The sequence below is a fragment of the Saccostrea echinata genome, unplaced genomic scaffold (assembly GCF_033153115.1).
Source record: "Saccostrea echinata isolate AGI-Se365-2 ecotype Australia unplaced genomic scaffold, CSIRO_AGI_Sech_v1 ptg000054l, whole genome shotgun sequence".
Classification (NCBI taxonomy): Eukaryota; Metazoa; Mollusca; class Bivalvia; order Ostreida; family Ostreidae; genus Saccostrea; species Saccostrea echinata.
The window spans coordinates 49732212-49794108 of record NW_026889803.1 but is presented as its reverse complement, the minus strand read 5'-3'; the positions used below and the strand labels follow the sequence as shown (position 1 = coordinate 49794108).

The window sequence follows — 61897 nt, the reverse complement described above, 5'->3', positions numbered from 1 at the left end:
ATGAATTTCACACTTTTGGAAGAAGCACGCTTGTTCATCATAACTGTGTACTTAGTTAGTGTGTTTAGTACGCAGGAGCAGAGAAGATCTTCAAAGAAATAATGCACTTTTACTATATGATCTATATAGCCCCGCCCTAGCACAAGAACCCCTGGCCTTGGAGCCATGAATTTCACAATTTTGATTGAGGAACCAGTGCTTATTACAATCATGTCAATAGTTCAAGAGTCAAGAAGATTTTTAAAGCACTAATTGCTATGGTTTTAGCCCCATCCCTCAGGCCCCGGGAAGGAGGGTGACCATTAAATTCACAGTTTTCTTCCCCTTTAATCATATATATGCTGTATGCAAAAACTGGTTGGAATTTGTTCAGCGGTTCCAGAGAAGAAGCTGAAAATATTCATTTGATAACGGACGACGCACGACAACGGACGAAAACAGATAGGTCATCTAAATGACTCAGGTGATCTAAAAAGACTAAGATATTAGCTAATCAGCAATTCTCTTCCATTTTTCTCTGAAACTAATATTCGTATTACGCTTACACGAAATCTGATCCAATTTATGTGATCAGTCGACAGGGAATGCTTACTCCTCCTGGGCACCTCAACCCATTCTATTTGATAATCGATAATTTGTGGGAAATAATTATATGCTTTAACAAACTCATTCTCATTTATAACACACTGACACACTCCAATGTTAAGAAGGGGTCAATTGGAAAAAAAATGAATCTGGCAAAACAGATTTTGGAAAACATAACTTTTCTACGAACTTTCAAATTGAAAATATCTTCTCAGAGCGGATGGATTGTCCTCGCCTTGTACGCCCCCATTCTTTTAATAAAATGTATGTACTGCGGAATAGATGAGATTCACTGTTCGTTCTCCTTTACATAAATTGATCGGATACATAGTCATATCCGGTTAAGGAACTGAAATATTTGTTTTAATTAAAGGAAATCTATGATCTTTTGTGCAATTTTTTCATATATTAAAATTATAAAATTAAAGAAATTTTAGTTGAAGTAGTTGATGTATTTGTTGACATTTCATATGTGCGACTTAAACTCCATTCTATTTTTCACATTTAAGGTAAAAATAACTATAATTGTCTTCATCTTTATAATATCTTAGCAATGTATATGCAAAGTCATCCTTTAATATAAATAATTGTTCATCTCTTATCATTTTCTTTTCGATTAAAAATAATGTGGTTACTTAATTACCTAGGATTAATTTGTTTGCAACGTGAAAGACAACATAAGAAAGTCTTCAAGGTTAGGCTTCGAAAATATGTTTATCTTATCTCTGCTAGTACGTGCACAGCTGTATTCTTCCTGTCAGTTCATTTTACCTTATTGCACGTAACCATGAGGAAAGTGCTTGCTTTGTGGTTTCTCTGTTTTACGTTAGGTAGGTTTTAAAGAAAAAGGTAGTTTTCAAATTTTTTTCAAACTCTTAGCCTTTAACATCTCTGGTACTGTCTTGTCGATTCACATGATGGGATTCTTTTAATAACGAGTACTTAACGTTACTGGTATGATCATTTGGATATCAAATGATCTCTCTATTTCTATAATCGATCTCTCTAAAATGATCTCTCACTATATATTTATATATCGGTACCTTCTAACTTCTGATTGCCTAGAGAGAGAGAGAGAGAGAGAGAGAGAGAGACTAAAATGCTCATTTTGTCATTTTACTGTAATTTTCAGTGGGAGCCTTGTCCAAGGATCCTTGTGTGACAGATGCTGACTGCACATGTGCCACTGATCTTTTTCCTCACTGTCACCATGGAAAGTGTTACTGTCATCACAGTACTCACGAGTGTAATCACCCTTACGACTGCACGTGTGAGCCCAATCATCACGCCACGTGCGACCATCATCTCTGTCACTGCCATCCCAACACGCACTGAACGTGCGATCTGGTAAATTTTACCTGTATTTCCAAATCTTTTAAGTTATTTTGCATTTTTATTTTTCTTAAATTATTATTGTAATGATGTGAACATATATGTATTTTCTTTCTAGAATGAAAGTTCTACAGATATTCAATATGGAAGAAATAAAATGCCTGAAATAATTGTTACATATGTTTCCTTTTTTAAATTCATATAACACACATATATTGAAAGACATTGACATTTAAAGGTGCTCAGACACAGATTTGAACTTAATATTTTCTCAAATTTTCTGTATAATATCACGACTTATATATTCCAATAGCATTTCACACGAAAATATAATCAAAAACTTATTTTATCTGGAAATTATTGGAACTACGAATTCCGGGACGCGTTTGATTAACACATCTTTGCACTTGCACAAATTTTAACTTTATCCTTAATATTTAAGAAAAGAAGCGATTTTGTTATGTATTAATGAAAAATGTTACATCTATAATCCAGAAAATTCAGAGTAAAAATGTTCGAAAGCAAAACCAACTCACCAGTATTTTCAGTCCGTGCTCCGTGATGTGTATAGAGTTTAACAAATTGAACACACCCGTGAAACGTTAACTGTTTTTGTAAACAGGGCACGAGCTCTGTTATTGTTAATGTTTACGATACACCGGGTGTGTTCAATTGTTAAACTCTGCACACACCACTGAGCACGGACTTACAATACTGTGAGTGGGTTTTGCTTTGAATTCGAACATTTCTACTCTGAATATTCTGGGTTATAGTTTTAATATTTTTCATTAATACACAACAAAATTGCCACTTTTCTTAAGTATTAAGAATAAAATTAAAATATGTGAAAACGCAAGGAGGTGTCAATCCAACGCGTCCAGAAATTTGAAGTTTTAATAACTTCGAGATGAAATAAGATTTTTATTATATTTTAGTATGAAATGCTATAACAACATATAAGTCATGAAATTCTACAGAAAATTTGAGAAAATATTAACTTCAAATCTGTGTCCAAGCACCTTTAAATAGTTTTAAATAGTCGAACCGTTATTTTTATATTATTTTACCGATAGTTGAAATTTATATCCAAACATCACATATTCATAAATTGAAAATTCACTGATAAATGAACTCTTTTTCCTATCTATCAATTCTCAAAAGTCATTTTTACAATATTCGTATTACAAAGTTTCCTCGGGAACAGGAATGGTTGTGTCGCACAGGATTTCTTCCAATAGAACCATTCAAACATTTCGAAAACATGCCACTACATTTTTAGAATACCTGCAGAACATTTTTGTAGTACGAAAAATATTCGTTTATCTTAATCATGAAGCTTTGTGTTTCATAAATATAACTTTAAGTTATTAATAATTGTATAATATTCCACATTTAAGACATTTCCATACATTTTATCCAGCAATTTTAGTGCAGTAATTACAATAAAGCAGGGTTCCATGAAAGGTTATTTTTAAATTGTGTATCGTGTGCTTGATTTCACGATTTACATTAATGATTTCATCATAATCGTGAAACAAACCCGTGAATTTATGAATTCACGTGAATGAAATTTAATAGAAAGATCCACGGAAAACGGTCATCCGAGTTGCAGAAAGTTTGTTTTTCAGACATCCCTTTTAGTCAAAAGTCAAATTTTCATCCCAGTAAAGAAAGAGTCTATAATTTTCTTTTCATAAATGTGGTTCAAATCAATTTTCACACACTTTATTTACAATGTATTGCATTTTTACAATATATATATATATATATATATATATATATATATATATATATATATATATATATATATATATATATATATATATATATATATATATACTTGTGATTAGTCCACCATTAGATTTTTTTTTTTTAAACATTCTTATTCTTTTAACATGTACTTTGAATTAGATATTAAGAAGATGCTGGAAATTATGATTAAGAATATTAATGTAGAATTTGGAGACCTAGTCTTCCAACAATATTGTACCCCTTGATTAGTCGACCTGCTTTTGTATTCTTATGAAGCAGAATATTCAAAAACTTCTGCATGAAACGAAGTTTTTTTGCTGTGGTCTCTAGTTCGACATTTATATACATGCAGTATTTATTAAATCATTCTGAATGTTAATTCAATTTTTATAGATGTTTTACTCGAATATAAATGCTAATAAAGGTGATCCGCGCGCACATAAATTACGCCCAGTCAACATACTTTTTTGGGAGGGTGGGGGAGGGTATCTCCCGTCGTCAAGCGATGTTGACTGTTGCTAAGTTCTATCACACTGCAGGTTTCGGTTTCGTCATTTAGAGGGTAACAATGTTTTTAACAAATGTTTCTCGACGAATCAAGTCCAAGTAATTTACTTGAAAGTATAATATTTGTAAATACAACTTGTCGGTAAGTCGAATGCTGACAAACATTGTTACTACAAATTAATCCATTCTTTTCATACTAAATTTCCACGGATTGCTTCCTTTATCCGATCAAGATAAAGGGCTCACGGCGAGCGTGACCAGCAGTCGACAGGGATGCGTACACCTCCATGGCACCTGATCACCTGTTCCACCTGGTCTGTATGTACTTGCTCTATTCCCAATTTGTATTGTTTAACTTTAAGTGGTGTTTGTTATCTTCACATTTCATGTAACACCATCGCAATCATCTTTTATCATTTTTAGCGAACTTAATTTTGCATCAAATGCAATGCACAAAGAGTTTTCACAAGTGAAGTAAAAGGGCATTTAGAATAAACCAGTTTAGATGGCAACACTATAAATCTAATGGTTTGGTAAAAATAACAATGTCTCCTTCCAATGAGATTTTTCAAATAAAATATGACATATGAAAATGTTTAATGGAATTTATATTTGTTCAAAGTAGTTTTTTCCATATATTGGCTATTGGCATTTTTCGATGAATTGAAATAACCCTCTAAGTGGGTTACTTTGTATCATGTCACCTCTGGGTTCATAATTATATTTTACAATAATTTACATGTATATAAACTGAAGGGTGAAATCTTAAGTTCAAGATTTTTTTAAAGAAAAGATATACGTGGTACGTTGAAACTGAAGTCTTCTAATTCTAATCAGCGGTAGCCTGAACAGCGATGTACAATTCTTTTTCTTTTTCTTAAATGTGTGGTTTTTATAACTATATACTTAGAACTTTACTGTTTTCAAAGTACATGTATTTTATTCCTTGTCTGTCTGTCTTTCTCTTGTTTTAAACTTTTTAATTTTCCGTGTCTTCTTCGGGAATGGAGCAACTCATTCTAGTAAAAAGGATGGACTCTATTTTTAATAGCTGTTGAAAATCAAGGAAAAACATTCAAAAATGAATAAAATGGGTAATCCTGAAGCATTCTTTCTACAATCCACTAAACCAGATTCATCTATAACTGTTTTTAAATATACTTTTTAAAGACTAGTTGAAGAATCAAGCAAGTTGTGAGAAATAAAAAGATATGGATATCATATCAATTCAATAGATACATAGATAAAAGTCAACACCCAGGAAAAAAAAACATTTGGTGAAAACCGTTGCTGTTCCTTAGACACAAAATACATGTAGATTCTTGACATGAAAACATTGTAACATTTACATTGAAAGCAATTTTGAAATCTTGAACAAAAATAACAGTAGGAATTCCAAATTTTGCTGCGCTCAGGTAAGTGTTCTTGTTGTTTATAGATTTTTGGTTTGATCTTACATGTGACTTTATCTTCAGTGTCAAAGTCTGTAAACGTTTCTAGATTCAAGATCTAGGCATCTAAATAAAGTCAACGGACATTTTAAAGACCTGTACTTCACCGATTATTTAATGGTAATGCAACCAAAAAAAACGTATTTGCTTGTACCGACTGCATTTAATTCATCACAGAGAAAAAATCCAGATGTTGTTTTCTTTATCGTTGAGTATGTATTTATAGAAATGTTCGATATGTTAATTATTTGTAATTATTGAACAAGTAATAATAGGAACCTTTATTCTTATAGTGGTAATGTGGCCTTCCTTCTGTATACATCCTGAATTGTAGAGGGAGGCTATCCTGGTATATTTAATTAAGTGTTGGGGTGATCTAATTTAGTTGACGCCTTTTTCCTTAGTTCCATTTTCACACTCTGTTAAAAATCCATGCTTAAGTTAAAAGTATTACAACTGCATAATTTTGATCTTGTAAAAGCCGAGCTTTTGTTTTCTTTATTTTAATGTGTAAAATGCCCCTCAAATAGTTATCGTTCATTATATGGAGAAATAAAATTATGTTGTTATTGAAATTCATTAAGTACAATGGGATTGGGCACCAGTTTAAAAAACTTATTACTCCTTCTTCCTATGTGGTGTTCAATGATATCACAGTTATAGATCTAAAAAAAAAAAACTACAGAGAATATAAATCTGTGAACAGGGCAGAAAAACAAGGATCTCTGAAAATTCCAGAAGATTAGGTGTCCAGGAGAGGAAAGCATCCCTGTCGGTTGGTCACATCCACCGTGAGCCTCGTGTATTGATCAGGTAGACAGAATAATCCGTCAAATTTAGTATAAAAGCAACGACTTTACAAATATTATCAAATATTATTGATATTTAAGGTGCAAACTGTAAACAAATGCAAACAATCATAAATGTGAAAAGAAAATTCGGCAGAGCTTATGGTAAACGTAAGGATAGAAAATTATCAATCTTTTAGTCTCGTGAATTAAAATCAAAAAAGACGTTTCTCAAACATTTCTGGATATAATGACGGACTGTAATAATAAAATGTACCAACATATATCACTAAAAAGTTTAATCCTTTACCGACACAACTTCTCCCTTTTATATAAGTGTAAAAATGTTTACAAAATCGAGTGGTTCTGTTTTGACACTTTCATGTACAATACCACACAACAGAATGAGAAACTTCATCCAAACTTTCAGTTTTTTTGTAAATAAACAATTGTTTTTAATCTTCTTGTATTTTAACAAAACACATTAAATTCTGTCTATTCCTTCAAGTTGAACATTTCTCTCGATTTTCATGTCTCGCATTTTGGTCTCAACTAAATCTCGTGATGAAAACGTTCGACATTTATGGAATTTGATCATATTTTACGATATGTATCTCGAAAATGTTCCGATTTATGCCAAGAAGGTTAGAGCGTGTGAAGTAATTCGATTCGATTCGATGAACATGTTCTGAATACTATCAATTTTTAAACCGAGGCAAGCTACTGACAAATAAGTTGATACTACAGGGATTTTTCAACAACCATTCTTAATTAAAGCCAACATTTCTTAAATTCTATGGTTATTTTTATGATCTTGTTAGCAAATATAATCTGTTATTGTTTCGTATTTTGACTGATATATTTCATACCAATTGTAAGGTCTTTGTTTTAAACTATGGGATCTTATTTTTATATATGACATTTGCTATCTGATACCGAATTTCCTGAATTATGAGGTTGGACTTTAATGGAGTTTTGTAAAAGAAGTCAACTCTTAGATATTTTATTTTATTTCAAATAAGTTGCATTAAACAAGAAAGAGAGAGAGAGAGAGAGAGAGAGAGAGAGAGAGAGAGAGAGAGAGAGAGAGAGAGAGAGAGAGATTGTTTCTTTTCTTCTTCTTTTTTTTTTTACAACACTTGCGAGAATCTTTCACTTATATGAGACGTCACCAAATACCGTTGAAGGGCTTCAAATTTAGACCTATATTCAGTACTCACGGCCATTGACCAGTGATGGTTTTCACCGTACCAACGCATACCGTGACAAAGGACCTATACGTTTAAAGGAGGCTGGGGGGTCAACAAATTAACCATCAGATATAACTTATTTTTTTAGATATGATATCTTAAGCTGTCAACTATCATTTGGCAAAGAAAAAAATCATACATTTTAGTTTTAAAATTTGATCATTTTTGTATATCTTTATATGGAGCTCTTCTTCTAAAGGAGATCAATATAGTCTAAAAATGGCCAACCACCCAGCCCTCTTGAAGGCCATGTTCAAAAGACCCGTGACTTTCGTTTTTAATGCATGGCGCTTGCCGAAGGAACAGTTACTTCCAATGTTATACGTCTTAGGTTTGAGCGGCGCCGGGAACGAGACCTCTCGATCAGAAAGCGAGCGCATTCCATATATATACAACATTGAGCATCCCCTATTGACCAGTCACACCCACCATGGTCCCTATGTATTGATCAGGTAGATGGAATATTCCGTCGTCAATTTCAGTATAAACAAAGGCCTAACAATTGGTATGAAATACGTCAGCAAAAATACGACCGAGTGATAGGTTGTATGTTTGCTAAAATGATCATTTACGGAATGATGACTTAAAACGAGGTTGTTGAAATCCCTGTAACTTCAACTTATCTGCCTGTCTCGGTTTAAACATTGATCGTACTCCGAACATGCCCTTGAGTATCAAATAAGTTAGGAGATGTAAACACCATATTCATGTGATATTACTACATAAAAAAGGAAAGTTGACGATGGAAAAGCTGAAGTCATCACGTTTGTCATTCAGATTAGTTGTTAGTAGACCTTATCGTCTATAGTCAGTAAAACACCCAATATGAAACAGATGCGGCAGACTCTGTGTATCTTTTATTTCACGTTCACTGGGATATATCGAGACGACATTTGAATGGAAGTAACTATTGTTAATTGATTATACTTCATTGATATATCTAAATGTCGAGTTGAGGGCCACAGAAGGTTTTCTTCTTCTCAAGTATATAGAAGAAAATATGACAGATATTATAAATCGAAATTTATCTTAACACAGTCCTAAATGTTTTCCTCAGACAATAGATAAAACTAGGGCAATTGGTAAAGATATCGAACAGTGATCAATCTCATAAATTAAGTAATGAAAACAAATCGAGAACAGAGTAATAAAACACATGAGTCAAGGAAGAGTGAACATCCCCTGTCAATCGGTCACACCTACCTTAAGCACTATGTATTGATCAAGGAGCAATCTGTAGTCAACTGGTAAAAAACCAATGGCCTAACAATTGGGGGGGGGGGGATATCAGTCAAATACGATCCAAAGATTTTTTTTCAAACAAATTCATTATAACAACCATAAAATTTGCAAAATTCTGACATTTAAGCAAGAAATTTAAAACCCTATAACATCAACTTATTTGTTAATTGCTTGTCTCAGTTTAAGAAATCGTATTTAAAACATGCTCTTGCGTACCAATCAGTTGGAGTCATAAACACCATATGAAGGTGATACTTAATAAATAAGGAAGGCTGACAATTGAAAACACATTTAGGATTGTTTTCATTTGTTTACAGTTTACACCTCAATAATATTTGATAACATTTGTAAGGTCATTGCTTTTATACTAAATTTGACTTCGGAGTATTGTATGTTTTACTGACTATAAACGATAATGGCCAACTACTTACTAAACTGTATGACAAACGGGATAGCTTCAGCTTTTCCATAGTAAACTTTATGTATTAATATTCCACAATCACCTACATATGATGTTTGTGTCACCAAACAGATTCGATACGCATGCTCCAAGTCTGATCAATTTTTAAACCGAGGCAAGCTACAGGCAAACAAGTTGATGCTTCAGGAATTTCAATAAATCCGTTCAAATTCTATGGTCGTTAGAATGATCTTTTTTAGTAAATACAACCTATTTCTGGGTCGTATTTTGTCAGGCTTTTCTACATCATAAAAAGCTGTTCTTCAATAAAAATAAACTCGTAAATTTACTTACATTGCCATTGGTCATTTGCAAAAAATTTTTTTGTTAAAAAACATTATGATTGTACACACAAGTAAGTAGATATTAAAAAGATGATTGAGTTTCTGATTGACAATATCTATTTAGTTTTTGGAGATCATGACTTCCGACAATCGGAATTTCCATGGGAACCAGTTGCACCCTGTTATTAGCAGACCTATTTTGTATTCATATGAAGCAGAATTTATTCAAAAAACTTGTACATGAGAACAAGAAAACACTTGCTGTGGCCTTCAATTTGAAGTTTAGACATGTCGATGAAGTATTATCAATTAACAATAGTTACTTCCATTCATGTCGACTCGATATACCCCAGTGAATTTGAAATATAAGATACCACAGAGTCCGACGCAACTCTGTCATATTCGGATAATTTACTATAAAAAGACATTAATGGTAACCTTGATAACAAAACTTTATGACAAACGTAATGACTTCAACTTTTCTATCGTCAACTTCCCTTACTTAAGTAACAATATACTCTTATCACCTGCATATGGGGTTTATGTCTCCCACTTGAATCGATATGCAAAAGCATGCTCTACGTTCGAACAATTTCTAAAAAGAGGCAAGCTACTGACAAACAAGTTGATGAGAAGTTCTATGGTCGATACAATGAACTTGTCAGCAAATGTTATCTATCATTAAGTCGAACTCCAGATCATGACAAGGAGCACATGGCAGGTGTGACCGGTAGGCAGGGGATGCTTACTCCTCCTTGGCACTTTATCCCACTTCTGATGTTTTTTTTTTTTTTTTTGAGGTCCGTGTGTGTGCTCTGCTCCCGATTTGTATTGTTTCAATGGACTTTTGAGCTTTATTACTGTTTATTTCCATATTTCATGATTCATACCGTTTGTTAGATCTTTGCTTTAAATATACTAAATTTGGCTACAGATTATACCATCTACCTGATCAATACTAAGGGCTCACGATGGGTGTGAGAGGTTGTACAGTGAATGCTTACTCCTCCTAGGCACCTGATCCCATCATTGATGTTTCCAGGGGCCAGTGTTCATGGTTCGTTTTGTTTCTGGGATTTTTGAGATTGATCACTGTTTGTTAACTTCACCGTCTATATAGCTACATGTACATCATATATTAAGTCAGTAAAACATCCAAATATAAAACAGATATGACAGACTCTGTTCTGTCTTTTATTTCGAGTTTATTGGGATATATCGAGTTGACGTATAAATGACAATGAGTACTGTTAATAGATAAAACGTCGTCGATATATCGAAATATTGAATTGAAGGCCATCTCAAGAGTTTTCTTTTTCTCATGTAAAGGTTTTTGAATAAAATTTCTTCATAATAATAAAAAAACAGGTCTGTTAATAAAGGAGAACAATTATTGTCCACAAAATTCCAATAGATTGTTGGAAGACATGGTCTTCAAAGACTATATAAATATTGTCATTGAGGAATTTCGGTATCTGTTTTTGAATATCAACTTCAGAGTTTTTGGGTGTAGAGTCAGATTTATTGTTAATAAAGTAATTGTGTAGATAACCCATCACATGATATACTATAGGATTTTTTTAAGAGCTTCTTCATTGAAGAAGCAGTCAAGAAGCCTTGTCTTTATTTCATGAGGAATATTTGTGTAAACGTTGAACTCATATGTTTTGATGTGTCTGCTTTTTGAAAAAAAATATAATGTCATTTTCAATTTTCCAAAAGTTCTTTGAAGTTTTTAAAAAAAACACATATCTATGAAAAATCTTCATACAGTAAAAGGCTCTCTGACGATTTCTTTTTCTAAATGCCCTTTGAAGAAGCTCTAAACAGCAAGGAAAAACTTTTTTTTTTACTTTGAGTTTATTTAATTCATTTCCAAGATAAGGTAACTGCCTTATTTCCCCAGGAAAATTGTTCAAAGACAATGGAGTATTAATGAACAGTCTACTATTATGTTAAGAATACTTTTTTTATTACAAATTAATTTTTTTCATAAACTGTAGATTGACATTTATTCTGTCGTAAGTCTACGGGCATGCAACTTTAACTGCATAAATCTACCTTACAATTAGAGCTCTTTAGTGTGCAGTGTTTAGAGCTTCCTTAGTAAAGGACAGTTTATATAGATAGCTCACGTGGTTTATTGACAAATAAGCTGCTGTCTTTGCCCATGCGAGATGTTTTCTAAATTTAAGAGCCCTCTATACACTGATCACTAAAGAGTTCTGATTTTGTGGTATTTTATGCAGGTGGAGTAATCTGCCCTTTAAATATTGAAATGTACAGTTCATTACGTCATTTGAGATCAAATGAAGAATTCATGATATTTTAATAGGTCAAGATGAATAGATTGAACACTTCATTTTCAGGTATTTTGCCCACTTTAGTATAAACAACAGGGATCTCTGTTCATCATTACTTCATTGTCTTTGAACATTTTTCCTGAGAGTAAATGCTAGGTACCCTATGTTGAAAATGTAATAGATAAACTCAATATTTACACCTTTACACACCATAATTTTATCAATGTCCAAAAAATCTTTTTCTTCAATGTATAGAGGGTCCTTAATCTAAAAAACACACTGTAAGCACATTGAACTTTTAAATGTTTCCTGTTCGAAATCCTAATTTTACTTCCCACATTGAGCAGGATACCGCATACATTTTCTGGCTAACGAAAGAGATATGAGCATGCTAGAAAACAGACTTAAAAAATAATTTCTCAGAAGGAAAACAACAACACGTTTTCAGAGAAAAATCGGAAATAGAAATTACTATTCTAAATAAATTAGATGCATATGCCAGAGTACTGAGTAACTGAACAAATTTGAAAATCTGCGTATTACGTCAAACCTCTATTTTCATGAATAACAATTTTTTTTTTCAATTTGATATGTTTGTTTAACATGTGAATATAAAAGTAAACAATGAAAATGAGAATAGTTAATGATAAAATTGTAGAGAGCATTTGTCTATATACCTATTCTTGTTTGCTCTTTCAATATCATGTCGAAGAATTAAAACAGGGCGAGACAAAAACAATCTTTTATCTTGTATTTCTTCTTCAGTCGAATGCATACTTTGTTTCGTGTTTTACTCTTTGTTTTATATATATGGCAAGCCCTTTTACTATTTATTCGTAAAATAATTTTTTCTTTCAATAAGAGAGATATCTCTTTAGCTTAGAGAGATATCTCTTTAGCTTATAGAGATATCTCTTTAACTAAAAGAGATATCTTTTTGACTAAGAGAGATATCTTTATAACCCAGAAAGATATCTCTACAAACAAAAGAGATATCTCTTTTTGCAAGAGAGATATCTCTTTTACTTAGAGAGATATCTTTATAAGCTAGAGAGATATCTCTTAAAGCGAGGGAGATATCTCTTAAAGTTAGAGAGATATCTCTTTAACAACGTTAAAAGAGATATCTTTCTAAATTAGAGAGATATCTCTTTAGATTTTCAAAAAGAGATATCTTTCTAAGTTAAAGAGATATCTCTCTTAATAAAAGAGATATCTCCTTTCAAGTTACCCTTAAAATGAAATAATTATTCCTCCCCTTATAATACGAAAGCAAGGCTAGACACCACATGGCAGGAAGTGTAATGTTTGATGATCATATATACGGTAGATCTCTGCCTCTGGAATAGATTCAGCATGCCCAATCCCAGAATGAAGTATGTAGAAAGAAATGCTTAATCCCTTGTTTGAAACAACAAAAGGATAATGACTACTTTGTTGATAAACATGCTAAAGTCTTTATATTCAGGAAAACGAAAGTAGGCTACTTGTGTAGCAATAATCTCAACTGCGATGGACCGAATTTTCTCAGCTTCTGAAATAATCAGCTGTTTCTAATTTTAAATCTAGACAACACTGAATTACTTGTCATATTTATTTAAGTTATATTGTAAAATAGGTCAAATTTAAAGACTACTTTAATTAACATCCTCGTCGAAATCATGTTGGAGAAATCGGGTGAGGGTCTATTCCGTTGAACAGTGAACTTTTGCTGAATATTTTTATTGGGCGTAATTAATGTTGTTTTGTGGAAAAAAAAGTGGGGAGATTTGCTCCCAGCCAGCCACCAGCAATTCTACAATTAGCCCCATTAGGTTCTGACACTCATGTTTTAATGCACAAGTGCTTGGGGACAGGACCCCCCTCCCATCAGGCCCGTTGCAACGATTTCAAAAAGGGGGGGGGGTAGCAACTTCTCTAAAAAACATTAATGGCTCTCTGAATTATATTTTTCATGATTTTTTAAAGCATTTGTTGATGTATAATGCACTATAAAAATTCACAATTGATTCAAAAAGCTATACATGTATATGTATCCAGAGATATATATGTCTCTGGTATCTGATGTATCCCCCCCCCCAAAAAAAAAAAATATAAATAACCTGTCCATTTATATCATTGGTATATTTTTATACATAGCTTATTAATGCATTAATTGTGAATTTTTATAGTGCATTATACATCAACATATATGCTTAAAAAAATAAATCAAAAAATAACTCGGGGAGCCCAAAATTTTAGAGGGTTGGAGTGGGTTGTGTTCCTGTTCCCTTGAAGCACCTGTGGTTTAATTATGTACATTTAGTCTCTTGTCTTTTATACAATAAGCTGAACTCTGATTGATTGCAAAGATCAATAATATGCGCTAGTCATTATCCTTCAATAAATCGCACAAAAAATTAACAAATTTAAATAAATTCAGTCTAACTAAAATTAGATCTTTATTCTGCTCCAACAAGATTGCTACACATTGCGATCTAGTTGAGTCTAATTTTAATTTTTTCTGCTCTCATTAAAGAAAAGGGATCAAGACATTCTTTGATTTTGATGCAAATTCTATCGTGGAAATGAAAATTATAATAATGGATTGCCAAGTCATAATTGCAACACTTCTCTTATGGAAATCTATAGCTTGAACTTGTTTTTTTTTTTTAAAAAAAGTTTTGAAAATTTGCCTTAGCAGAATAGAAATACTTTCCTTGTCATCTGAAATTTAGGAGAATATAGGTACCCCTTAATCTTCAGAATTTTTATGCCCCCCCCCCCATAAAATGGTCTGGGGGGGGGCATATAGTGTTACCCTGTTCCGTCATTCTGTCATTCCGTCATCATTGAATTTCTGTTCATTATCTCGGCAACAGTCGTACACATTCAACTCAAATTTGATATATGGATACGTCATAGGAATATGCAGGTCAAGTTTGAATTTGGTCATGGTATTGACAGTTATCCCCCTTGAACTTGGAAAAGATTTAAAAATTCTCAATTTCTAATCATTATCTTGGCTACAAATGTGCAATTTACAATTTGCAATTTGAAATTTTGGCTGTCTGCGGGGGCATTTGTGGTGTTACCACACACATCTAGTTTGTAAAATAAAATCCTTGCCCTTTGGTCTTTGTTTTCATTTCCCAGCAAAATTAAACTATCATGGTACATGTACATTCTCTGACAATTCCTCAGAATTTTTTTTTTATATTTTTGAAATCAAATATTTCTGAAATTAAGCATAGTTTACGGTTCAGTGCAGTCATTTAGGGTACATACCAGTAATATTCCAAATCACTTTTCATTTAATTTTATTTAAATGCAAAAGGTGTAAATAATTTTATGCTAGAAATTGGCTGTTTGGTATTGACAGAAAGCAGTTTCAGTGACTATGGCACAATTCATTGACTATACCTTCCATAAAGTAACCATGACTGGGAGATTTTTTGTTATCTCTGATATAGTGTAAAACAGGTCACTTCAAATAATTTGTGTGTTGCAGGTTGAAACATCTGAGTTGTGTCCCCTCCTTTGTCATAATGCCAGCTAGTGTAAAGCTGAGATTGATCAATGTACTCTAAGCTAACTTAGGACTGTGCTCTAGACCTGGTGTATTCCTAAGGGAATAGAGAGCCAACAGGTATTTATTCTTATTGAAGGCATGACTAAATACAATATATTAATCATATCTTAATGAATTCCATCTGTTCAACAATCTTTGAATTACCTCATTACTTAAAAAAAATGTTACACAGAGGAATTTTCCATTACAGAAAGACATCTATAGTTGTAAGGGTTCAATCACTATGAATCGATTTCATCGAACATTTATATGGGAATGGGATATAACTCAGTCAACAATATTAGTTTTCTTTATAATATCCTTAGCTTTCAAATTTTATACATGTATGGCCACAGAAGGAAGACACATGTAGTTTATGAGATCACACAAAATAGGTTTGCTTGTTTGTAGACCATTCTGCGTCATCACATTTATGGTGATGTGTTAAATATATATACACATAAATAAATACATCTATAACTTTAATTCACTCTGTATTACAAATTAAAACCCTTCAATATTATATACAGAAGTAGTTGATGAAACGTTGACACCTACATACACTGTAAATGAACTTAAAATTTAAGAAATACCAGGGACATGTTCTAAGATTGAATTGTGTGTCTTTCAAGCTTGTTCACTTCCATTATGAATTAATTAATAATTAAACCCTTAGTTTGGCCCTCTCTCACTTTCATATTTTTAGCTCACCTGAGCCGAAGGCTCAAGTGAGCTTTTCTGATCAAATTTTGTCTGTAGTCCGTCTGTAAACTTTTCACATTTTAGCCGAAGGCTCAAGTGAGCTTTTCTGATCACATTTTGTCTGTAGTCCGTCTGTCCGTCTGTAAACTTTTCACATTTTCGACTTCTTCTCCAGAACCACTGGGCCAATTTCAACCAAACTTGCCACAAAGTATCCTTGGGTAAAGGGGATTCAAATTTGTTCAAATGGAGGGCCACGCCTTCTTCCAAGGGGAGATAATTATGAATTCGTGAAAAATTAATGGCATCATTAAAAAATCTTCTTCTCAAGAACCACTGTGCTTGAAAATATGAAACTTATGTGGAAGCACCCTCAGATAGTGTACATTCAAATTTGTTCAAATCATGACCCTCGGGGGTCGGGTGGGGCTGCAATGGGCGATCAAAGTTTTACATAGCAATATATAGGAAAAATCTTTAAAAATCTTCTTTTCAAGAACAGCAAAGCCATGATTGGTCATATTTACATGGAAGCATCCTCAGATAGTGTACATTCAAGTTTGTTCAAATCATGACCCCCGGGGGTTGGATGGGGCCACAATGGGCGATCAAAGTTTTACATAGGAATACATAGTAAAAATCTTTAAAAAAAACTATTTCTTAAGAACAGCAAAGCCATGATTGGTCATATTTATATGGAAGCATTCTTAATTCTTAGATTAGTGTAGAATCAAGTTTGTTCAAACATGACCCCTGGGGATCGGGTGCGGCCACAATGGGTGATCAAAGTTTTACATAGGAATACGTAGGAAAAATCTTTAAAAATCTTCTACTCAAGAACAGCAAAGCCATGATTGGTCATATTTAAATGGAAGCATCCTCAGGTAATGTAGATTCAAATTTGTTCAATTCATACCCCCCTCCCCCCCCCCCCCCCCCCCGAACCACTTATATTCAAACTTTTCAACCTTTCAAGACTAAACTGATTTCTGCTTTTTCCTAGCCATAGTGCTCAGGTGAGCGATGTGGCCCCTGGGCTTCTTGTTTTTAATTTTATGTTATCTATTCCTTTATTTGCTTAGCTTGACATTGAATGATCAGTAACATTACTACATTTTGTTATATTTATTTTTGAAATAATAATTTCACAGGTGAATCACAAGAAGCAACTACCTAAACGAAGTTGAGAATCTGAGGGTGTCCTACCAAACCTATCCTGTCCTGTTTGAAGAATTCCAGGCCGAGAAAAGTGATGCACAGACTTCTACACTCTCTGCACATTTACTTGTTTTCAAATGTCTAAAATTGTTAGAAAAATTTTAATTACTTACTGGTACCGTGTATATGCATGTATCCACATTTCAACAATGACAAAGCAATTTATTCCCAAGTCAATAAAACAATGTATCAGTGTTTTCAGTATCTTTATTTGAATTCAAGATAAAAAGATTATTACATGTACATACCAATACTTGTTTTTTGTGTACTGGTAATACATGCTATGAAAAATTGTAATATCATAAAGTATAGTCGCCCTGATGCTTATACTTATGTGACTTTTTTTATTTAAGAGGTCTTCCCAAGTTAAGTCAGTAAAATCTAAATCTGCAAAAATTCTATTATTAAGGATTCAAAAATACCTTCCAGTTATGGCTGAATTGTCATGGATTCTACCTGCATGTATACTATAATTGAACTATGCCTATATAATTCAATAACTGTGAACAAACTCCAACATTATACCCCCTATACATTTTTTTTCTGAAAATGCCAATATCAGTTTTCTAAATGTGACCTTGAACTTGCCAAAATGATACTGGTTAAGAAAGAAAAGATGCATCTTCTATTCATCATAAATCTTTAAATAAAAGGGAGATATTTACTGTTTCTCCATTAAGGCATTATGGACCTGACATGAGCAATTTTTTTTTTTGCCAATGACCTTGAACTTGCCACAATATCATGGGTAAAGGTTATGATGTACTTTCAGCTCACAAATAATCTTTGAAGTTTCCAGTTTCAATACTTATCCATGAGGGAGTAATGAAATGAAAACAAATTTCACACATTTACTGCCAGTAATCTTGACATTGGATAAGGTCATGAAACACCATTTAGTTATAAGTAATCTTTGTGTCAAGTATCATTTGCAAATTATGCATTTGACAAAGGTAATACACTTTTCCTGCCAGTTACCTTGAACTTGCTTAAAAATGACCTTGATTTAAGATCAGTCATAATCGCAGGTCATGCTCAATATTTGCAATAAGTATGAGCCTCTAAATGTTTTCAATTACAAGATATAGCCAAACAGGAATTATAGATTTTTATAAATTTTTATTTTATAAAATCACCTCAAACTTCATCAAATAACCTTGGGTCAAGGCCATTACACATATATTCAATTTATGCATGAGGCACAAACTTCCAATGCTTCTTCAACAGGAAATCAGGGTTTGGGCTACAGTCAGCCTTTTCATTCAGCCCTCACTCAAAAAAGTGTAATGTAAATATGAACAACATAAAGAAAAGAAAATGAAAGAAAAGACAAAAATTTTATATTACTTATAGATGAATGAAAAATGAAACTTATACTTGTGTATTGGGAGCTAGAATTGAAAAAAACAAAAATCTTAAGTTATAAACTTGACTGCCGTTAAATTGAATGTATTGTGTAAAAATATTATACATGTGAAATATTCTACCACTCTCTACCATTGGCCCATACATGTCTGAGAGAGGAACAAATGACAACTCTGCATAGGAGATTGATATCCGACAAGTTTAAATAAGGTCCACAGTATCAGTAAACATACTAAAAAACTATACTAACATCACATGTAATTTTTTTTCTGTAGCCAGAAGATTAATAATAGGACAATAATTTCTTCTTGGGTTGCAGTTTTGTTGAAGTGTGCACAGTGAGTTGTTAAATTATGGTCACTTGACATAGGTGGAGTAAAACCTCTCTTATTGATAAAACTTGGATACTTCAGAGTTCCACAGATCCATATAGGGCATTCAGGTGGGTTCAATTTCTGGTGTCCAGATAGTTAAATTGATAGAGCAAATGACTACTGATTCAGGGGGCCCTGACTTGAATCCTGGTCTGGTCCATACACCCCATTGCTTATCTCTTTTCTGTCTATGCAAAGAACTTGACGATGCAGACTTTCCCTCAATGATAGAAGTGCTTGTCTCTGCAGACTGTACTTGTGACCTACACATACACAAAGTTATAATAAAAAATACATACACATGTAAAAATTAACTCGCACTTTTTCAGGTAATCATATTGACTTGTTACAATCACTGGAATCTTGGACATCCTTCGCATTCAAAGACAAGTGTCACAGAAAGTGTGTTGGACATACCCTTGTTGCACTTCATATCTGAAACAATGACAGAAAAAATTTGTAGGGGATGTTTCAATAATCAGTACATGTAACTGATCTTTTCAAATTAAATACAGTGGTCTGCAACTGCACTTAGTCTAGAAAAACATGAAATCAAAAGGCCCATGGCCACAATGATCACCTTAGTCACTATGGCCATGTTGTTCTTTATAAGCAGATTTCCCCTCCCCCCCCCCCCCCCCCATCTTCCAAAGTAAAACTTGATTGTTTTGCCTGTTCTAGCTGGCTCAACCCTAGCCGTGAATATAAAGCTTACTTCCGGTAAAGGGAGAAGTCATTAAAAATGCTTTTTAAATAATGTAAAGAGATATCTCTTTACAGTAAAGAGATATCTCTTTTTGCTTGAGAGATATCTCTTTTGGACACTTTTGAAAGATATCTCTTTCACTTTGAGAGATATCGCTTAAGATAAATTTAGAGAGATATTTCTTACACTAAGAGAGATATCTCTTTCACTTAGAGAGATATCTCTTTTACTTTGAGAGATATCTCTTTAACTTGGAAAGATATCTCTCAAAGTAAAAGAGATATCTTTCTGGTTGAAAGAGATATCTCTCTAAGTGAAAGAGATATCTCTTTAACGCTAAGAGATATCTCTCTTAACGAAAGAGATATCTCTCAAAGGAAAAGAGATATCTCTTTAAGTGAAAGAGATATCTAAGTGAAAGAGATATCTCTCTAAGTGAAAGAGATATCTCTCTTAGTGTAAGAGATATCTCTCTAAGTGAAAGAGATATCTCTTTCTTAGAGAGATATCTCTTTAATTTCAGAGATATCTCTTTAAGTTGAGAGATATCTCTGTTTTTTAAGAGATATCTCTCTAAAATAAGAGATATCTCTGTAATTTTGAGTGAAAATTTGTTTTACGAATAAATAGTAAAAGGGCTTGCCATATATATACTTTCTGGAACACGCTTACATGTAACAGATTGACGAGTCACTGTGCTCGTGTTTGACTTTCAACCATGTCCTGAGCATTTCCTTCATGGATACTAGACAGGAATCTTCGTTGAGTGTTTGGTAGTCCTTTAGATCTCTTTAAAAACCTTTTCATCCCATCTCAATGGGGAAATTGTATGTGTGTCGTTGCTTCTACCAAGCTTTAAAGGTTCTCATCAGATATCTTTAATTGTTCTCATCAACTCTCAGTAATACTTTCACAAGTCCATTGTAGATCATAAACGTTTGTGTCACATAAGAATAACATTCGTGATTTAGATTATTGGAATACTCTGGGTCAAAAGTTTTCATGGGTAGAGGGCTTAGTATTTAGATGAAAGTGTGTCCTTAAATAGCGTAGCTGTAGGTTGACCGAGGGGGTATTCACTCAACGTGAACTTTTCAAAATTCTCTTCATAAAGTTTGATGCTGCTCATGATGTTCTAAAAACAAACTTCTTCCTACCTTACATATTGAAATTATAATTAATTTAACACATTTGTTACGTCAGATTAAATTCGTTATAACGAATTCAAAATTTATTATAACGAATCAAATTCGTTTAAACAAATTCGACATTCCTTTGATAAAATGTGGTATGTCCTAAATGGGTTTCCGTGAAATTGTTTGACCATAAAAAAAATTATTTGTGATTAACATTTATTCAGGCAACTTGAATATTATTTGCAGCAAATTTATCATGAAATTTGAGCAGATTTGTTAGAATAAAATGGATAAATGATTCCCTCTTTTTTCAAAGGAGATAGAGTATATCATGATTGTTCATCTTTCAGATATCTTATTTTCATCTTGACCCCCTTTTTACCCTGTCTTAGACAACTTTCTCTTTGTGGTGTCTCCTTGCTCATCTCCCCTAGACCACTGCCCGCATGATGTGAATCAACAAGTTAAGAATATTCTGGACTACCATTGTCTGCATGATGTGAGTAAATGCTCCAGCAACAATGTGTCTGATCTAGACCGACATTGTCAGTCATGATGTGCGTGAATGTTCCAGCAACAGTTTATCTGGAATATTGGATACTATCTAAAATTTTGGAGTCCATGACAATGCAACTTTTTTCTGTACAGTCCAGATACTTTGTCTTCCCTTTTCACTGTCATACCTTGATGTTCATTTTTCCTTCGAAGTAAAACATCGTGATTTTTTTTTTCTGTTTATAATGCCGGGTTGATGGTGATCCTTGTCTCTATTGTTCTTAACAGAAGGTTTCTATAATTACTGGATTATCAGACTTGAACAATTTTTTCCTTTGTTGATTTTCCTTTTGTTTATTTCCCTTTTTTTTTTCTTTTTTTTTTTTTTTTGCATCATTATCCCTATAAATTTATTTTCTTCTATTATTAACTTTAAGGGCAATAGCTATCCTAGATTTGGTTACAGAACTTTGTACGATGTCAACATCCAATGAAGTAAGTGCTTGAATTGCAGTTTAGTTTTGGAGTTTGAAGGTCCATGCTAGATGGTCCAAAATTTTCTAGAGTTTTTTGTTGATGATGGATGTGTGAAAGTCTCAGACAGTGAAACTTTGGGGATTATCCACAGTGATGAATTCAGGAAGTAAAAAAAATCCTAGGCACCTATACTTACATCTCCTACATTTTACCATTGTTGCTGTGCCATATTTGTATTTTTGTGTTTTGCAATGTTATCAAATCACTTCCTTTCAAACTTAAGTTGCCAATGATCAATGGAATGTTCTGAACCTAACCATAAATTGCAGTGTTAAGTAATTTTGCCCTCCCAGACTGCTGTCACTTCCTTCTACCCTTAAGTATGAACAAAGCCTTGGGATTTTAAAAACCATCGGTCTTGAATATACATATGCATAAAAAAGCCTTTGCTCTATGATAGCCTATTTGAAACTTTTTTGACTAGCTTTCAAGGGCTAATCCTTACTCACCACCCCCTATTTTCTTTTCGACAAAAACACTTTTGTTAAGGTTCAAAAAATGAATTCATAAAAAATGACCTTAAAATCCTCATCCTATCCCCCCCCCACCACCATTAGAAAAATGGACCCCTAGTAAGTTTGTTTTTCGGGTTTGAGTTTGTTTTGTTTATTGCTTGTTTGTCAAAAAATTTCAGAGGCAGAATTTTCTTTTTTCCTTAAGTGCATGTGTGGACCTCTTATAAAAAAAAATTCCTGGATCCGCGTATGGCTTTGATTTCTTTTACATCCGAGTAAATAATCGTGTTCAACAGTTCCTTCCTATCGGAATATGGTCATTGCGATCAGCTACTGTGACAATTCCACCTTATACATGTATACTTATTGTCAAGCTGTACAATAGATTGTTTTAAATTGAAGGTGGGTCCCATTTTTAACAACAGTGCATGTAAATTAATATTTAAATATGAATTGTAAAGGTTTTAAATATCAATATTTATGTAAGTAAATATAATAAGACGCCACATGTATTCACAAAACCCTAAAACCCTAAAGGCAACTTGGTTTGTCTCTTCAGTCTGTACCAAAGGAAAAGACAGATTAAGGGGGCAGGGTATCCCAGTGCCCTACCCTCTCGAAAGTGTCTCTACTTTCTTTCTTTGTTATGCATGAACTAGAAGAATCAGAAAGGCCTTCTCTTCATCTGTATGAGTGAAAGAAAGCCTGGGAGGGGGGCTACATTAAGGCCATTCCAACTGTTATCTATGTTTAGCGTCCTCGTGCGCATTGGTTTTTGACATCCATATCAGAAGAAAAAAAAACAAAATCAGGAATCCTGAAATTGAATAATGGTCAAAATATATCAATTCTGTCAATTTTTCTGAATATTTCTCGACAATATGTCATATATGTATATTTTAAGCATTTAATACCTTCATTTTGTTAAAAAAAATCTTTCTACAAGAAAACAAGGTTAATGAAATGAAATCTTTTGATTGACGTCATTGTATGTTTTTTTTTTAATTTTTTTTTTCTTGTGTGTTTTTAGCGAATAGGAAGGTTTTTGAACGATGCGTGGACACTAAAAAGAAGAAAAAACTTGGAATTGCCTATTAATAACATGATGTCAACAAAGAGTATGTCTTCAATTCGCGTTTTCCTCTTCTTTTTTATATCTTGAATTATCTTTGGACATAGATGTACTTCGTAGGCTTTGTAAGGAATCCCAGTAGACAAGATGATCGTCCGTTTGCTATTTACTTTTAATCCAACAGAGATAAATTATTAAAGAGAGAGAGAGAGAGAGAGAGAAAGTTTCTATCTTGATCCCGGGACCTATATTTATATAAGTCCCTGGTGTTTCTTAGCAGAAAATGACATTATATCTTTGTAAATAATCAAAAATTACGGAGAAGGTTTTTAAAAGTATGTCTTCATTTTGTGTCATCTCAGTTTTTATCAACTTATTCATAAACATCTTTGTTTCTTGTCAGTTAGGCGAATGCAAAAATAAACCACCTGGCCTTGATAGTTGTTTTGCATATATACAGTGTAAATATTTGTGTTATGCAGTATATAGATCCATTCAGACAAGTGATAGCGAGTTTTCAGGACATATTTGATAATCCGTTTCACAAACTAATTTTAAATAAAAGTATTACTCAAATAAGATTCACATTTTTACAGGTAACAAAATAACTGCAAATATTTCCTGTATTTGACCCAATGAATGGATTTGCGTAATATATATATTAGTGTAACAGAACTTAGTGCGGGTCTATAATTTGCTCCAGTTTGGCATACATCTATATGGAGTTCTTTGTATGCATTATTGCTGCTCCTATTCCTCAACTTCTTTATATGGTCACTTACTTGCAACTGCACGATACCTAAACTCGTGTTGTATGCAAGTCACATGGCATTGTTTACGTTGCTGTGCTGGGACACGTGACTTTTACGTCACGGTATTTCCGAGAAGAAGGTAAACACAGACAGAGCTGAATACCCTTGAATGTGGTAACGGATTGAAAATTTTTGGACACCAGCTTAAAGACAGCCTGGTTTGCACCAGCAGGGTTTGACATTACTGTACAAGCGGCATTACAGCGTAAGTACACTTTGTTTTCACTGTCAGTATGCACAGCTATCCTGTTTCTTTGTGTATGTTTTTGTTTTGGAGCAGACATGTCGAACCACTTGTGTATTGCATTGAAATGGCGCTAAAATATTGGTGGCTTACTTTTGTTTTTTGATTAAATCTGACTTCGCCTGCTAATGTTTTGTAGTGGTAATAAATGTATTGTCTTCAGAAAGTTGTTTTGTTTGAAAGGAAAATGCGTTGAACAAAGAAATTCGTCCATCCTTTGTTCTTGGGAAAAAAAATTAGTGGCATGCAACATATCCAGAAGCAAATATATTTAATAGTGTGTAAAATTACAGAATAAGTTGGCTATGAGCATTTGTTTTAGAAAAATAAAATGTTGCATCATCAGAAAAATTAACATTGAAAACTACTTTCTTTGTTTGGGAAGTATGAACAGCTGATTGGTTGAATGTGTATTCCCTTGTGTCATGTGTGTGTTATTATGGAGACCTTTGATCTTTATCCTTGTTAATTAAAAATCCAGGTAAATTTATTCAAATAATAAGCAAGTAACTTTAATTTTCATAAGAGAAGTTATTAGTTTAAGATGCACATGAAAAGAATGAAACTGAAAACCCTTTGTTTCAAATTATGCTAATGGTACAAAAAAAAAATGAAAAATTTTGCATTGTTAGCTATAGGTATTTTTAATGACAATAGTTTAAAAAGTAAAGAAAAAATAATTCCAGGCAAAAAAATGGACACATAGTGCTGTTGGTTGCTGATTTATGAATTATTAATAACATGTGTTACCTGAATGTTACCTTCAGTGTTGAAAAAATTGTCTCAGAAACACATTGATTTTCAATAACCATACAAAATAAGATGTTTCTTGGTGTTATAGGTGACTTACTCATTTTCATATCTGTATGAAAAAAGAAATGAAAATTGCATCAATAAAATTGTGAAAAAGATGTCTGTGATTGTCAAAGCTTACCTTAATTAGATGTTTGAAAACAGCAGTTATAGAAAGCCTAAATGGAAAAATTGATATAAGTTCTTCCTTTGCCCATTTTGTGAAGGGAAAAATCAATAACAAAAGAAAATTTTAAACTGTAGAGAGGCTAAGGAGCTATTTATAGAAATTGAAATCAGCTGTGGTTTGTTTACATCAGGGATCTAGGTCAAACAATTTGAGTCGTGATAGCAGAAGCTAACATGGCTAATGGGGAAAGAGCACTTATATCTGATCTATGACAGTTTGCACTGCGCAGTTTATAAACATTTGAAATCAAGGACGTACAATGGGTGACCTGGGCATACATGTATAAGTTCCTTTGCCCTTAAGCTTAGAATATTGCCACAACTTCCTAAGAATCAAAAAATAAGTTGCTTTTTTGTGATTTATATAAATGTCATGGCATTCATTGAAATAATAAAAGACTAATATTCAATCTTATCTATTTCAACAGCAATTATATATATACATGTATTATACCTTCATAAAAAGTTGTCATTCAATATTTTAAGAATGATAGTCATCAAACATGAAATGATTGAAGGACTGGTCACAGGATCATGATAGAGTTTTATAAAATGAATTTTTTAGAAACTGATTCTTAATAATTAAATCAACAGCATAAAGAAGAAGCAAACTTCATAAATATTTCAAATTTTGTGTGGAGTATGGGTCCCTATAGTGATTTTGAGGTCAAGAGACAGGCCCCCTCACTATATATTTCACTCAAATTTTGTCACATCAATGATTATTGATCTACCAGGTTGGCTGTAAAATGTTACACCTAATTATTGATGCCACTTTTAAAAATAGACAAAATTGAATATTAAAAGTACAAGGGTTGTTAAGTTTAATTGTAAACTGTAGGAGGATCAAGTCTTTCTATATATGCAGATGTTCTCCCTGAGTTGTCACTATAGGAGAGGACCAGTGAAGTTTTCCTACTTTTAAGACCTAGGGTTGGTTTCTGTTTAACATCAGAATTATAAATGTGTTATCATAACTTCAAGTAATTTGTCAATCTTTGTCAGATTTAGACTAGAGATCATTTTTAATACAGATTATTGAGAATTCAGTCAACTTCAGATTAAACTTAAATTAAGAAAGATTTCTTTGGTGGTAATCTATGTAAAATGAGAAGGCCGGGTGTTCCATTATCATGCAACTTCTCAATATAGATACTAATTAAAGATGGGTGTAAATGTCCACCCCTTCTGGTATAGGCGTTGTACTAAGGTGTTGCACGATACTGCCAGGATAAACATGTCCTAGTAAACAATACGAGGTCAGAGTTGTATATTTGTCTTCCCTTCAAAGAAATTATGAGAATGTAATTCAACATTATTATACCATGCAAGTAAATAACTTATGATTCATACGTTTATAGGGTTACGGTATGGTGTGATACATATGTTTTTGCTTTATAAGGTCTAATGATTAGTTATCATGAAAAAAAACCACTTTGTTTACAGTCCGCTAAATATAAATTGAGAGTATTGACCCACTGTTTAGACTTCCTACACCGGATGTGATTATGATTGTCATTGTCCATAAATACGTCATCAGAAAGCCTACATTGTTATAAAATATCCTTGACAGGGTACAAATGTTTATTTTTTACTGATCCATGGCTTGAAGCTCTCCCTCAGTGCAGACCTCTTAGATTATCTGGTTAATGAACGGACTTATAGCAAAGGTCATTAAACCGGTGTTCACTGTTGCTAATAGGTACCTGTGTAATTAATGAGAGGGTAACATTAGGAGAAACATCAATGTTAGTGTTGTGTTTAGCCTTGTTTGTGTCAGCATTTTTCTTCATTCTTCCTGGTACATTCTTTCACTAGATCTGATCATTTTATCAAAAGGATGGAAATCTTAAAAACTAGGTTGATATCTTTTCTGAGGTGTCTATAAATATCACTCTACCGGGAAAGTAATTGGAAAAAAGTCCAAATATCTTCTTTCAATGAGCATGCCTACAAATAGGATTTTTAGCTCACCTGAACTGAAAGCTCATGTGAGCTTTCCTGATCACTTGTTGTCCAGTGTCTGTCAGTTTGTTTGTCCATTTGTGAACTTTTCACATTTTTAACTTTTTCTCAAGAACATTTCAGGCAATTCTAATCAAACCTGGTACAAAGCATCCTTAGGTAAACTAGGATTCTAAATTGTTCAAATGAATGACCAAACCCCTTCCAAGGGGAGATAATCAAGAAAAGGCAAAAGAATTGGGATCATTAAAAAAGACTTTTTCTCAAGAACCACCAGGCCAGAAAAGATAAAACTTATGTGAAAGCTTCCTGAGGTAGTGCAGATTGTATATTGTTCAAATGATAGCCTCTAGGGGTAGGGTGGGGCCATAATAGGAGATCAAAGTTTACATAAAAAATTGTAGAAAGACTTAATAATGTAAAAGCATCCTGAGGTTGTGTAGATTCTAAATTGTTCAAATTGTGGCCCCTGGGAAAGGATGGGGCCACATTAGGGGATAAAAGTTTTATGTTAAAATATATAGACAATTTTTAAAAAAAAAAAAAAATCTTCTTCTTTTGAACCACTGGACCAGAAGAGATGAAATTTATGTGAAAGCTTCCTGACATAATGTGGATTCTAAATTGTTGAAATCTTCACCCCCTTGAGTAAGATGGGCCCAAATAGGGGGTCAAAGTCATCCATATATGGAATAAATAGGAGAGAGTTTGTAAAATTTGAAATGTTGAAACTTACGTAAAAACTTTCTTAAAAAAAATATGATGTTGATTCTAAATTGTTCAAATCATTGCCCTTGGGATATGATGGAGCCATAACAGAGGTTTACATTGGACTATATAAGAAAACATTTTTAAAAATCTAATCTGGATAAAGTTTTTAATAATGCTTGTATAAAGAAAGAGAATTTCTTCTTGCTAGTCACATTGATATTGAAGAATCCCTATCTTGTGTACAATCAGAGACCTCTTAGAATTAGGATGGGCCATAATATAAGTCATATTTTTTTCATTGGAAGATAAAATGCTCTTAATCTTTTGGAGAACAGCAGGGCTGAAATTACTCAAGTGAGCATTGTGGCCCATGAGCCTCTTATTCTAGAATTAACTATAATGTTGGCATCCTACAGAACGAGCAGTTTCTATTGACCTCTTTAAATAGTAAACTGTATCAGCAGCATTTATTCAGTAGTTTGTATATTTGTGGAGGACATGAGCATGTAAAATTAAACACAAGGGATTTATAAAGGGCAGTGGTTTAATGCAATGTTCCTGGTAATAGGGCACTAGGGCTTTGACAAGCAGCTTACAGCTGTTATATGTAGATAATGTAAAGAGTTTGGCAATGGTTCAAATATACCTTTTTCCTTTTTTGTAAAGTCAGTGACTTCTGATACGAATACAAAAACGAAAGTTGGTAATTCTATGTATGGGTTAGATTGTATCTATGTTAGTCTGCATGGTTTACTGACTCTCTAGAAGAATAACTGTGTATATATACAACTATTTTGTGAACAGAAGATTTGCTCTGTTTATACATGGGGGATCAAAATCCAAATTTGTTTTAAAAAGTTTTTGCAAGATCCACCAAGTTTCTACAAGTTTTGGATACACATGAAAAATTTTAATTATTGTTCCAACATGATTTGATTTTGTCAGATAAATCCAAGATTACTTTCTACAAAAGATTAAAATAAATTGCTGAATATTTCAGATTATGCTATGTTACATATATATATATGTGTCCGTGAGGAATATCGGCTGCCTTGTTGAGGGATTACACAGAATATGTTATGGACAGAGAGACAAATTTCAGAGCTCATTGATCGGGTATAAGATCTAGGGAGACTTTTCTAATCAATACCCTTCAACAGTATGTTTCTCCCTGAATGCCCCCAGCTTGGTCTCCTATATATAGAGTGGCTATATACAGATTTATCAGACAGGTTATCCAATTTTAAGGGAAATAAGATATAAACCCAATTAAGACTGGTCTTTTGGCTTCTGGGGCTGACTCATAAATCTTGTTTTATCGCTAAAAAGGACTTGAAGGAATGGTAAATGATTGAATTGACTTAGACAAAGAAGGAATACACTTCACAGTTTAAAAGTGTTTACATCCTTATGAAGAGGAGGGGAGAACTGACAGATTTATTGATGTTTGCTGCTACTGCAACAAAACTGAGTCTTTAAAGGACAACCTGACTCATCTGGCCTTTATATACCCTTGTCAAGAATGAGTCATAAAGAGGGCAACTGATAAAATTACATAATTTAAAACAATCAATACAAAAAATGAATATCTCAATCATAAAAAAAAAAATTTAGAAAGAAAACTGAAAAAAATATACATGACGTAGGTAAGCTAAAAAATGATATTTTTTTTTCCCTGGAAAGACGTGGATATTGCTGGTACTTTGTTCGTGCATGGTTTGCACTTATAACAGAGGTGATCCTTTTGTTCTGCTCTGTATCACAGTTAAACAGTTCTGGATAAACAACCCATTCAGACTGTTTAAATTGATTTTTGTTTTTGTTCTTTTTCAATCCCATTTTATTATTGAACCCACATTAATGAATTAAATATCTTGTTTTTGTTCTCTTAGACAAGACAATAGGCTGCACTGTTCACCTATGTCATTAACCTTTGTAGAGTTCAGTACATCAACATAAGAGATCCCCTGTCTAGCAAATTAAAACTTGATCAGCAATTAGATCCAATGAATGTCTGTATACATGAATTAGATCAGTCTTAGAAAGACAATCCAGTAAAGGACAAAGAAGTATACCCCGGTCCATCCTGTTGTGACACCCACACATTTAAGAGATTCATAATCCTTCAGTTTTTGGGGGAAAAGTCAATTTAGTTTAGGGGTTAATTGTAATTTAAGGTCAAGAGGTCTTGTTAAAATGCTCTTAATTTTAGAGTATTTGTTTTTTGTATGGGTATCGATTAATTATTCCTGTCCTGGAGGAGTGATTCAGTATTTGAAAGTTAGAGATATTGTGATGATGAGTGTAAATGAAAAGGAATACATGTACATTGAAAATTACTTTCTCTTTCTATATAATAATTCACTAAAGCAGAATATTACATCAATAGTACGGTACATGTAGATTGTTTGCTCATTAACCTGTATGGTAACGTTTTCTTAGGGTTAATCTATATTTGATATGCTGCATGTGTGCCTGTATGCACATGCATCATTTCTCTAAGTAAATTTGATTTCCATGGATATAGGTGAAGTAATGTCAAGTGTTTAAAGTCACAATTAATTTTTTCAGTTTAAGGTTTCACTTTATTGGCTCTTAAATACACTTAAAGAGAGAAAATTCAGTGAGCATATAAGAAAATCTACAGGCACACAGTTTGAAATAATGCAATTATAAAATTCTGTAGGAATGCATCCATTCTTATCATTTTAAGGATATGTGTCTGCTGCTAATATTATGCTTTCAGTTCATCTCTCAGCAGCCATCCAGAAAAACTAGAGTATTGGCAATTGATTATGTGCACAGTAATTGCAGGTGCTTGATCAAAAGGTACATTCTTCAGATATTGGTGTTGAAGCATCAGACAAAGGCACTAGGCAGCATAATATAAGGTACACAAGATGTTGGCAAGGCTGGAAATTGTTATTGTTGTTTTGCATGTTTTCTGCAGATGTACATCTTAGACCTGAACTCTCACAGTTGTCTCCTGCAATCTTAACATCCTGTCTGACAGAATTTAAGGCATTTGTACTTGCACTGAGGTTTTTCTTGACAGTTTTCAAGTGTAAATCCTTACTTCTGATTTATGAGTAACTGCAGTTGGAGGGTATTTGGTGATATATTGGAACAGTATTTCAAAGACATACATGTAGGATTAGCCAGATAATTTGATTCCTGTTTGTGATTGGATTAGATTTTGTAGCAGACAGCCAGTTCCTGCATTGATACTATTGGAGCACCTGTTAAGTATTGACAATATAGTTAACACATACAACACTTAGACCTCTACTAGTGATTAGTTGGTAAGCAGGCGGTTATCATAGGTGTTGGTATAGAGAATCTGTTTTTGTCATGGCTTATGACTAAATGTGACAGAACACTGCCAGAATATTACTACTGTATGAGAACCGATTCATGATTAATATCCCAGTGAACTTTCTACCCTAAGACGCTGAGGCCGAGGGTAGAATTGTTCTATTGACTGAGATGATAGGTATATTGATTTCGTTTCCAGGTGAGGAAAGCTGTATTTGTGTTTGTCAGCTGTCCAGTGAATGAGCAGTGACAGAGGACTACAGCATCAAACAAAGAGACGGAGAAGAAGAATTCTGGGATACCTGAAACTGGCACATAAAGTTTTAATGTCTATTATTTTCCAAGATGGTGAAAACCTTTCAAGCTTATTTGCCAAACGAATGCCACCGAAAGTATAGCTGTGTTCATTGCCGGGCTCACCTGGCTAATCATGATGAACTTATCTCAAAGGTACGTTATAAGTAACTAATCTCATGCTGTAAATCTTCTGCAGGGAGGCTGAGCAATATGAACTTAGAAATGTATCTTATTAACAACTATCAATTATCATTACTTTTGCTTTCTTAAATTGAAAATCTTTTTTTTACTCCTTTATAGTGATTAATCAGCTACCAGTATAATTGCCAGAATAGCCAGTGTGGTTTTTTGTTTGTATACAATACTGTCCTAATGATACAACACTTATGTGTTTGCTACAAAATCGTGATAACTGTTATCTATATTAAACATCTACACAAAGTGTTGTTACTCACAATTTACTTCCATACACATAAGTATTTCTGGCAGTAAAGTGAAGAATTTTGTAAACAAGGCATTGCCCCACTGGGAAGTAAATTAGATTTTTATTGTTTTTGTGTAAGCAAGACAGACAGTTGGCCAGAAATTACGTCCCACTGCTAACATTAGGGGTAAATGTTTTTGTTTTTTTTTTCTTTGGTTTAAATCCCATGGATGTAAAGAGGTTACATGATAACAAAAGAACAGAGCTATATCAAACAGTGGCAGATCCAATATTACTGGGGGAGCCTATATATGTATACTGTGATAATACCAATATATGTATATAAATGATAGGTCTAGGGACGATGACATTTATGACAGAACTGTTAATGACAGATAATTTTAGCTTGTGTGCAGGTGAATCGTGATAATGCAAGTTTAAAATGACAGTCACTTGTAAAATGTTTGTTGTCTAACTTCCTGCTGTGACAATATTGTTTTATTGTAACAACCAGGTAACAACGGGGAAAACAAGATAAAGCTTCTTCCTTCCCTGATTCCTTCACAACAACTTGTCTTAAATTCTCATGCACCCCTTTATTGACAAAAAAGGGGATTTGCTATACATTGAGAAACATTATATGAAACTAGAAGCTTTGAATGCCAGTTTTATATCTTTTCTCTTTGCAAATTCCAATAATATTTTGGAATAATTTAGCAGATTCTAGACTCAGGTACATTTATTACATGATTGATGATAAAAACCTAAGAAGGAAACTTGTTTTCCTCCTTAATAGTAGGGCCTGAAGATAGTATTTGTTTAGACATTGATATCAATGCATTGTTTCCTCATTGCCTACATATTACATCTATCAAAGCATAATTAGTTAAGATTTCATGCTGTAAATTACACAAACAATTAAATGTAGATTATGTATACTTGTGCTGAGGTGGAAAAATGGGAAATAAAGAAAAATTTCAATATGCAACTGTGATCACACCACTTACAGAGGGTATTTATTTACATGGTCTGACTAATCATGTGTCAAAGTATAGATAGTGCACACGTCAAAACATGAACTTGTTGAACCAAGGAGACAGTCCCTTTGAACATAGACAACAGAACTTTCCAGTCATATAGTTTATCTTGCAGCACTGACAAGAGACTTACCTTATGATAATATTTATCAGAATAACTATAAATATTGTGGAGCCAAGGACACAGTGTCAACCCTGTAGTTTCAGACTTGTTTATCATAAGACTTTATTAAAATACAAATCAAAGGTGAAATTTTATATAGATTACCGCAACTCATTCCGTCAGATGTTGACATGGGAGTTTTAATGTTTAGCTCCCATTACAACAATTTACACTATTTAAACAGCAAGAATTGATGACACAATTTGTTTATTTTTCCTTCTCCTTTAAACTTTAGCTATGTTGCTGGCAGGTTGTTAACATGTTCAAGATATCAAGATTTTTTTTTTCTAGATTTCATGTATTCTTGCTTAGTATGTGGGATTTTATATGAGAGGCATTCATTTGGATAATCTTTAAATGTTTCTGTTTAAAAGAGCTAGGATTCTGATGGAAAAGCTGGAACAAGAAAAACAAAAACAAATCCCTAATTCATGTCTGTTCAGTGCAGGAGTCCTTACTTGTTTAATTTCCTATATCTAGTATGGTTATTATATATTAAGTAGAGATAAAAATTACAATCTTTTCCTGTTGAGGTTCTTGAAGCCATATATGTACTGTTAAATCCTGTAATATCCTATTATATACATTATGCACTGATATGTACTGTGAAATCCTAGCTGTGATATCCTATAAATCCTGTAATATCCTACAACATGTACTGTTATGAAGCTGTTTAATCCTGTCATATCCTACAACATGTACTGTTATGAAGCTGTTTAATCCTGTAATATCCTACAATATATTTTGTTCTTCCAGTCCTTCCAAGGAAGCCAAGGAAGAGCTTATCTTTTCAACTCGGTGTAAGTATTCATACTTTATGTTCCCAAAATCCGTTAAGTCGGAAATTATAGTTATCACCTCAGAAAACACTTATTACTTGAAAACTGACAGCTTGTTTGATAAAACTGAACATTAAGACTGAAAAGAGCTTTGGAAAATCTTACTGGAATAAATGAGAAAATTTGCTGTGACATTGATGGAGAATCAATAAGCAGACCCTCGGAGAAAGGCGCCTTGAATCGAGAATCTTAGCTTTTATTGTTCTATAGAGAAGCTTGCAGTTCTTCCAAACTTTACTTTTTTATGTAAAGAAAGTATGGAATAATTAATTGTGACTGTACATGTGAATACCTTTTTTTATATATGATTTTACATCAAAAGACATTCGTAATGGTTGGTGAAGAGAAAAAAAAATTAGAACAAAAACAGCTATTAAAATTTCCTATGCTTTCCTCTTATAAACTTGTTCAAAGTTTTGATATTGGAACTTGTTTCTTCGCTTAATAATGAGATCAGACTATAAAATCATCTACAATATATGATGATCAGCGCTGAATATTATCTGACACTGTGATTTGATGGATTTGACCTTGTTGTCTGCCTGGTGATCTAGGGTTCAATTAATTACCATGATAGACTCAGACTTCTCACAAATCATCTGGTAATGGACATTTGTAGGTCAAAGGTTGACCTAGAATTGTCAAGGGAGGTCATTAAGATTATGTTAAAACCACTGATAAAATATATCTATCCTTGTCATTTATATCCACTGTCTGTTTTCAAAGCAAGGATAAAAATCTGAAAGCTATCAGCTTTGTTTATAAACATTTGGTTTGATGTGGGGGAAAAATGCTTCTCAATCAGTTTCTTGTAAAGAAGTGATTCAAAACAAATTGATATCAGAGAAATAGTTTACAGGAACTTTTCCTAAAAGTTAAATCATGTAAACCAGGTAACAAGATGATAGATAATTATGCACTGAGTAAGAAGATCTGAAGACAAATCTGTTGGTATTTTTTTTGTATGAAGATGATTGGCTGTTTATTTTTAGGGTAAATGTTGGATGTGGCCCGGCAGAAGAGCGAGTTTTACTGACAGGACTACATGCTGTGGCAGATATCTTCTGTGAATGTTGTAAAACCACCTTAGGATGGAAATATGTAAGCTATGTCACAATTATACAAAACAGAAAAAAACAAACATGTTCAGTAGGAACAAATTACCAAGGTTATTTTCTTCATTAATCTTCATAATAAAGAACCTTGATTTTGTAAAAAGTGAAAGAAAAGATAAGATGATTGAATAGAGGGAAAATGTTTTGCTTTCAAAAAAATTTCATTTATTAATGTGTCTAACATAAAATGATAAAACTATCATTGGAAAAATTGTTGATAATTTTATATTTTAGAAGAATTAGCTGTGTTAATTCTATACATTTATGTGTCATTCATCAAAGTATGAAATATTTCAGGAACATGCCTTTGAATCTAGTCAGAAATACAAGGAGGGAAAATTTATCATTGAACTTGCACACATGATCAAAGATAATGGATGGGCCTGAGTGAAAAATGGGGCTTTACAGACACACAAACAGACCAGAACCTTTGTTGCTTGCAAAGATTTTCTTTGGGGAACTCCAAATATTGTGACATGGTGTATTCCTCATTTTTGTGAGAGGAGAGAGAGAGAGTCCTGGATTGATTGGAAGCTGTGCTGATATTGTAAACTAGAGCTTCTCTCCATGTGTTTAATGTAGAAAGTAGGATGGCCTTGTGTTCACATTCATCTCATTCACTTCTCTCAGGAAAAAGCACATCTTTATATGGACCAATTCATGAGATATTGAAGCAAGGTTGGAATTCTTCAACATGGAGTCTCCAGCATTGCTTTTTACACACTGTCTTTGCTGGATAGAAGCTTAACTTAGTTTTTGAACAGCTTGTTCATATTACTGTACCTTATGGCATTCCATCATGATAAAAATCACAAATGCTGGTGAATTAGTTCCATCTTGTTGAGACCCATGTTCATTTAAATCATAACTCGAGACTGTGTGTTGCCTGGTAGAAACAAGTGCATCTTGTGTGTCATTGATCTCACAAGTCTTTTTATAACTCAGGTAATGAAAACGACAACAAAGAATTTAAATATGATTTTCCCAAAATGGTAAATGACTTTCTTGAGAAACAGAAATATGACAAAGATGGAAATGTTTGGTTTAAAACATGAATTACATGCCTGTCTCTGCATTCATAGTTATTGATATGTTGCATTTGAATGTTGCCTCAGTTTGAGAAAGCAAATTGATGTTTTTCCATCAAGAAATATTTAATTTTTACTGAAACGTTCTTGACTTCAGACTTTCTGAACTGTACATTTTATGTTTATGGCCAGGATTTGCTGTGTTCAGTTTGATTTCCTTGCCTTTAGCCCTCTTGATGGGACAATTGGAACATTGATTGATTTTGTTGTTTGTATACATACACCTCTAAATACTAACCTGATAAAACAAGAGAGATAACTCTGAATTGATCTATTATTCCTTCATTATTATTTTTTTTAACTAAGTATTATAAGTCTTTCAGTTTGAGCTTGTGCTTATTTGTATCTGTATTTTTGGATTGTAACTCTGCACATGCTACTGTGATGTAAGATGAGTCATTTTGTTGTTTAGATTCTATGCTAGCACTATCCTGTTTTAAAATGTATCAGTAGATTATCATCTTATATTGCATGTATCGTTTATGTCTGTCTATAGCACATCAATGCATTCACCTAAGTCAAGCCCACATTTTCTAATATGAAAAACGACTGATAAAAATGGTGAAAATACTATTTCATTAGAAATATCCAGTGTCTTTCAAAATGTTAAAATGAGTTTTTAACAAAAATTGTTGAGTAATTTTGTCATTGTGAGGGAATAATTTCCATCAAGAATTCTTCATAACTTTTCTTATTTATTTGCAAATTGATTTATCAGTATACCAAGTACAATATTTGTAGTGCTGTCTGAATCTTTAACCGACTTTTGATATTGAAATAAGTAACCATTTATATCTGTAACTTGGAAGTGAAACATTTTCATCACATAATGAATTCACGGCTTATGGATTGAATGGGTTTTCTTAGAATGATGCTGTAACATTTAATCACTTATAATCATACGAGTATGTGAACTTTGGTCAGATTATATTTTGTTACCTAACTGTTTGACTGTGTTTGGAGTTAATGTAGTGCTGAGTTTGTAATTTTGGTGGAAATTATTGCTTTCATTTTGTTGTCATTATTATTTATATATTGTCATGCCTTGTGGTTTACAGGCTTAAAAATAAAAAAAAACTAAATCTTATATGTCAGAGTTTGATATAAATGGAGGAGGTCAAGAGAAAGAATGATAGAGAAAGGGGGGGTGCAGATATTAAGAGTTATTCCGCGTTTCATGCCTTCTTGACGGGGGCGGTTTACCACTTTCGACTATTGATCACTAGACATCATCATAGGTCGGGTGTATGCATACATTGTATCTGACGCAATCGGACGACCTTGAAACATAATAACAGATGTATTACGATTCCCCGAATCCATTCAAACGAGCGCTTTGCTGTCATGGTGCGAAAATAGCATTGATCTATTGACAACATTTATTTTATTACAGAAGAAAATGATACTGCGCCTTGAGTATAGCTCTTCTTTAATTAAAGTCGTGGACCTGTTATTAATTGCATGTTTATGTGATATTTTTATATATACAATCGATGATTTGTTATTTAAAAATTAACAAGTACACAAACACATAAATGTTTATATATAGAGAGAGATGTATTTTGATAAACAACTGGTGACAAGATCTTTAAAAAACGATGTGTAGGGTCATGTGGAGTTCACATACATAATTAATGACAGGTATTGTCATTTCATATATATTAAGACTGTTTGTTTTTGTTAAGCCGTTAAAAAGTGAAGGCGAGTTTTGCAGTCAGTGAGTGCAAGGAGAAAATCTCGATACTATTTTTTTTTAAGGATTTTTGGGTCCTTTACAATAATCTAGTAGTGAAGCACGTGCTTTTTTTATTTTATGAAATTCAACACAATGTTCTTTACGTATCGTGAAGCAAGATCGAGAGACCTGATTTGAATATGTAAATGTAGGAAATAATTTCTTATTTGTGTAAATACTGTTTATGAACATTTAAATGACCCCTTACACACACATAAATATTACTGAGAGATCTTTGGGTGATTTAAAACTTTAAATCTCTCAGCCATCACTGAAGGTCTCGAAAAGTCCGTTTAGAACTGTGTAATCGTCGAGGTTTTATAAACAAAAATTATGCATTTTAGCTCACCTCAAGTTGGGGGAGCTTATGTGATACCCTTTGCGTCGGCATCCCAGGTTAAAGTTTTTGGAGCAGTTCTTGTATTTGGAGCAGGTTTATTCTCAAGTAACTATAAGCCTATGTTGGGCAAACTTGTATGGATGATACATCTAAGAATGCACACTACCAGGCTTGCTTCGGATGCTGGATCTGACCTACATTTTCCGAATGAGTGACCTGCTTAAAATTTTGGGGCAGGTTCATTCTAAGGTAATTATAAGTCATATGTTGACCAAACTTGTGTGGATGATACATTTAAGGATGCACACTACTGGACTTCCTTCGGATGCTGGATTTGACCTACATTTTTCAGATGAGGGACCAAGTTAATTTTTTGGGAGCAGTTTCTTTCTTTAAAAGTAACTACCGTACCTTGACCAAACTTGTATGGATGATACATCTAAGGATGCACACTACTGTGCTTGCTTCGGATGCTGAATTTGACCTACATTTTCCAAATGAGTGATTAGATTAAGTTTTTGGCGCAGGTTCATTACCAAGAAAGTGAAGAAACTATAAGACCTATCTAAACCAAACCATGGATAATGCATCAAGGGATGAACACTCTCAAACTTGCTGCAGATGCTGGATTCGAATAGCATTTTCTGGGTTTGTGAATAGTTTTTGAAGTTTTTTAATAAGTTCATTCCCAAGTAATTGCAATTCCCATCAGATCAAAATTGCATAAATGTTCAGTGCATCTTGGGATGTACACCCTTGATTATTAGTTTAGTATGGGGACTTTGCCTTATTTTAAGACAACATTCGTTGAGGTGAGCTCTGTAATCTCTGATTACCTATATTTATTCAGCGCATGTGCATTCTTCAATACACCTCTAAAGAAAAAAATTGTGTGTGCCTTAAAAGGAGATTATAATGCGCTTGTGGGATTAAAACAAGGATGTTGCCGGGGCAATTTCTCCCATATCTCACATCGTCTCCAAGATCTCTCATTTATCGCTCGTGGAGACTTGGTCTTTTAGAGATCTCCGGTGCAGTCTCTAGTAAGCTCAGGTAGTCTCCTTGCACTGTCAGATAGATCTCTACCTTGAGGCGTTCAAAACATTTGGTATTCTTGAAAGACCTCTGGGAGATCAGTGGAAGATCCAAGAGGTCATTGAGAGATATTCCTGCGCTCTTTGGGCATTCTTTGAGAGACTGATTACCTTTGCAATCGCTGAGAGATTGTTTTGGGTGAAGTCAAAACTTTGAAGAGACCAGAGACTTTTGAGAGATCATTGAGAGATTTGGCCAATTTTGAAACACTCGGCAATCTCTCAACGCTCGCTACTTCTGTGTAAAAAGGGCTAATGACCCGCTGTTCAAAATTTCACCAAAAATTTTTATTATTATTATTATTATTATCCCAATTATTAATATTCTTCAACAATAAAAGCCTTAGATACCAATGAGAAAAGCGAGGCAGGCTTCCTTTCTCAGAAATTAATTTTATGTCTTATCATAATATTAAGAAAATGAAACACATTGAAAAGAAACAGTTATAATTCATTATTACAACATAAAATTAAAAATATGAGGTATAAAAACATTTTGTGTCATACCTAATAAATTTATATTAGAAAACATACTGAAGCATTGTGTCAGAATATTACATTGAGTTTGTATTAAAAAAAGAGTTACCTTTCTTTTTCTGTACGTTAAAAAATATATAATAATAAAAATACTACATAATTGTGGTACATGGTGATACGGAAAGCCGTAGGGTACCCCACATTATTATTATTTTTTTCCGATATATGTATACCAAAATAATTATTTCACCTAAAGAATAAAAATCGGGTTTTTTACTGTATTATTATTTTTCCGCAACAATAATAATCTTGTTTGTCCAATGCGTAATCTTTATTTTTTATCCCCCCCCAAAAAAAAAATCACCTAAAAATAAAAATCTTGCTTTTTTACAACATTATAATCTTACTTTTTTTTAACAACATTATCATTTTCCAGCAACGATTATAATCTATAGTCTGTCCAAGTTTATACATTATCTTTATTTCATCCTAAAGTAAAATTATAATAATTTTTCTCACTTAACAATTATAATTTTGTCTTTCCATGTGTACACATTATTTTTATTTCGCCTCAAAATTATAATAATTATTCTTACTTTACAATTGTAATCTTGTCACTCCCATGTGTACACATTATTTTTATTTCAGTCTCCCAAAAATTATAACAATTATTCAATATCTTAACTAGTATGACTATTGTGCACCAATTGTTCTGAAGAAATGTATATGGGTAAATTGAAAAAAAAAACCATACACCTAATTATCAACCTGCACTAAAAAATCAGACTATTCGAACAATTTCAATTTTTCAGCATGTGTCTTTTGATACTGACTAAATGCCTGCCAATTACCCCATTGATATCTTTAGACACAAAAAAGTTATGCCCCGAAGGATGCTACAAATGACAGAAGTGCAACACCTTTTTGTGACATTTTGAAAATTTCATATGTTTGGAAGATCTGTAAATAAGTAATTAGGATTTATGTAGGAAATAAAGATTTTGCTGATAAAACAAGCATTCTGAGAGTATTGCATTAGCAATATTAGTCCCCTACCGGCAAGTGTAATCTGGTTCCCGTTAAGAATTGAAAATGCCATAATTGATCTATAACTAATCAAGGTAAAGCCACATACCAAAAATCAGCTCAATATCTACAAGCGTTTAGAAGAAAATTGCGGAAAACCCTTTAAAATTGAAAAGGCCGTAATTCCGTCCAAAATCAATGAAGCGGAACGAAATGCAAACTTGATCTGTAACTCATCAAGATACACTCGCATACCAAAAATCAGCTCAATATCTGCAAGCGTTTAAGAAAAAAGTGCGGAAAACCAAGTGGGACAGACTGACAGACAGACAGAGGGACAGACAGACAGACAGACGGACGGACAGACTCAGAGGAAACCTATAGTCCCCTCCGGTTTCACCGGTAGGGGACTAATTAAATATACTGAACTTTAAATTCAGACTGTACTGACTTTTGCTTGACCAAGTTACAGTCGCGACTGATGCTGAAAAAAAATGTCATACCAGGAGTGTAACAGAAAAAAATGTAATGATGTCCCAAAAAATTAGTTTCAAAAGTCTGTATGACGAGTGAATAATAATAAAAAAAGAATTCTCAAATTGTAAAACAATTAAAAGATGAATTTAATTTTTGAGAATTCATGAGGACATGACGCTTCACGCAGGCATATTTCATGAAACGCTTTAACGCTTCATGATACAAATGTAAATATGCAGGCGAGAAGCGTTGTAGTTCATATACCTCATGAATTCTCAAAAAAATAAATTCATATCTTATGTTTACATTATTTTTCTGATGACTTCCTACATATTTTTGTCATTCAAGATCATTTTTGAAAAAAAAAAGTTTGCACTATTTTTTTTACTTCAATTACATCACAATGGAAATATTCTTACTCATCCCACGGTAGTTCATGAGAACGTGAACTTTTTTTCCAATTTGCAAAGAATCTTAAGGAAAAATATTTGGAAATGTAAATATTAACTGATATACCATTTAAAGGTTTAAAATGTTATATGAATCACAAACAGCAAAAATGAGAGTCAGTATCTGTGCAAATCAATTTATGTCAGGAGTGCAACATTTGATGTTTTGCTCCCCAACTTGAAAAAAAAAAAACTTTCATCTGTATTCAATTTTTTGCTTTCCTTTTAGGAAAATAAAGACACAAAGACCATTTTTATGTCAAATGAATCTATCATTTACAGGATCTGTCTGTGTTTCAGATCCATATTTCCTTGGTCAGGGGTGCAACACATTTATATAATGATCTTCTATTCATACTATAAAGTATTATTTGGTTAATAATATCGAAAACTTGTGTTATAGTATGAGAATATGATCCTTTTTGCCCTCTTTAGTTTAAGTGTGCTACTTCATTTATTAAGCGAATATTTTCAATCTTTGGGAGATTTAACCAAATTGTGGAGATTTTAAATTTACAATAAGTATACTTTAATGTTAGATGAAATATCAAAGAAAATTTTCTTATTATTAAGGTTTATTTTTTCAACTTCATGTTTGTCGCACTATAGGCACTTCGCTCGTCTTGTTCGCCAGTCTTCTTTTGCATGTGTTTGTAGTTGAGGGTAACGTTGAAAATTTTCACCCGAGAAAACCATTATCAATCGAGGCGCAGCCGAGTAATTGCAGTATTTGTTATAATATTTCCAACTGTTTTCTCTGTGATATCTCTTTGAAAGTAAATTGTGTTAGTTTCTCGATATCTACAACTGAATGTAAATTTCTCCAGGTGAAAGGTCAATACACTTCGGCTGTCATTTTGTCTGACGTCTGATGCCTCGTATATTTGAATTTTATAGAAAGCATTTTTAAAATGTATTTACATTTTTTTCGCGTGAATCATAATAAGGAATATATAAGGAATCACTGTCTAGTTGCTATCTTCCATCACGATGGCGGGGCGTATGTGGTTTGATCATTTAGAGGGCATTAAAGGTTATTGACTGATTATCGGGAAATATACATTGTATATGCCCGCCCCATCCTCACAACGTGAGGGGTCCAGAGTCAACACGTTGCCGTTTTAATTTGTTGACTCTGGACCCCTGACGTTGTGAGGATGTGCCCGCCCGTGGTCTTCGCGAGGAAAAAACGGACCGAGATTTACATATGAAAATTCATTTCGAACTTTATTTACCTAATCCTTCTTTTAGTGATGATATATTTAATATAACATTTATAACCTCCAAGGAATTCAAAAAGACATATCGCTTGTGAAAGAAAAAGCTAAGAAAGGAGAGTAACTTCATCTGACTTTTAAAACTCTGCTACGTAAAACACGTTATTTAAAAAGTCACGTGACGGAATTTAGTGTTCACAGAGTTACCTGAGGTAAGAAATCACGTGGGGAATTACAATATTCAACATGCCATATCCATTGGTTACAACAGAGAGTGCGAATGTAAGAAGAAGCAGTTTTTTCTCTTTTAAACCATTGGCGCATGTTTGTCTATTAATCTCCTCTGTAAATACATACTTTTATTTAATGTAATTACGTAAAATTGTAGATTAGATATTGACTGTTTCTGCAATTAACGAGGTTCGCTCCTGAGCTTTTGAGCAGATTTTTATCTTAACCTATATTTCAAAAATTCTGCATAATGTTTTAATTCTTACAATAAATTTGGATTCTACAATGCCAATTTAACTATATTCAGTTAAAACTCCATGATTAAATTGCATACCAAAAGCATTAAGTGAGGAACTATATTTTGTGGCGGAAGGTTTTCTTAGAAGAAAATGATCATTTTTTCTCTTTCGAAGTATTCAAAGTATTTTAAGTTTGGATTCCTATTTTTACACGCAGTCTGCACACATAGTTATTTTGTGCAGTGGACTGTTTTATACTGGTCCTAAATTATCTATTAAATATACTGTCATGAATTCTATCATCATATTTGATAAATATAGCAAATATTTTGTGAAAATGAAGGGAAAAAATAGCCCTAATTTAAGCTTAAAATTAGCACTATTTTAGTTATATCTAAAAATTAACATCACAGACCCTCACTTTTAATTTTCTTTTCTGAATATATACGATACATTTAACCATTCTTCTTAAATTCAGTAAAATGTCATTACTTTCAAATGATTTTTTTGCTTGTTAAATTTTTAATGCCAGATAAATGAAAATGTTTTGCAAAAAGGTCAAATAATTGAACATGCGGAGTAATTTGAAAATTTCTTCGTTGTCACAAATTTTAATGTGTCTATTTCAGATGAAATAAGACTGTTTTTGTTCCTATAATTTATTTGAACAAAAAATATTGGAGGAAAAACTTTAAAATTTGATTTATGTGTAAGACGTATTTACAGTGCAAAAAGGTCAAACTAAATGATCTGTAGCGCCAAAAGAAGCGCATTGACCCCCATTTTTTGTTTTGATTTTTAATGAAGCTGTGTGTATAAATTCTAAAAATATACTTGATAAAAAATTCTCGTTACTTTTGATGGCAGGATCCAACCTCCTTAAAAGAAAAATGCTTGTTTTCAAAGTTTATTTTGTCGCAATTTTGGCGTGTCCTTAAGTGCAGTCATCCTTTCTATTTTAGTAATCATGGCAACGCCGTTCATCCAAATCAAAAACTGATATAAAGAATTATGCGTCTTAGTGTAGTCAACTTGTGTGCCAAGTTATATTGAAATCAGATCAAAACTGTAGGAGGAGTAGCGTTTTGAAAGTATTTCACAGAAATTTCTATTTTTAGTAACCATGGCAACACAGTTCATCATAATCAATAAACAATAACAGAATTATGTATCTTAGTGTAGTCTACTTGTGTGCCAAGATGAAATCAGACCAAAACTGTAGAAGGAATAGCTTTTTGAAGAATTGTTTACGGACGGGCACACAGACAGACAGCTAGACAGACAGACGAACGGACGGACGACGGACACCTTACTATCGCCTTAGCTCTTCTAGTCTCTGACCAGTAGAGTTAAAAATGAAGTTCTGCATCCATTTGATAGGTCGGAGCTTCCTGAGTTTTGGACCTTTTAAAATGATTTTTTCCACCACATACATCTGGGTGAATTTAAAAAAAAAACGCATATTTATCAACCCACACTAAAAATAAGGCAACGAAAATAGATTTCTATGTCTCAGCATATGTGTTTAGATAGTGTCTAAATACCTGCCAAATATCTCGTTGATATCTCAATTAACAAAAAAGTTATGTCCAAAAGTGATGCTAAAATTGTCAGTAGTGCAACACCTTTTTGTGACATTTTGAAATTTCAATATTTTTGGAGATCTGTGAAATAAATAATAATGCTTTATGTTTAAAAGAAAGACTTTCCTAATAATATTCAAAGTATTGAGCTTTAATTGTGGACTGTAGTAACTTTTGTTTGATCAAGTTCTGGTCATGGCTGATGTTTAAAAAATGTTATACCATGTCAGGAGTGCAACAGAAAAAATGTAGTGTTGCTGAAAAAACATCAATTGTAAAATTCTGAAAGAAAATTAAGACAAAAAGAATTTTCGGAGTGTAAAACAATAACTGATATACATTTTAAAACTTAAAAATGTTATATAAATCACAAGCAGCATTAATGAGAGTCAAGTATATGTGTATACCCAATAATGTCAGGAGTGCAACATTTGATGTTTTGCTCCCAATCATGGAAAAACTATTATCATTATATGATTTCCTGATTTTTATTTTGGAAAATAAAGACCCAATGGACATTTTTAGCAAAAAGATTTATCAATTACAGGATCTGTCTGTGCTTCAGATCTATATTTCTATGGTCAGGAGTGCAACACATTTTTTTAAAGATTCAAGTTGTGTGACGAAAACACTTCTATTCATGCTTAGAAGTATTCATTAATTTATAATGATCTTATTGTATAATTTAATACTAAATTATTGACAGTTTTATTATTGAATTCCTTCCTTTTTCAATTTTATCAATTCAGATGTGTTTTTATCTTTTTCGTGATTTTTTTTACTGAATGTTAAAAATAAACACACTAAAAATTGTCAAAAAATTCAAGTAATTCCTCCTCAACTTCACTGAAACAACAGAACAAGTTCTTAAGTAATTTTCACTTCACAATTATATTATATGATGATATAAGTGAAAAATATGTTATAAGTAGTTGAATTTTTCCAAAAAATTTCAGTTTGGTGGTCTTTTTTTTAATTCAACCATCTGCAGTAATTGCTGTCCCAAGCAGGACAGTAATTGAAAAAAGAGGAAGAACAAGAACACTTAGGAGGATTTCAATTTGTTTTCGATGTTTTAAATAACTACAGCCAATAAAAGGTAAGAACGGTGATTTTGCATTTCTTAAGGTACAATACTCACCTCGCCCGAACACTGTACTCTCCTGATATTTGAATCATCGTATTGAAATTTAAAAACAGTAATAATCGTATATTATGTCCTTGAAAAACATATATATGGGGGAAAAGTAACTGCATTATAGTCTTGTGTTTGGATAAAATGAGCAGGGAATCAAATGACGAATTCCAATTGATTACAGTAGGTATTGAAAATATTTAAAGATACCAGATAAAAATGGACTAATTTGCACGACAATTTTGACACTTTAGGGACTTTTTTTCCCCACATTCTTAAACTTGTTTATTGCTTTTATTTTATTTGATTAATGATTTAAAACTACCTGGTGCATGTTTGCAAAACAGCTTAATAATTAATTCCTCACCTGGCCTCCATGAAACTTAGCAGCTTCGCGTCATTGGTATATTTGAAGTTAGAAAAGTCCAAATTAGGGTTGGAAAATATTTTTGGAATACTGTATATAAAATATATCACTCTGAAGGCATTTTGTTAATTTGGAAACATATGGGTATGATGTCATGCCAGAAAAACAACCTAATTCTGCTTGTTCTTCATCTATTCAGTCGCTCTCAGTCTTCAACTTTAATAACTTGAACTCAGATTAATAAATTTGAAAAAAGCCAAACTACAGGGACTTTACATTTGTCCTTAATTGGCGCCTAGCGATTCGCTGAATTTCACTCAGAGAGATCATGGATCAGAGGCTTAGTGAAGGCAAAAATGTGCAAAACTGTGCCAAAATTTTTAGTCACCGAGGAGCCGCGTTTCCGTCTAGACAAAAACGATGGTAGGTTAAGGTGCACCTTGGAGCTGGAGAACGCTGTATGGACGCCTGCGTTTTACAATAGAAGTCTTTTGTATGTGGAAGCGTAGTGGTTGCAGACGGCAGGCGCTGGTGTCATAAAACTTAGATGATATCACTTTTGATCTCAGTCTCACTTTCCCCTTATACATTCCTTTAGTAAAAGTGAGAGTGAGATCAAAAGTGATCTCATCTAAGTTTAATGGCCCCGGAGCCAGGTGACTTTATTGCATACATTGCCGTCCATTGGCGCTTTTTGACAGTAGTGGTAATATGTGCGGAGATTAATCTTTCCCCTCTTTAGAACAAGAAACAAATGTGCATATTATCATTGACGACAAAATGTGCTGCGAACATTGATAAATTTTGTATCGAAAAATATTGCTTTGAAGAATATTTTCTGGGATCATGTACGTTAGGGGTATTCTCGGTCTTCTTATAAATTGCAACTTGCACATTGAAAATATGGCACTTTAAGGTGACGGCCATTTGATTCTGAAGGCGGAAATGACAAATGACAATGTCAAACCTCTTTATCTCGAACTCAATGGGACCAAGAAAATACTTCGAGATATCCGAGGATTCGAGATAACCCGGGTAAAATACTTAAAGAATAAGTAGTTGGGACTTCCAAATCACTTCGACATTCAATGGTATTCGAGATATCAGTGTTCGAGATGCCAAAGTTGAACTGTAGTTTCATACTAGTAAATGATAGATATTTATTTTCTTCACTGAAAAAAAGTTTAACAAGCAAAAAAAATATAAATAAATAAATAAAATAAAATAAAAAAAGGGAAACTGCCAAACTCTTATAAAACTCTATTTCGTTGGGGAGAGGGGAGGGGGTGCTAGCATGCATTTGGCATGGACAGATTATTTATTTCCTTGCCAGATGACGACTATTTATTTTCGAGGACAGATTACGGTATAACGGGTTAATTTCGCGATGATCCAAATTTTACATTCTTTTCGGGCATTTTTAGATCGCAAAAGAATGCAAAAATTTGCCAAAATTTGCCAACGATTGTGTACCGTATAGACTACAAATCACTGGGACAAACGCAAATATAGGACTAAGCCAATATAAAATAACAATGTTTTGGCATATTTTCGCAAAACTAGTGATACATTGCGCAATAGGAAAAGGTTGTACGTTATTTATTTCCAAAATCAGCCATCCCACACCCACCCTTCTCAGAATCAAATAGTCTTCTCCTAATGCTGTTGTTTCTTTGGAGTTGAAAATGACAATGGTGCGTAAAAAAAGCGACACTGATACGTTGAGGCATTGGTGATAATGGTACGTAAAAAAAAGTATTACTTAAGTTAAGCATGGAATCTAATGAAACTGAATAGGTAATTTTTCAATATTATCATAGAGCAGCGCCTATTACTGAAACCGTAAAGGTGTTAGGTGCGGCAGTATGTGCAGTGAGGTGGGCACTTATTGTCGCTAGCGACGATATGTACAGTATGTATGCCTTTGGACAACAAAACTTGAATCCATATCAAGGAGCGGCGCGAATAGAATATTAAATACTATTCCTCTAGTTTATTATTCTCAAGTATCCTCTCCGTGAATCCGTTGTTATCACAATACGCTTAGTGCCAATCATTCTAGCCTGCTGTAAGATCAAACTTAATGTTAATCTATAGAACAAGTAGTAAAAGTCAAGTTGGCCACTTCAGTCAAAATGTTAAAATCTTTTTATTATGTAATTTCGTTATCATGTGTTTATCAGCGATATGAACGGAATAAAATACAGATTAACCGACTACCCGACCCGACACATCATTGCGTGTTCAAATTTAAGCACATTACTCTATAAATCTATTGACAAGCCACTTTGCTCGACTATTGAGGTTACAAGATTAAAACTTTGGTAACGATCCAAAAGGACTTACATATTCCTACACAGACTGACTGGGTTTGGGTCTTTATTTTGAAACATGCGTACTTTATTTTTTAATTACCGATAGGGGTCCTGTGTTTAGGTTTGTTTCTACAATTTATCACAAAAATTATTTTTGCACACAAACTTTTGCTTCCGTTCTCCTTGCTTGGTATCAATGGCGAGGGTTTCATATGGGCGTAGGGGTCACACCCCTTCCTTTTGTCACCAGAATTTATGTTGTAAAATTTAATCTAAAGAGCATTTTGAGTATTTAATTAACCTTCATTAAGTTCATTTTGAGTATTTAATTAACCTTCATTAAGCCCTTTGTTAAAACAAACTTATATCTTTGAGCATGAATACATTTCATATTCCAGAAAAAATTCCTTAACAATTATACATTACAGCTTTACTTCAAACCTAAAAACAGTGAGATAAAAACATCATTTTGGCATTATAAAATATGATTGTACCATTGTGATAATTTTTGTTCAAAAATGGTGTTTAGAATGCACGATATTTTTTCTTTGAAAAATTCGGGAAATTCCCCGCCCCTTAAGGAGTTGTGTCTTTCGCCCCATCTTTGCATCTCAACTTTTACCTGAAGCTGTGTATTTTAAAAAAGTTCTTCATAGCACAATTGTTAGAAATAACAAGAGACGCTTTGGTAAGCAATGAAATCTCCTCCGGATTGAACAGGACACCGATATACATGTATACACGTACAATCTACATATTTTGCGTCAATAAAATGTGTTTCCTTACTTTACGTTTTTTAATCTTTTCAGAACTAGAAATATAACCTGTTTTTATGCCAGTCAAGCTTCACTTGCACGTGAACCTTGTGTAGCTTGCAATATGGTGAAAAATTGCTGTAGTGTGCATGAGGCTTGGATCCTCCATTTATTCCATATAATTAAAAAATAACAGACCGAAAGACCATAGTTAGTTAGGCATAACATTTTTTCCCAAACATCTTAACAATAAAGTGATGGTCAAAGTATTATGCATGATTCTTCTATGAATCTCGGTAATTTTGCGATCGTTGTAAGGGTACCGCGAAGGGAGGACCAGACACCGGGGATTATAACGTCACCAGATAATCAGTTAATCTGAGACCGAAACAAAGCCAAACAAACGATACGTAGATTGTGATCAACGATCATAATTTAAACCAAACACATCAGCCGAGGATCAGTTAAACTCGGCGTGATGGCAAGAAAACTTGTTTATCTTCACGCCGTCTCTTGCCAATATTTTTTCCAGACCTTTCAGGTATAAAGCAAAATGCACCGATTTAATAGGGATAATCAAATTTTTCCAGACACGTTAAGATCATTTTTAATTTTAATCGCGTTTCAGGCTTTTTGAGTTTTGCAAATTGAAATATGGTTATTATTTACTCAAAATATTAAAAATTTACCTATATAAAACTTATAATCATCTGCACCGTGTGAAGTACTCAATTCGTTCTCACCCAATAGATATAGGTAATTTAAAAGATCAGCACGTATAATGCAGTTTGTACAAAGCTTTTGTATGTCTAAAGTGCATAAATCTATTCTAAACTCATAGAGATATAAAAGAAAGCACTGAAATCTTGGATTTGTCTCCTGCAAAAAAAAAGCGGGGTGGATAAGAGCCTTTCACTCGAAATTATTGCAGCCTTTTTGTGTACGTCATACAAGAACAATTTTACTGCCATGTCATCATCGTTTTCTTCTCTTTTTTTTTCAATAATTACTTTTCAAAACGGGATAAGTGTACATTGGTCGAATTAAATCTGCCTTTTATGAATGCTCTCTCAGGTTTATCTCTAATGGGATTGACTTTTGAGGATATGATTAAGCATACTTAGCAATTGCATGCATATTTAAGACATTTTATAAATTATTACTTTTCGTGTAATTATAAACTGTACGCATGTTTCCTCCTAGTGGGGCATGGTATTTAAACCTCTGGAGTTATTCATATTTTACATGAAAGCTGGAAAGTAAACCAGGTGTAACTAACAATTTAATGCAATAAATACTTCAACATAAATTATGTCATTATTTACAACAATTGATATCTCAGGTGGGACATCCTAAAACAAATAATCAACAGCATCACGATAACAGTTAACATATTCTGTAACTTGAAAACAACAAACAGGTAAAATTAAGTGTTATGCCTGGGATATGGTTACGTTTTATCGAACAAATTATCTCAGTACAATTTAACCCGTTACATACTTAACATACACGCATAACCTGTAACTAGGAATATCCTGCAAGAAACAAGTTACTCAGCATCTCCCACAATACCGTAAATCTATCATAACGTACAAATGGAGAAAACAATTAACTGTAACAAATAACACAGCCAGCATGAATTTGTAAAAAAAATGGTTGGACGGATTAAATGTAATATATGTATCTAGACTGTTGAAAAAGAGTATCACACATTGCTTGATTGGCACTACAAAAGGTATGTGACCACATTCAGGTCATAATATAAGCAAACTCAAACAATGTACAATCATTTGTATACAAGTTACAGGGATGTACTTGACAGAAGCAAAAATCATTTTCTTGCGTCTGACAACTTGACTCCCATCAAATAACTGGCCACCATTACAAATCAATTACTCCAGTGAGCCGATGACACTTCGAAATATCCTATAGAAAACAGAACATAATGAAAAATAAATAAATGTCGGTAACGACGAAGTCATTCTCCTTCAAACGAAAACTTCATGGACTTTCTTTTTGTTAATTTTAGATGGTGGCAGAGTTCCTCCGAATGGAGAAAAGGGTCTTTGATCGGAACCCTCTGGACTTCCCACAGGAGGGCGCCACATTTGTTTGTTGAACTTTTTAACTAGCACTGTCTTTCCAGTACTAACGTCTTTCTGTGGAGTTTGTAGTGGAATTGTGTGTTGTGCGCGCAGTGGTGCTGGTTTCACACTAGAAGTTCTTTTCACTTGAGAAAGATCGTGCAAAGATTTCCGGATATCTTTGTCATCTTTTCGTGAGAAATCTGAAATAAGACATTTGTTCATTTATAGATCCTGTTATATTTTCTTATTTTTCTACTATTTTCAATATATGTACTGACCGACTCTATCTTACAATGGCCATCTTGTTGCGATATATGAATATAATTACTTAGTATAATTTACTTTTTTCAATTTTTTGACAGAAATCCCAATTTATGTATGTTTCTTTTTTTTTTAATTCTATGACAAGACCACAGATTTATTTGAGTAAACTAAATGTGCACAACGTCCAAAATGGCGATCGATAAGAGGGTTATATTTCAGGGTTCATTTATTAATGATGGCAAGGTGAACGTTCTATGATTTGGGTGTGTAAATAATGATATGAGAGAACAACAAATAACAAGCAACTTGGTCAGCTTGCCATGGATTCAATTTAATGACAAACTTACATTAAAGATTATTTTTACACGATGTTAGTTGATTTAGTAAGTTAAGAAAATTTAATCCTTCCCTCAAACATTTTCTCATATTTTTTAAGACTTTGGCGACCTGAATTGGGTCAAGATTGTTTTAATAATATATTTAGAGCATATTATTTACGAAGACAAAAGAGGTGCTATATTGATAATACGAAACCAGCAAACCGTACAGCAATTGACCGAGGTAGCAAGCCAACACTGGGCGTTTAATTCTCAACCGTGCAAGATAAATATTTTGTAAAAGACACACTGTGACTATGTGAGGGGAAAACAAACAGGCCCAAGGAAGACAGGGGTCAAGGGGAAAATCCTCCAACTATTGGCAAGACTTCTTACATAACCCCATAGGCCCTATTTAGTATTCACTTAGATGATCATGTGTTGGTATTAGAGAACAAATATTTGACTGTTAAAATGTTTCAGGTATTTGACTTGGGAGGGATTGGTATTTAGAAATACAAACTTTTAAAATAATTATAAAGATAAATATAGCTTGAGTAAGCCGTTAATGACGAGATTTTAAAAGTTGAAAATGAATTTCTGAAAGTAAAAATCTAGTAGTAATTAATAGTAAGTAGAATGGTACCTGCTGACTGTCTGAGATCTGGAGGAGCTTTCATAGACTGAATTCGTCTCGCTAATATTTTTCTTTTATCGCTGCCTGCCTGTGAATCTTCTAGAGATCCACGTATTACAGGCACAGAAGGCTTAGCAAAATCATTGTCTCCTTCCTTCACAGTTTCGTCAAGTTTTATCAAAGGTGACCCAGCACCCAAACTCGAAGAAGGTTCAATTTCAGTGAAAGATTTAGATTTGTCTAGTGTTCGTTGTGAAAACGACATTTTTGACACAGACGGTTGAATGGAAGCATTAGATTCCACAGAAGGCGTTGGGTTACTTTCTCTCGGTGATAATTTTCCGAGAAAAGGGGTCATCTTTTGTTTAAATGCATCTTGTCTCTTTATAGCTGCCTCATTTCTTGGCGTCCTTTGAGCATTAGGCTTTGTGGAAGAAAGTCGTGGAGACGGAGGCATTTTGGAATGAAGTAATGCCTGGAAACCGTACACCCCCGAACCATCAAAGTTAGTAGGGGTCTTGTTAGATTCTGGCTTAATAAGTGACACTTTTCTTTCTTGCAGGTTTGAATTTTCGTCCCGCTCTTCCCCTACCTCAGATCTTGGCTCAAATTGGAAACTTGAATCAAGATCATCATGAACATCAGCAATACCAGAGTCCACTGTTTTTTGAGAGTATCCCGAGTGAAGGGATTCTCTGTTCTGACTTCCGTCATCTTTCTCACTATTCGACTTTGTCAAGGTCATTTCTCCAGAAAACGAATTATTCCTCATAATTTCTGATTTTATTGCTGACCTATCCTCCAACTGAAAAGACACACTTCTCTTTATTTCATTGGGAGATTTAGAACCTAAGAAAAGTTCCGCATTTCTTGATTTGTGGTCTCCAGACACTTTATATTTTTCATCGTTTTTTGAAGCCCACGTGTTAGTTTCATCCGTTTTAATCGAGCCCGATGTGATGTGAGTGCCAGAATCGGGATCGGAATCGGAATCACTAAGAGCGTGAATATGCAGATCCCGTATCGTAGCGTATAAATCCGTCATGGAGTATTTTTCCGACAATTTAAAAAATTCCCTTAAAATTTCACATTGCATGCAGTGTGCGCCAAACTCTGGCACCGGCTCTTGGTCCAGGTCATTACCAGATCTAATTCCATTCTCTTTAAATCCAGCACAACACGTCTGTCCATATCCAGTTAAATATCTTATATTGGAAATCAAATTGAGACCTTCTTGTGTCGCTCTTTGCAATAGCTTAAGTAGCTTTCGTGATTTCAAATCCGCTTTTTCTTTATCAGTTATGGCCAAACTGTGAACTCCGGATATCAACCGTGACAAAAATGCATTACATATGTCACAAGAGAGCGATTTTGACAAAATGGATGGCTCATAATCAGAATTATTGGATTTCCAAAGTCTATGTTCACAGATCGTTGTATCGAGGTTCTGTTGATTAGAGAGGGAATGATAGCTTCGCAGGTTTAAGTTACAATTAACATGTTCGTCGGAATGTTTTGTATTGTTTTGCTGTACATTATCCCATGTATCGATTAAAGTTTCAGTACTTTCAAAAGATATCAATTTCTGTACACTATTATCACAACATGAGCGAAAATCAGTCACATCCTCAGTGCACTGGCGCGATAGTTCTAGCTGTCGTGCTTTTTGCACGGTTGAGTCTCCTTTGAATACAGCACCAACCTCTTTGGAACTTTCCAATTCCCCGCAGAAGTCTAAGGGAATGTACCCTACATTTCCTTCGTAAGTTTTCACAAACACCCAACCTCCAACACTGTAGAGAAGTTGTACTATGTCCCCCTCGGACACGGGAATCTCACTAGATTCTTTCTCGCTTGGAATGAAGGTAAAAAGTACGACAGAAGGGTAGCCAAGTTCTATTGCTGGCACTCTGCCGGACGGATTTAAATCACGTGACTGGTAAGCAGACGACATTTTTAAACCTGTAAATATCGAGATCAATAGTTTTGAATGACGTTTTATTTTACCTATACTTTATGTTAAGAAATTTATCACAACTGGAGGGTGATAAATGAATACACAAACAAATAGCGCACATAACATAATTGATCGTGGCCGCATGCTCTTTGAATGAATACTGATATTCCTTCTGATGAGCACGATCAACTGAAAACGAAACAGATATCCATAAATTGAAAATAAAAGTTGGATGAGTTGCAGATGAATGCTAAAATGAATTTGTCGTTGTAAATCTATTTCAAAAAACGTACTTATGCAATTTTTTTCTCATATATTATTCAGCATCTCAAGGATACAAAATACATGTTAGGGTTCAGAAACACAACCAAATTAATTAAGCATTATTACTAGTATTTCAAATAATCAAATGTAAAATTGTAGAAAATGTTGAAAAATTCCATGCCGTTTAATGAAACTTGCATGCGTGTGTTCAAAGAACTTTATTTAAAACAGACACTACAATAGAATAAAGAGAGTGATAGCTAAAATAGGAGACAGAAATGAACATTGAAAAAACTATGTGCTGTAGGTGTTGTTTAATTATTCTCCTCACGCACCCACCTCTTGGATTCAACACCTCCATTTAACAAGCTGATATTTGATAACTCACAGATAGTATCAAAAGTTTGATTCTTTATCAAAAAGTTGAAGTTTAAGTGCATTATGAAAAACCAACGAAGAAAGAGAGAGAGAGAGAATGAGGTCGAAAAAAGACTACAAATGTAGATAATTTAAGCAAATTGTATTTTGTAAACAGTTAAATAAGAATGTCAAAATTAGCTAAGCTGTAGTTTGGAATCTTAATTTTCACTTAATCCCGAAACGCATTCAAATGACTTTTTTTCTCCTGTCTTCTCTACTTTCATGCTATTGATCTTGTGACTGATAAGTATGCATCACCAACAAATATTCTAACTGGAATATACAATGCCCAGTGAGAATCAATTGTCATACACAACCATCGAATCAGCTAACCGACTATCGGTTTTAATATTTATACATCTCTCAAGCTATACGAAAACTGAAGAACAGTTTGTTAAAATTCGATAAATAATTAAAATATAATTACACTCCCATGTGTAATTTAGAGGATGATGGAAATAAAACTTATGCTTCATTTTTTTTTCTTCTGTTTGCTGCAACCAATCCTAATCTTGACTTTGAAATAAAATACTAATAATTTTTTAAGCTTCCACTGAATTTTAATTTCTGCTATATGAATGGTCTTCTTGATTTTGTTCTTTACCCTTACTCATTCAATATTAAAAACACTATCCAAGAAACTTTATTTCTCACAATGTTTACAAACTTCTACGGTAGACCTACCTTAACTAAACCAGTGTGTATTCCTTAAGAGAATGTAATTTCTTGAAAGAGATTTCTATTTTTCAAATAACAGTAATTGCAGTAATAGAGGTTGTGGTATTGTTCAGAGTGTTACTTACTCGTACACGGTAATTTACTTCATTACGCCAAAATTTTCTTTATTGCTTGGAGAGAATGACCTCTGTGTTACATGTACATGTATTTCTTGTTAAAATTTCAAGTATTCTCCCTATCAATCCTCAGTCCCTAAGCTTTGCTTATGACACAAACTCTCATTCACTTAAGAATAAACCAGAAATCTAATAGTATACTTTTACAAAGATATATATTTTTGCTGTACATTGATGGAGGATTTTCGGATAAACAACGATATTTGATTTGATAGATATTGGTATACCTTGTGTGGTCAACATAAAGAAGATTTACTTTGTTGGTCACAAGTGGACTTGACTGAAACCTTAAAACACCATGTTTCTTCCGAAGTATACGCAAACTGAAAAATTAAGGAGACAATATTTTTTCGCTAGCGTTTAATCTAAACTTTGGGTAAATACTATCCATTTTCAACCTGGTAGGAAAATAAAGACTGAAAAATTAGTCAAAGGCCTATTTTATAATATGCCTTAATATTCACCGATAATTATAGAGTTCGGCTGCTTCTTTCAGCTGTTTTTCACTGTCTCTTTAATTATACCGTTTTCTTTTTTTTTTTTTTTTTATTTATCTTATTAGATATCTAGACAAACGGAGCAAGACGTAAAGAAATTTCCACTCCAATGAAAATTTCCCTTTCAAGCAGATTTAATGACTAGCTCGTAGCTGAAAGAGCCTCTACTCTTTTGATAATATGTTCAATATTATCTTTACAGGGTAAATTGATCACATTTTTTCATTATTATTTATTTTCCTTTGCAAATGACGTTTTTCAGTCAAATACAGAGATGTTCATATCGATGAAGCATGATGACAAGAGACGTGTGTGGTGCTGTCATTAGACATATTTTTCAGAATTTTTTAAAAACCTTCACTTTAAATGGAATTGATTTCACTTATGCTATTTGTATATAAAGGAATTCCTTTTAACGTACTATAAATAACTTTCACAAATAAATAAGCCTCATTCATAACAGATCCTTAAATCATTTTATAAACACCGTGCAAAGAATATTACCTCTTTATATGCTTCAAAAACTTTAAATACATATAACAACTCTACTGAGGGAAAAATTATGTTCTTTAAGAAATGCTAGCGGTGTGATTTTTAGTAATAGTTCGATTTACCATTATATATAAATGTCACAAAAATTATTCAGATAATTAAAAAAAAAACTATGTTTATAACTTCTTTATCCAGAAGATGGAGAAGAAGCGTAATATTAATCTTTAAATTTTCTCTCAATAGAATTTTAAATTCACTGAATCTTTTGGATATGACAGTGAATTAAGGACATTTTTGCAGTTCTTTAAAGCATTTTACAATGTATATATATCTACAACATATGTGCCTTGTTTACATACCTACCTATTTATACAAACATTGACTCATTTCAGTTACGCCCTGTCATATACAACCTCTTGTATGTTTATATATGCATAAGTAACGAAGTTCAATGTCAGGTGCTTAAAAATTCAAGATGGTTGTCGCAAATACCATCATTCCGTTTACAGACCAACAAAAGAAGAGATTTGAGCTGGAGGTTATTACACCCTTTTAAACTCCTTGAAAAAGCAACCTTCTTGTCATTCATTAAATTCATTTAACTTCCACCTAATTTACAATATTTTAAAAGGCTCCAAAGTCAAACTTTGCTACAAGTAGATACAAATTAAGTCTTGCATATAATGAAGGAAACAGCATATGGAATTGTTGGCTGGGAAAGAGTATAATGCCTGACCCGATTTATTATAATTATTAAAAGTCTATTTTTCATTGTCCTGAAAAGTATAAGAAAAAAAATAGCATTGTGACTGTCTTGTTAAGGTAATGAAGTAGAGAATGAAAGTATGTTAAAGTTGTATTTTAAATAGCCTGATTACAGGTTTCTTGTACTTTAGATTTCGATTTGCTCTTTCTATTTGCTTTCTTATATTTCATCTTCACTAAACCTCATTTAGAAAGTGGATTCTTGTAATTCCCTGTGAAGTTTCATGGTCTAATTCTAAACTTTGGTACATTTGTATCTGCTTAAGGCTATTTAGTCACTATTTTTATCAGGCAGAGGTTTTAGTGACTGCATGGACCAATTAATGCAAAGTCAAAGTAAAATATTGTTGTAAAAATAACTTAGTCAGGATCAAACCTTGGGTCATGGGTAACAACATAGTGATACTCACGTTTGAACCCACTCTATGTCACTACAGTTATAACGCGGAAAAGATTTTCATGACAGACAAACAGCTACACAGATAAAGACACCAGATTTGATTTTCTTTCTCTCCCCGTTGGAATGGAGGATCATACAGTATCAGTGGATGCAGCAATCACCATTCAGACTCAAAGTAATTCAGATGTGGTGTGTGTTTGCATTGTATTTGTGGCCCAGTCATATAAATTGCTACTGTATACAGGGAAATTTTCGCCCCCGTTTTATTTTCGCCCCTTTTGCCCTACTCACAGGTGAGCGAATTTAAAACGGGGCAAATTCAAAAAACACAATACAATTTCTTTGACAGAACTGTGATTGGGCGAATTTAAAACGGGGCAAAATTATTTGCTATTGTGAAAGGGCGAAAATAACCCTGTATACAGTAGTTCAATTCCTCATTTTTGAAAGGTAGCAAGGTTCCGGTCATTTGAACAATACTTTATTAGCCAGCTGAACTACAAAATTGTAAACATCCTTACTGTTAAAATTGATGGGTATTTTTAACATTAATAGTTAGAAGTAAACTTGCATAATTTCCTATTCAGACGTACGGTTGGTAGAAATAAAACAACGAGATTTTTCACAGCAGAATCAATGCTAGCATGATAATTTCAACAAGACTACTCTCCCCCTGGTATACATCAATGCTTACTGAAACATTGAAATACAATATTTTGTTATGCATTCCTTCACAAATTAAAAGAAAAGTAAGACAAGCAGCAAAACAATTCAATATGAAAGAATATCGAAAATTGGAAACCGGCAATACAACAGTCCTTTTTTCTTGCTATAATGCATGCGCATATACTAGATGGTATCCTATGAATACAAAATTATCTTTACAGTTTTGTGAAAGTAACTACGTCTATACATAAATATAAATCTCAAATAAAACCCCATTTGACTGCAGATATTTTTTAATAAAGTCCTATGTTTAATGTGTGATATGCTTTGTTATGCAATCTAGAGACTTTTTTTAGTAGGAAAACAACTTTATAGTAGAAATTTTCAAGCTAACTCACCATTGTCGAAGGAATTCTACAGGTTGGCTGGGTAGCCAAGTTACGAATCCCAGCGCTTGTAAAGTTTACATAACAAATCATTTTCCAATCTCAAAAAAGCTCAAACATTTTGGGAAGGGGTCAATCAATGGCCCTGGTGCTTAATTGTAGTTCCTGATAAACCAAAGCCAAAAAGATAATTTGTTGATAGTTAGGCCAATTTATGGATCTTTCTACCCATTCAATCACACCATTTCATAGGAGGTACCTCGGCCTCGCACCGCCGCTGACACTACCAGATTATCATACATACCACAAGATTAGACCCAAAACAATGTCCTCGCATGACATTAATTTACATACCGCTCAATATTGTATTGTTAGGATACCTTATCGGTTCGAACGCTTCATGAATTTAGATTGTGTTGTTGGGTATCAGTTATTACCTTATTTTAAATAAACAAGGGGATGTATCTGTTTATAAACTTATTAAAGGAGTCGAATTTTAAATCACTGGGTTCGTTAAACTGTTTTACGCACTCTCTTGTTTCATTTGAAAAGACAAAATACTCAATTTGTCTTCCAATCAATAAGAGTTGAGGGTTTTAAAGCACTTAAATCAACTTGACAAACCACAGCATCCTACACTTATCTTTTATATATTTCAAGCTTAGGTCTTTAGCTGTTTCCTACTTCTTTATCTGTTACCTCAACGAAACCATTAATGAGAAAAATTCATAACAACACAGAAATAAAGGATGAGTAGGTTTCATTACATTGTGAATTTCAAGCCGAAGTGTTTCTTACAGTAAGTAATAACTAGCCCACACCCCTTTTATAATGAAATATCTTGTAGCCAACTCATATTCCTCATCCCTATATAGATCAATCGAACGTCAATTGTATTATATTTATTCACAGAGTAATTATGTCTGCAAGATTCAAGGTAAGTGTTAATCTGCAACTAACTTCTTTGGTTTACCAAAGAATATAACACCGATTTTCTTCAGTAGTCAATGCAGATGAGAAAAATTGTATATCTTTCAAAGTCAGGCACGTAGACCAAGGGGGGGGGGGGGGCAGTTTTCCCTTTTTTTTAATACGTACCTGAAAGTTAAAGAAAACATAACATTACTTACTATAGATTTTGCATGAATAATTTAGCTCGTAGTTATTGCTCTTTTTTATTTAATGACTGGTCTTCATTATCGATACTTCTACACCTAGAAACGAAGCAGATGACATCACATATAATAGAAGGAGTAAGTAAGGATATGCTTACGCATGAGAAGTAAAGGGGAAGATACTTCTGAATTAAACGGAAACCCCTGTGGTGTACAACCAAAGGTTCCTCAGGTGAATTTATAGAAAGTTAAGAATCCTCTATACACTGCACACTAAAGTTTTAATTCCATGGTATTTTTTTGCAGTTCTGCCCTTGGAAATTGAAATCTAAAGTTTATTATTCAATTTGTAATCAATTCAAACATTTTAAACATTTCATTTGGCCTAGCTGAATAAATTGAACGCTTTATTTGCATGCATTTTTGCCATTTAAGTAAGCAACAGTGATTTGAGTTCACCACCTCTTCATTGTCTTTGAATATTTTTCCTGGGGATAAATGGCAGGTACCCTATGTTAAAAATTAAATAGACAATCTCCATATTTATATCTTTATATGAAATAATTTTCTCAGAGCCTTAAAAATATGTTTCATTGGTGTATAAAAGGTCCTTAGCATGAAAAATTTCATGTGAATTTCATCCAAGTGTTCTTTTTACGTGAATTCACGTAGAAGAATGTTCAATTTTCATTTTTAAGTAAAAATAAGTTTCTTTTTTGTGTGTTCTGCACATTGAAATTCATTAAAATTCATTTCTACAACCCCTGTCACATTAAAAATA

At 33.2% G+C, this 61897-nt stretch overlaps 2 protein-coding genes and 2 long non-coding RNA genes across 4 annotated transcripts; 3 read left to right on the top strand and 1 right to left on the bottom strand.

The window, feature by feature from the left end:
• Positions 1 to 1319: 1319 nt before the first annotated feature.
• Positions 1320 to 2093, top strand: LOC133171692 (uncharacterized). Its single transcript, XR_009718848.1, has 3 exons — positions 1320 to 1415; positions 1718 to 1932; positions 2036 to 2093. It is a non-coding gene; the product is annotated as an uncharacterized LOC133171692 (long non-coding RNA).
• Positions 2094 to 13241: 11148 nt separating this feature from the next.
• On the top strand, positions 13242 to 17619 carry LOC133172379 (uncharacterized). The gene is made up of 3 exons (XR_009718934.1): positions 13242 to 13330; positions 15445 to 15582; positions 17358 to 17619. It is a non-coding gene; the product is annotated as an uncharacterized LOC133172379 (long non-coding RNA).
• Positions 17620 to 24477: 6858 nt separating this feature from the next.
• LOC133172241 (protein yippee-like 1) lies at positions 24478 to 37642 on the top strand. Its single transcript, XM_061307091.1, has 5 exons — positions 24478 to 24581; positions 31792 to 32042; positions 34270 to 34313; positions 35345 to 35453; positions 35765 to 37642. Exons 2-5 carry the CDS (start codon positions 31938 to 31940, stop codon positions 35852 to 35854), a joined length of 348 nt encoding a protein of 115 aa, XP_061163075.1. The 5' UTR covers positions 24478 to 24581; positions 31792 to 31937; the 3' UTR covers positions 35855 to 37642.
• A 13622-nt stretch (positions 37643 to 51264) lies between these two features.
• On the bottom strand, positions 51265 to 60595 carry LOC133206218 (uncharacterized). Its single transcript, XM_061342161.1, has 3 exons — positions 60014 to 60595; positions 53310 to 55262; positions 51265 to 52282 (listed from the first exon to the last, which is right to left on the bottom strand). The coding sequence occupies exons 2-3, from the start codon at positions 55252 to 55254 to the stop codon at positions 51984 to 51986; spliced, it is 2244 nt and encodes a 747-aa protein (XP_061198145.1). The 5' UTR covers positions 55255 to 55262; positions 60014 to 60595; the 3' UTR covers positions 51265 to 51983.
• Positions 60596 to 61897: the final 1302 nt, after the last annotated feature.

Excerpts from the sequence above, each read along its gene's own strand:
- LOC133172241 (XM_061307091.1), top strand. The coding sequence starts at position 31,938 with ATGGTGAAAACCTTTCAAGCTTATTTGCCAAACGAATGCCACCGAAAG. Across the intron at positions 34,314-35,344 it reads GCTTATCTTTTCAACTCGGT|GGTAAATGTTGGATGTGGCC; the intron begins GTAAGTATTCAT and ends GTTTATTTTTAG. Across the intron at positions 35,454-35,764 it reads CCACCTTAGGATGGAAATAT|GAACATGCCTTTGAATCTAG; the intron begins GTAAGCTATGTC and ends GAAATATTTCAG.
- LOC133206218 (XM_061342161.1), bottom strand. The coding sequence starts at position 55,254 with ATGTCGTCTGCTTACCAGTCACGTGATTTAAATCCGTCCGGCAGAGTG. Across the intron at positions 52,283-53,309 it reads AGATCTCAGACAGTCAGCAG|ATTTCTCACGAAAAGATGAC; the intron begins GTACCATTCTAC and ends GTCTTATTTCAG.